Below are 72089 nucleotides of genomic sequence, written 5' to 3'. Positions count from 1 at the left end.
AACTTTTTACTCAGGGCTATTTATAAAATTGATGTATAAAATATAAATGGATCGAATACCCTTAAAACTTTTAAAAAATAATATTTTATAAAAAATAATATTTTTTAAAAGTTTTAAGGGTATTTGATCCATTTATATTTTATACATCAATTTCATCATTATTCTTTGTCAATTCATTCTTCTTTGTTATTATTCTGAGGGTTGACTATTGACTCTTAATTCGTTGAAGAATTTATGATAAGGCGTTGGTATGAGTTTACTTGAACAAAGAGACATTAGATCTTCTTTCTTAAGTGTAGAGATCCCTGGTGGATCTTTGTAGGCAGGTTTCAGAGAAGCTGAAAGCTGCTTTGACCCACCTCTGGTCATCTTTTTATTGACTTTGAATTCAAAAAAATCATCTTGCTGGTAAGAATATTTATAGAAAACTGAATAGGGGGACTCCGACCTTACTTCAAAAATCTTGATGTCGTTCCACACAAACTTTTCATTAGTAATTGATGTTTGAAAGTTGTTACCAAAGGCAACTCCTATTGCTTGCCAGTCAAACACTCGTCCAGTATCTATTTCTTCCACATGATATGGATTCTTCGATTTTACTGCTGACTGAGCAATTGCCACGAATTGATTTGGAACATAAAGCGGCTGTTTCTTAGTGGAGTGTGTCACAGCTCTTTCTAGAAGAGAGTGCATAGCATCTCCTTCATTTTGTGTATGTCCGACAACCAGGTATTTGTGAGTTATTTTTTCAACTTTCAGAACTTGGATTGCATACAAATACATGGAAATGAGGAATTTATTTTTATTCTGACTCACGCAATTATCTGAGTAGAAGATTGCCTCTTTTGCCTCACATTTATTTTTTAGAAAATCAAACACAAATGAGCTAATTTCATTTGCTCCTCGTTTGGCAGTTGCTTCATGCCATATGTAACAGTAACCCTGGCTGTTTGTCACATCAAATATGGTGAAATTGAAAGTATTCAATTTTCTCTTGTAGTAAAATGATGACACTGGTCCTCGAGGAAGCTGAATCACTGCTTGCAGGTCGAAAGTGGCAACTACAATTCCTGAATTCCCTATTTGACTGCGAACTTTATCCTTCTCTTTCTCACTACGTGCAATAATCTTCTCTTGATTATGAACATCAATAACATTTTGCATTCTAATCTTTTCTTCTTGTGAACTGTTTTCATAAGACGTACACAATGAGCATTGGTCCTTTTTAGGAATGAAAAATCCAATATTGAATTGATGATTAAAAATTTCTTCATACTTGTGCTTTTTGACATAGGATTCATCATTCTGGATGCAACGTTCTTTATACAACCTATACATCTCACATATATTCAGATCCCCTTGTATGTACTCCCGTTTTGTGTCACGTCTGCAATAATGAGATTCTATTCTAGGGAAAGCATTTATGTGGTCAACCACTCCTTGAATAAGTGAAGTGTCATTTTTTGGGTGATTCTTATGTCTACCTCTTTTGTCATCCTCTAGTACTCAGCAGGCAGATGTTTTATTTTTCACTGTTGTAATAAATGTTGAGTTGATGAACAGAGTATCACAAAACATCTTTTTACCTCACCATTTTTCCATCAATGATAAAATGATATGAGTAGTTTGGAGTACGATTTGACTCGTGTTTCTTGTAAACATATCTGGGCTTGACTTCAATTAATAGTTTTGAAACATAATCTCTTTTTCTATTAATATTTGGCAACGAATTGAATCCATCAAAAATTATTTTTCTCTCCACTTGACTGACATTCTGTGAACATCGCATCCTACATCTATCACCACACCCTTCTCTTAAACGTTTTGCAGGCACAACATTGCCACTCTTTGTTATGTATTCTTCTCCAGCATTTACTTTTTTCTTCTTAATGTTTCTCTGCCATGTATCCGGGTTTCTACTTCTTTTTCGAGTTTTTTTCTTTGCTTCTGTATCAACTGTATTATTGAATCCTGTGTCATCAAGTCTTCTATCATCTTCAATCAAACTGTTTGCGGTTACACTGATTGGGTTATCATCCATAGAACAATTCATAATACTTTCAGATAAAACTTTCTTAACAGGTTTCCTGATAGCTTTTTTAATGCGTCGCAAACTTGAATAATTTTCATCATCTTCTGAAGACGTAGCACTAACATGATCAGGCGAATATGTGGGATCAACATCTATTTCCGATCTCTTCTCATCTAGTTCAATCTGATCCATATAACATTCAGAATTATTATTATTATCTTCAACAACAGAAGTTTTTTCTATGTTATCAACACCTATGACATCCATAATATTATGGCCATCATTGTCTATTATCAGATAATCAGAATTATTTATTCCCTCTTTTCTCAACTCAATACCATCCTCTATCTCTATGTCAATGCCATTTGTATCATTACCAAACTCCAATGACTTCAAAAAATTGTTGCCTTCAATAACAAATAAATTATCTGAGCAAGTATTGTGATCATCGATATCACTAATAACTTGTGCTACTTGTGTTAGAGGTGTGAAATGAACACTGGACTCATCTATTCCATAATCAGGAGGCATGGTGATGACATTATAGTCTTCGAAAGTCGTCTTATCAGGAGTGCATTCATCTGCGTTGCTCAGGAATATTCCTCCATTGTAGTTTTCTGGAAACAAGAACACTTTTTCAGAATGATTCTTATTCCATACCATTCGAAAATCTTATAAAATTTTGTTTATAAGCTGGTGAATGATCCTACATGATTAATGAGCAAGTAGAAATTGTAAGATTACAATATTTAATAGGTAGTACCGTATTTGTTGAGTTTTTTCTACAGTCAATACGAAGTTTTTATCTTAATTTTTTATAAAAGAACTACTCAGTGATCTATAGTGCAGAAGTTATTAAGATTGATTACATTGGAGTTGATAACATTGATGACATTGAATTGATAATACTAGAACTTATAATAAAATAACATACATGTTTCTGCTCTTAGAGTCATTTTTAATTTGAATAAAATAAACAACAGAATAAATTATAGCTATAATATCATTATCATCATAATAAATGGTTTACATCTTTAAAATTAAAAAAAAAATCTTTGTGTCAAAACTATTATCATATAATTATTTTATCACTATTAAGTTTAATCCTTTATAAATCTGAAATTCCTCTTCTACATTTCAAATCAAATAGTTTATTTATCCATTAACAATAATAATATGGGTGAAACAATCAGAAAATAGAGTTACATATTGGAATAATAATATAAGTATGAAATTTAATAATGTTGTGAGAATAAGGAAGGTCTCCGCAAGGTTAAGAAAACCTGAGCGCAGAGGCCAAGTGTTCTAAAAATCTAATTATCAGTTGCCCTATTTGAGAATTTTAATTAATAAAATACAATAAGCATTATAATACTGAAAAAAATATCAGAATTTTTTTAGAACAAAGCAAATTGAAACTTCAGGATTCAACTTACCAGTGCTTGTAACTTCTTCTTGATCATCATTATTTTTGGTAGAGCAGGCGTCATGGACATCAAGGACATAATGTTCTGTCGTAATAGATGTTCCTGGAAAATATGAAACAAACAAAAAATCTTTTTATGCAGTATTCTTCTCAGTACATTTATGTATGATGACTTCATAAATCATAGTACAGAGTGTCTATAAAAGAACTCCTAGGTTTTAAGGCAAAATATTTCAATAAAGGAAAAAGCGTACATACATGTTTTACATCATTAGAAAGCTTACATTCTGAAAATTTTCAACATCTTAAAAAAGTTCAATGTGAACTCCGTGAGTGGCACGGCACACGTCAAAACGTACTTTACCTCTTCCCATGTCCTGGCGAGATGGCAAACATTTCAAATTTTTGTGGATCCTCAGTTAAATGACATTTCATTCGGAGAACAGTTTAAAGTTAATGTTGAAAAAACTTTCAATTGAATATGAATCTAGAATCAAGTCGAAAGTTGGAACATGCTAAGCTTGTTCAATAACAATAATTTCATGCTAATCATTATTATATTATTAACAAGGATATTATTCTCACCGAAAAGTATATTTTCAGCTTCATCTGCCACCCTTATTTGCTCACTGGTAATAGTTGAACTGTCCATTGAGATTTCAGAGTTGTTTATTTCATCAACATCATCCATTACTCTGTCAGTCTTACTCCCATCAGATAATTGTTTTCCTGAAACAGTGGAATGAATTCTATATAATTATATAGTAGGAGAACAATATAGATGGATTATGAAAAAATGTGATTTTATACATTTATATCTCATAAGTATCACATAAACAATTGAATCATCCAAGACATGCAGTAAATTAAGTGACCCGAGACTGAAATTTAACAAGTTATAAGTAAGTTATTCAGGCAAGATTTGCACTTCTCTCAATACCTTATAGTTATATTTTTTCTGCTTCAAGCTAGGCATTTGTTTTAAAAATAATTCGACTGAATATAAATAATGGACTAGCCATTCAATTACAATAGCTATAACTGTTACTACCTAACAATATTCTTGAAATGAATTGCAGGCAAATGACTTTCTACTTCAAATTTAAAATTGAAAATGTATCAATTTTTCATGTAAGCTGACTGAACAAATTGAAGGATCTTTTCAATATCACACTATTTTTGTATAACTATCGATTTGCTATCAACTTTGCCCCATTGACAAAACCATAAAATTGCAATGTAATTGAAAAATGAGAACAATCACTTACCATTATTTGCTTCTTCATCCAAGACCAGGCCTAATTCATCACTCAATGGAGAAGTTTGTTCCACACCAAAATCATCATATTTTTCTTGAACTGAAAGTGAAACAATAGTGTAAGATTGATGATTTTAACCTTTGACTTTATTAAATAAAACTGATTTGATGAAGCGATTGATTTATCTTGATGTAGACCTGTGTGTTAAGTTAATTTGTTCCATAATTATTAGCATACGGTAGGTCTACCGTATGGTAGCTATTTGGAGCTTTTGAAATATAGTAATATATTTTTTCATGTATAAAACTAATTTCTAATTGATTATATTGTAGTATTAAAAATTTTAATGATCAATAAATAATAATCAACTATTAGTAATGGTTTTGAAATGAGCTTTTTTACATCATAGCTAACTATGAACATGAATTTCTGAATAAATTTCTTACATGTTTATATTTGGCATAGACTTCATTAAATAGAACTTACCTTTCAATCTTTCTTTAGCTAAATGCACTAATTTAGCCGCACGATTCATTGTCACTTTGAGAACCACAATCAAAAATTATTTGATTTACAAACCATGCTTGACAACGAAAACAATCAACTATAAGCTTCAGTAATTCCGTTGCAGATAAGCTAGTAGATAAGATTCTGTAGATAAGCTAGTTCATTAGATCATTAATAAAGTTATTTAAAGTTCATTATTCCATTAGTGAAATTACAGAGCTCTTCTCTACCTCTACACTGCCGCTGTGCCACTGCCAGAGTGCCTTGTATTATGCAAACATAACCTCAAAATCAGCCAAAAACGCGGTAAAGTTCGAGCTGAGGTCAGAGCAACACCGTAACAACGCAAAGTATTACGGTTTTCGCGGCAAAGTGACAAAATGAGGCCAGTGCAATACCGTAACAATGCAAAATATTATGGTTAGACACGGAAGCTACATGGAAAAGACATCAATGCAATAGTATAACATGTAAAATATTACTGTATTGCTCTGGATGAAATGTGGAGAAAGAGGAAGACATTACCAGAACATCAGGTAAAATTCATAGTAAAACATAATATTCTGAGATGTTATAGTATTGCATTGAATTCCTCACATTTTTCTGCATCCAATGGTATATGAAGCTCAAAAATGATTTTTTTGAGATGTTACAGTATTGTTCTGAGACAGCGATATATATATATATATATATATAGATAAAAATATTAGAGAGATAGAAATATATATATATATATTTCTTCTCTCTCTAATTATCTTGCTAATTACAGTATTTTGATAAGTAATCAGCCTCCTGATTCTTTTTTCTTCTCAATATTGACTATTCCTGTTGAACTTGTATTTGATTAACAGTATTAGTATGCTTATATCAATGGAGCCGAACCGCCTAGGCCATCTATTATAGTGTTATCCTATTGCTTCATAGTGCTTGACTCCTTCACTTGTTTTTTTTTTCTCTTTTTCTTCTATCTCTTATGATTTCTATATTTCTTCTCCCATTTCTTCCTTTGTGTGAGTGTGTGTGTCAGTATGAATGTGATAAGTGTCTTTTTTGTATCTTCTCGTTGTTTTCACTTTTCACCTCTCTCTTCTGCCTTGCTGCTTCGTTGCAGCCATCCTGTCTTTACAGCAGAATGACGGCGCGGCTGCGCTGAGTGTCAGTGATTCCCTCAAGTGGGCTGTCTCTCCTTTCTCTGATCATTTTAAAGTCGCTCATGTCAATGCCCAATCCCTTCTCTGCCAGATAGATGAATTTAGGCACACTTTCAAGGGCAAAGATTGTGACATCATTCTTATATCTGAAGCCTGGCTAAAACCGACAATTCCTAATTGACTTGTTGCACTCGAGGATTATGTGCTCATCTGGAATGATCGGTTACACAAGAATGAGGACGGGTTGCCACGTTTGTCAAGCGTTCTCTGCTGCCTGTTCACAAGTTTTCCTCTGATACCTCCCGTGCAGCTAGTCCTGAATACATGTTTATTGAGGTTAAGTGTAACGGAGTTAAAATGTTACTGCTATTAACAGTAATATTATTACTATTACTATAGTAATACTATTTGCTATAGGCCTTCTCATATCGAGTATATGTCAGAATTTGAGGAAGCACTACTTGAGCTGATGGTGCCCTATGAACATGTGGCTATCATGGGTGACTTACTTGGCTATCATGGATGGTGTGGCTATCAATACTGACTTACTTGGATGTGATACTCATGACAAAATACCACTGACCACTATGTTTTTCGCGAATGGTATGCCCTTGCTGCCTCTCCAAGCTATGCACCATACATCCACTTCTGACACATTGTTTGATCTGATTGCAGTTGCTGATAAGAGAGCAGCTGTGTGCCATGGGCAGATCCTTTTTCCAGGCCTTTCTGCACATGATATGATATTCGTAGTTTATAATATCAAGAGGCCTAAGCCTAAACTTGAAATAATCACTTATAGAGATTATAAGAATATTAACTACCACAACTTGTTCAATGATGCATTAACCTTGACTGGCTACACATATTCCATACTAACGATGTTAATGTTATGTTGAACATTTTGAATCACAATATAATCTCTCTTTTTTAAAAACATGTTTCTTTGAAAAATCGCAGAATAACCAGGGATCCTGCTCCATGGTTCACTGATGAGATACACCAGCTGATGAGGAATCAAGATTATTGGTGCAAAAAAGCAAGAGCGTCAATAAGCCCCAATGATTTCAATCATTATAAGCATTTGAGAAACTCTTGCAAGCAAACAATTAGAAATTCTAAAGCTACATTTCACCGAAACCTGATCTCCTCAAAGCGATCATCAACTCCATCTCTGTGGCGTACTCTGAGGGAGATTGGGGCTGGCAAGGAGAGGCAGGTACCGTTGCTCACTCGCTGGATGATCTCAATGACTTCCTCACTGACATCCCTGTAAGTTTGGACCAAGCTTGTGCTCACTTTGACTCTCTGCCTGATTGTCATCCCAATGAGGATTTCTACTTCTCCAATGTCACGGAGCAAGAGGTCTTCTTGGCTGTTCATAGAGTAAAGAGTTATGCTGTTGGTGCAGATGGTATCCCAATCGAATTTATAAAAATTATCCACCCTCTCGTCCTTCCTTTCCTCACTCATTTAATCAATACCTCACTTTCAATGTCAGTTTTTCCTAATAAATGAAAGTTATCCATAGTAATTCCCTTGTACAAGATCCCTAACCCTCTCTCACCATCTGATTACAGGCCTATTAGCTTATTGTCCATCTTGTCCAAGGTTCTGGAAATCATTGTTCACTTCCAATTGAGCACATTCGTCCATGGTTCTGGATTGATTGGTAACTTTCAATTGGGGTTCCACAGCGGTCATTGCACCACCTCTGCACTCCTGAGAGTCACTGACGACATCTGTAGGGTCATGGATAATAGAGAGCTTACAGTTCCAGTCCTAATAGATTTTAGCAGAGCATTCGACAGTATTTTCCATCCTACTCTACTCTACAAACTCAGAAACTCAGGTTTTCCAACTCCACTGTGGCATGAGTGAGGTCTTATCTTTGGGGTCGGTGTCAGTGTGTGAGAGTTGGGGATGCCTCTTCACGTTGGCGTGAAGTGAACAGAGGAGCTCCTCAGGGTTCGGTATTGGGTCCTCTACTGTTCAGCATCTACATAAATGACGTGACAAGCACTCTACTTACGACCAGACATCACCTGTATGTAGACGATTTAAAAATATACCGACACTGCAAGAAAAATGACTTTGACATCACAGTTGATGAGGTCAGGTCAATGCTGACTTGACTCGTTTGGTACAGTAGACTGAGAATAATGGACTGGAAATTAACGAGACAAAATCGAAATCTATAGTGATAGGTTACTTAAGACTTTCAAACACAATTGACATATCTAACAGACCATACATAACATTGAATAAAGTACAATTGGAATACAGTTCCGACATGAAAAATTTGGGACTCACAATGACAAGGACTCTTGACTGGTCCAGCCATGGACTCAGACTTGTAACAGGGTCATTGGGGGATCATGACATTGAAGAGCATCTCTGACTTCATTCCCTTTCCAACAAAGGTTATGATGGTCAAGACTCTGATTTTCCCAATCTTCAACTACTGTGAGATTGTGACTCTTGACATGACAGTCCAACTTTTGGAGAGGATGCAGCATGCACATAATTATTGTGTTCGCTTTATCTTCAACCTGAGACATGATGACCATGTGACCGAATACTTTAACAGACTTGAACTCATGAAGCTGCGTGAGAGTAGATCACATCATGCTTTGTGCTTCCTGCATGGTGGAATAACGTGGACTCAGCCGGAATGCTCCATAACTTGTAATTCAAGTCGGTATGTGTATGTGTGAGTGTGTGAGTATGTTTGTGTGTGTGTGTGTGTGTGTGTGTGTGTGTGTGTGTGTGTGTGTGTGTGTGTGTGTGTGTGTGTGTGTGTGTTCCTCTCTTTCTTCCTTCTTTCTCTCTTCCTTTTCTCTTTTTGTGACATTTTTCGGGGACAATTTTTCAGTTACCACCCTGTAAATGTATTCGAAGTAGACATACACTAGTGTTATTGGAACAGTGTTTCAGAATATTTTCAAAGCTTTAAAGTTACATCTGGTTGGATGCTGTAAGTCCATATTCCACGGCTGGAGCATCATCGGAAAAAGAAATAAAAGTACTGTTTGCAAAGCAAAAAAAAAGACATCATAGGAAAGTGGCCTGCACAAAGAGTAACAAATAGAAATGGATTTCGACGCATAGAATTCTGCAGGAATCATTACCTTATTTCTAAGTCTACGGCATTCATGCGACAACAAGCAACCGACAGATGATAACCTGGCGTCATCCAGATTGGAGAAAAGGAAAATACCTGTTAGCTGTATGTATGGACAAGTAGTAAGTCCAGTCAAGGGAGGGTTATAGAGGGAAAAGTTTGGAAGACAATTTCGGACAACTCAGTTCGGTTTAGGAAGGAGGTGAACATATCAAAAGTCCCCATCCTTGCCCCCTGTCCTAAGGTGGTGGGGTTGGTTCAAAGGTACCATTTTTTGGTTTCTCGCATATAACTCGGAAAATATGCATCTTACAGACATGACTGCATTGTAAATTCAATGCTCATTGTGGGTTTATGGAGCATTATTATTATTATCTTTGATTTGATGTATTTTGTCATCATTCCAAGTTTTCCATTCATTGTTATAGCAGCTTTAATGTAGGGGGTTGAATTTTCAATGCTGCAACAATTGATCATTTGACAATCAAATTTGAAGGGGATGTGTGGAAACTAATATTTGACTTTGCAGTTCAATTGACACTAGTTAGAAGGTACACATAGCAAAAGTCAGCCAGCATCTTCATCCCCTCTGTTAAACGTGTAGATCCGCTGAGTTTACACTTGAAAAAAATTGAAAATTTCACCCTCCTATCACTTAAAAGCTGCTATAACAATGAAAGCAAAACTTGGAATGGTGAAAAAATAAATAGAATTAAATATAATATAATGCTCCATAAACCTACAATGAACATTGCTTCTTAAAATGTGTTGTTGGGGAGTTATAAGTCCAGAAAAAGCAAAAAAATGGATAAAGACCTGTTATTCTAACAATTCCACACTTTCAAATGCGGATATCTCGAAAACTCTTGGAAATCTCACAAAACTCCACTCAACAAATTTTGTAGAGAATTTATCAAACATCATTTTCGAATAGTTAGTCATGTTGAACGCATTGTTACCAAGATATTAGCATGGAAGCAAAAAGCTAAAAAATGCTACATTCAAACCACCCTCATCCCTTAGCACATGGGGTAGGGATGGGGACTTTTGATATGTTCTCCTCTCAACAAGTCCCAACAAAGCTGCCAAGTAAAAAATTGTGCTGGAAACTCTCCCTCCAAATTCGTAGGGAAATGCATAATTTTATGAGACTGCATAATATACATCAAGTTGAAGAAAATTTGATGCTCTATAATCTCATAATCAGCAAGGATTATTATTTTAGAAAGTTATAAGAGCAAAAATAGCAAGAAAATGAAAGCAAATCTGTTTCTTTGAATGTCACACGTTCAAGATTAACTATAGAAGATATAGAAAAAGTTGTCAAATCAATATTGTAGGAAATTATGTAAGCTTCAATTTTGTATAGACAAGTCATGTCCATAAGATCCATAGTTTCCGAGTTATATAATGCGAGAAACCAGAAAAATGGTACCTTTGAATCATCCTCCCCCCTTTAGCACTGTGAGTAGTGGTGGGAACTTTTGATATGTTCACCCCCTTACTACCTCAAACCGAACTGCGGGGTCGAAAATTTTATTCCAAACTGAGTCACAAGAATTTTTTATTGCGGATGATGTCCACTTTTGATATTTTCACTCCTAACTGGTTCCAACAAAGCTGCAAAGACGAAATTGTGTTCAAAACATTCCCTTCAAATTCCTTTGTCAATTGGTCTATTGTTGCAAAACTGAAGATTACACACTCAAGCTGCTGCATTGGTCGTAAAGAAATGTGTAAAAAATTGTTTATGCTCCAGCCACTACTGCCGCCTACAGGCGATTTCATGTATCATTTGTGCTTGTGTGTGTTTTGCATTCAGTAATAAAGTCACTAAGTCAGTGTCAATCAAGAGCTTGAGTCGTGTGTACAGTCTTATTATTCAACCTCTCCATATTAAAGTAATAATATTAGTTTTACAGTTCACGGTGCGAGTGAACTCGCATCTTAATGTATGTTTGATTACAGTTACTCATCACGTTGAACAAAAGTAGAAAATTGTACATGAAATTGAAGAGAATTGGATGCTCTATGAGCTTATAATCTACATTGATCATTCCCATCGATTCTTGAGAAGTTATAAGTGCAAAAATAGCAAAGTCGAGTACTATGCAAGAAGCCAAAAAATGGTACCTCTGAACCGCCCCCACCTCCTTAGCACAGATGGTAGGGGTGATGACTTTCGATATGTTTACCTCCTTACTACTCTAAACAGAACTGCGTGGTCGAAAATATTGTCTTCCAAACTTTTTCCTCCATACCATTTTTTGAACATTCATTGCCGGGACTATAGGAAATATCAAAAGGCAATTTTGTTAGACGTTTCTGTTTGAAATTGAGGAGAACTTCAATAAGAACAACTCCAGGCAGTAGCCTACTATGAGAAAACGGAGAGTTTAAGGCTGTGCAAAGGCTAAGAGAAAACTTTCTACTTGTGGTTTCTTTCAAAAATTCGTGTTTGGAAATCATCAAGCTATCAAAATGAAAAAGTTCTCTCAGGAAAATATTTCTTTCCAATCATTACTTTTTGAGATATGAGCACCAGAAGTTTGAATTTTTGGGACAGAACATTTCAAATTCGGTGTGAGATTGATCCATGAGACTTAGAGGATGGATTCTTCATGGTATTGTCTGATCAAGTGAAACAAAATTTTTTTGAAAATATCGATTTTTGAAAAAGTTATTGAATTCACCAAAAATTACACAACTAAAAGTTATTTTTGGTTATTTTTAGTAAATTGAATAACTATCTTAAAAATGATATTTGCAAAAAATTTTTGTTTTACTAGATCAACAATACCATGAAGAATCTATCCTTCAAATCTCATGGATTTAACTCTTACCGGATTTGAAATGTTCTGTCCCAAAAATTTAAACTTTAGGCGCTCATATCTCAAAAAGTAATGATCAGAAAAAAAAATTTTCCCAAGAAAACTTCCTCATTTTGATAGCCTTATGATATACAAATAGAGAAACTTTGAAAAATATCACGAGTAGAAAGTTTAGTTTTAGCCTTTGCACAGCCTTAATGCAGCATTTCACACCGCCCCTTGCTGCCCTCTTGGTGAATGATGCATCTAGGAAACTGGTTCGTGATGACAATGAAAATACAGCAACCCCAGTTGAATCATCAATGCAGGAAGAATCTAATATTGTACATAAATAAAAACAGGAACCTTTTTAACATTCGAATCACACCCTACAACACTCGAGTAGTGAATAGTTGCAGGAACAGCATATCGACGTGGCCTTGCCCCCAGGACCCGGGGACCAGCGCCAAGGCAAACCCCCCCCCCCAATAGGGGACCAGCTCTAAGCGCCAACCCCCCCTCCTCCAGAGTGGGAGGGGAACTAAACAAGTTCCCTCAAGAGCTAAACCAGTTCCCCCTCATCATAGTCCCAAGCATACACCCACTACCAACCACTTCCCACCTGAGGTAGTCTGCTATTTCAAAGGTATTGATGCTTTATACAGTGAGTGCCTCCATCTAGCGGCAGAGATTCCAAACTGTTGCAGAATCAGTTATCAGTTAAAGACAGTACCATAGATAAAGGTTAAGCATAAGATTTCCTGTCTTTTCTCTGACAGTACTGTCATAAACTGTACCGACATAATAATTTAGTTGTATTTATCAAATCAAACAAATTGCTATTGCTGAAGGAATCACTTACACAATTATCTAATATTCTATAAGATTTATAAAAACTGCAAACATTATCATGTAAGGAATTTAAACTATATAACCACTTTCTTGTTTCAAGTTCCAGTGAGTTATTGTAATTATAATTCAGAGCTGATTTTAAACAGGAAACAAATATAAAAAATGTATTATCCTGCTCTGTTTGTGATAGATGATTTGAATATGCATCTGAGTCTAAATTGTCCCTTTCAACTGAATTTACCATTTCCTTTTCAAATGGAAAATCATTTTCTATACTCTGATTGAGAGTCTTTGGATTAGCATTCTTTTATAATGTAGAATTTTTATCAATTTTTCTGAAAGCATAGGTGTAATTATCATTATTCAAGATAACCTGCTCTGTTCGTGATTATTGATTTGAATTTACAATTCCCTTCTCAAGTGAAAAAAAAAATTGTACACTCTGATTGAGAGTCATTAGAACAATATTTTTTTTTTTTGTAATGTAGAATTGATGTTCACTCTTTTAAAAGTATAGGTGTAATTATTATCATTATCCAAACATGAATTGAACACTGTCAAAATAATAGTATAGTTTCCTTTTGATGGACTATAAGTCAAATGTAATAAGATCACAATCCAAAAACTGCAATTGAATATAATTAACCATATCAAACTTTCTGAAACCTTCAGTACACCTCTCTCCATTCTCTCTCTGCAACAGTTCATAATATACTGATCCACAATTGGAGTGGAGAAAACTGGTTTGCAGGTTCAAACATGAAAACTAAATTTCATTTTTACTTTTTGTAAGTGGCCTACTATAAAATAGACCAGCTTTTCCACTCAACCTCCAGTCTTCACCCAGTGTTCAATGTGAGATTCATACAGAACCACCAATCAAGCGAATCCAAGGAATAAGGTAAGGCCTTTCAAAACTATACAATAAATATAATATACATACATCAAATACTTATTTCGATTTGATTTCTGATCATCTTTTTCATATCAAATCATTCAAACTTGTCCAGGATATCACCTTATTTTACAAACAACAAATTCCAACTTTACCAATCAAAGCAAGCATCATCCCATCAGCAATAGTGATTATCAAAAAACATCACACGTTTGCAGAGAACAGTGAACTTTTGATCACTACATCAGGGAGTCATCTAACAGCAAACTTTGACTATACTAGACAAGGTATCATCAAGGGATTCCCATCAAGAGCAAACACTCAACAGTAGAAAACACTAGACTGGTGAGATCTGATTATTATTTACTATAAGAGTATTATGGAATATACATTAGAAAAAGCTACAGCTATTAATGAAAATTTTGTTGAATATAGATTTTCATTAATTGAAACCCAGTTGGATTTACAGTTGATTTCAACAACTTCAAAAGAAACAATATTCAACATTTCAATCAATGATTCAGTGATTTTCTGATGGGAACATACATTGGTTTATTGCTGTAAAAGTTCATCTGATAAAAATAGCACCTTTACCGCCAACATTGGATTGTCAAGAACAGACTATGAATGTGGAGACAATTGCAACATTTCATAGCACATCTTATAATATTAATTATATAAATCAAAATACTGATGAATTAATACATCAATTTGATTAAGCATCTAGTAAGTTAAATACAGGTTTGGAGCGATTTGTTTCTCATGGTTCTGGTTGAGTGGTGAATTGTATTTTAAATTTAGATGTCAATTTTATAAAATCAAATCCCATTTATGGTGGTGATCCAACATATTATATAGAAACACTGCCAGAACTTGTCAACAAGAGAGTTCTGATAAACATTAAAAATAATGATTCATATTGTTTTCTTTGGAGCATCTTGGCTTTTTTACATTATAGACGTAGTGATTTGAATGTTCAATACTTGAAACAATTTGAAAGTGAACTTAGAACTGATTCTATAGAATTTCCAATTTCTTCACATGATATTTTAAAATTTGAAGGATTAAACCCAAATGTAAGCATAACTGTCATCGCCTATGACAGCGCCCATAAGAAGTTTTTCCCAAACTGTGTGACTACACAGAGAGAGAGAGAGAGTATAATATACATTTGCTTCTGCTATTCAGAGAATGTTACCCAAACCGTTCGAATTATGTTCTTATAAACACAAGTCAGAATAAGAATGGGCTTAGCCATCTTTTATGTCATTTAACAAATGGTGGAAAATCTGTTCATATATGTCCTCTCTGTTTTCACCGGTTTACATCAAATAAGAGAACTAATATTGATGGCAAGTTTAATTTACAACAACATTGAAATTTGTAGCAAATTTGGCAAACAGAAAGTCAGTCTTCCAAAGCCTGGGAAGAACATTCTTGAGTTTACAAACTATGCATTTACAAAAAACTGTAAGTATATAATATATGCAGATTTTGAGTCTTTTATGATACCAATAAATAATGAAGAAGAAGAGGAAGAAGTAGAAAAAGTCAGAGATAGCTCAGGTGAGGGTGAGTCACAAAGATCGAGGTCTTATACTGAAAAACGCACCAGACATATCACTTGCAGCTATGCTTTTGTTGTTCTGAATGAGAATAGAGAGATTTGTATGGGTCCATATTTGTATAGAGCAAACTTTGTAGGTGAAAATATTATTGGAAAATTCTTGGAACATGTAACTAATATTGGTGATGAACTCTACAAGGATTTGATTGTGAAAATGCCTATGTTTGACTTAACAGAACAAGAACAATCTATGTTCGATAATGCACAAACATGCAGATTTTGTCAAAAACCTTTTACATCTGCCAATATTAAGGTGAAGGATCACAATCATGCTACTGGTCGTTTTGAAAAAGCTGCTCATGCAACATGTAAACTCAATGCTAAGAAACCTACTTTCATTCCTTGTGTATTCCATAATCTTAGAGGGTATAATAGTAATTTTGTAATACAAGCTTTAGCTTTCAATAACAATAAATTGAGATGCATTGCTAATAGCAGTGGAAATTTTTTAACAATCAGTTTAGGTCATATTAGATTCATAGACAGTTTACAAATTTTAAATTCTTCACTGGGAATGGAATTAACAAAAACTCATCGTATTATTGCTTTCAGCCAATCTGCTTGGTTGAAAGAATATATTGACCTCAATACAAAACATAGTCAGGAGAGTAAAAACGTATTTGAATCAACACAGTACAAGAATCTTACGAACTTGATGTATGGGAAATTAATTGAATGTGTTAGAAATAGATTGAATATGAGATTGATTACAGATGACAAGCGATTAGAAAGAGTATTATCATGCCCAAATGTAAAGTGGTGGAATATGTTTAATGCAAATGTGATTGGAGTGGAGTTGAAAAAGTATGATATTGTATTGAACCGACCAATTTATTGTGGGTTAACAGTTCTAGATTTGAGCAAACTAGTTATGTATGACTTTCATTATAATAAGATTCTCCAAATGTATGATTACCGAAGGGTGAAAATACCCATGTCTGACACAGATTCTTTTCTTCATCATATAGAAACAGATGATTTTTATGAGGATATGAGAAATAATTCACATTTATTTCATACGAGTGGATACCCTCCCACCCACAAATGTTATAGTTTAACCAATTACAGGAAACTTGGTGTCATGAAGGATGAAATGTGTTTGCAAATAATAACAAAATTCTCAGGTTTGAGACCAAAGCTTTATTCTTTCTTATATGTGGATAAATCGAATCAAATCGCTTATAAGAATATAGCTAAAGGTGAGTCATGTTATATAATTGATAATAATTTGAAATTTGAAATATATAAGGTTTGTCTATTCAATAGGAAGATTCATTATGAATCATCCAACATATTACGTTCATATCTGCATAATGTTTTTGAGATTGGGATATCAAAAATAGCTATTTCCCCACTTGATGACAAATGCTCTATTCTACCCAATAATATCAATACACTAGCCTGGGGACATAATCAGATTGAACATCATATTAGACTCGAAAAAGAGTTGAATGTAGCTGAAGAAGATAATGATGGAAATGATACAGAAGAAGTGTTGGTACAGTAAATCCCAATGCAGTGAACAGGATAACCTCAACCATATTGATTGTGATCAATATGTGTATAGAAGAAGCGTGGATATGATTGAGACTTTAGTATCCATCTGCTAGTTGAAAAGAGAACAGGATAAAATGAGCAATGTACAAGAGCAGTTGGCAAATGAGTTGCATAAACCTGTCCGTAAAAACTTTATGAGAAGGAGTTATATTCTAAAAGGGGTTAATGACATGTTACAGGCAGACCTTATAGAAATGGGGGATTTTGTTGAAATAAATTCAAAGTATAAATATATTTTAACTGTTATAAATGCATTTACAAAGTTTGCATATGCTGTGCCACTGAAGATGAAAACAGCTCATGAAGTGAGTGATGCTTTAAGACTGATATTTGAGAGAAATCTCAGCATCAAGCTATTTTGTACAGACAATGGGAAGGAATTTTATAATTCTCAAGTAAAGGCTCTACTACAACATTATAAGATACATCACTATAGTGTCTACTCCAATTCTCATGCAGCATTCATTGAACGTTTCAACAGAACTCTAAAGTCGCGCATATATCATTATTTCACTGCAACTGGCAATTATAAATGGGAATCTTGGTAAGACAAGATTGTTGATCAATATAATAATTCATGTCATTCAACTATCAAAATGAAACCAGCTGAAGTAACATTGAAACATGAACCTATTCATCCCAAATTCGGGTTAGGTGATATAGTGAGGATTTCTAAATACAATAAATTCTTTGAAAAAGCCTATGAAATTAATTGGAGTTTAGAATTATTTGAAATAGTTGGAGTTCATGCTATAATACCATCAACATATTCATAAAGGGATCTGTCTGGCGAAAATATTATTGGAAGGTTTTATGAACAAGAATTACAAAGAACTCAATTAAATGAATCTGATAAAAATGTTTACTTAGTTGAAAAGGTATTGAGATGTAAGGGGCGAAAGGTTTTAGTTAAATGGTTTGGGTTTATAGAACCAAGTTGGATTGATAAAAAAGATCTCACTTTGAATTAATAATAATAGATATGTATTTTTCAGATATGGAGTCACACATTCCCACGACAATGCTCAAATAGGGTATTCCAGTAGAGCTTCTTCGTAATATTATAACTGAGATGGAAAAATATGTTGGACATGATTTCCTTCTCAATGAGCTCATCTGGAATTTGAATGATGTAAATAGGAAATTTGGTCATTGGGGTTATTGCAAGAGAAATCAATGTGAATGCTCAAAACTATCTTCAGCAATGCAAAAGTTAAAAGAATATCTGAGTGATGATATGTTTGAAGATCATCATGTGGGAAAAGAATTTGCAAGAAAACTTATTAAAATTTGTGGTATAGATGTTGGATTATTTTATGATGAAGACTAGTTCTAAGATGATATGAAAGGATGAAATTTGAAGGTGAAATGTATATATATTATTTCAGATTATGACGTCTACTGCAAATTTCAAATTGGAAGCTCACCATTGTAGTCTAACAGTGTTATTGGACAATCTTATTGATAGCTTAAAGGATTATGCAAATTCAGGTCTTACATTGGAGGACTATCTTTTGTTTTTAGATGGAAGGGCTAAAAGAAAGTTGGACATTTAAGATTCTGTTATATGTCAAAAATAGATTTTGATAAGTTGAAACGTGAAGGGAAACGCTGTCCTGATGTAACAGATACATGTCCCTGTTCTTTTCTAGCTATGAAAGTATCTATCATACAAAAGCATATAAATAAAAATGAAACTTTAAAATCAGGTGGTGACGATTTTTCTTATAATTTATTAGAACAGTGTGGTCTAGAAGCAGGATTAAAAAAAGAGTAATTGTCTGTATCAATTATACTAATATTGTTATTATATTCGCTTCCAGAGACATGGATATCATAGCTAGCATAATTCCACGTTATCAATGTTGTATGTGTGACATTCTCATGAGTTTTGTTGATTTTATAGCGAATTACAGAAACAACTATGTAGACCTTGATGAATTTCTATGGTTTGTGAGACCAGGAAAAAGTGATTCAGAAAGACAGCTACATTTGAGTGTATGTTATTCTGGTAGCAAATTACTGAGTGAAAGGATATGGAGGAAATCTGCCTATGAGCTTCCTGAACAATGTTTTAGTAATTCATTATCATATTCTGTTTATAAAATTAAGGAATTCATCAAAGAAAGAGCAGAACCAGATATGGATACAGATAAACTTTTTATGGAAACAATGATTAAATGGACAAATCTAGCTTACATTGATTTCAAGACAAAATGGAAAAGCTTTTTCTAAAATCAACTGTTAGTACATTATAAATTGAAAAAATTTAGTAATTAAAAATTGAATATATATAGTTAATTCGTTTGCTTGTAACAGTTATTATTATGTTTTTAACATGAACATAGAAAATTGTATCATTAGCAAGGGTAGCATGTTTTGTAGAATACTTTTTTACAGTAGAAGATGAGTGTATATTCTGGAATATTATGTTATTCTCTGAATGTAGTGTATGTAATTTTTTAAGAGGTAAATATAATAGCATTCCATCTTGATTATGTATTATTTGTGAAAAACCTGTGTTTGAACTGTTAATCATAGGTGAAGTGTGTTCATGAACACATAAGACATGAATGATGAACAGAATCTGAAGAAAGATGAAAATGTACATGGAGATGAAGTTTAAATTCCTATTTTAAATTTTGATGAACTAATTGTCACTACAAAAATGGCTGACATGAACAAAAGTAAGCATGGCATGCTTTTTCCAAATCATATCCGATCAATAATTGTTGGTGGTTCTTCTTCTGATAAGACAAACATCCTCCTAAACCTTATTTTCCATAGAAAAACATTATGTTTTCAAAGCTTATATTTGTTTAGTAAATCCTTATATCAGCCCAAGTATGTATTTTTGGAAAAGTCTACTCCACACTGAAATTCATAAAGTTTTGTATGTCAAATGATATTTCAAGCATACCAAATCCAAATGATTTAGAAAAGGATAGTTTGGTGATTTTTGATGACTTGCAATTGTAGAAAGTTGCATGTATTCGAGATTATTTTAGCATGGGGAGACATATGAATATTGATGTGATATATCTTAACCAGTCCTATGCGACTATAGCTGAGCATATAATCAGAGAAATTACAAATCTGATTTTGATTTTTCGAATAGACTTACTTTCTTTGAAGCTAGTCCATAGAGATTTTGCAGAGTCCGATATGAACTTTAACACTTTCAAAAATATGTGTTCAGATGTTTGGATAAAGGGTAATGGACATAATTTCATCACTATTTGTACTGATTATAAGTTGCATGATGGTAGGTATAGATTGAATTTGGACACATTCTTAGATCCAACAAAGTTCAGTGATAAACATATAAACATGGAGAGTTAGTTTAGCAGAATAAATTATAATATTGAGTTAGTTGGCAAACAGTACTTTTATTGAGTGTTTGCTGTAAATATGTAAGTGAGTAAGATTGTTTAATAGGCGAGGTGAGATGATGGTGGAGAAGAGAGGAATAGGAAAGATTACAGATGTGAGGGATGGTAGAGATGTGTTAACAAATAAAATTCATGATTTGAAAAAATCAATTGTTGAAAAATATAATATTTTACGAGGTATGCAATCAGAATCAGAGTTGAATTTGAAGAGAAGATTAGCACCAATTATAAATCCTCTTCAAGAATTAAAAGAATCATCAATGAAAATTGAGAAACAAATCAAAAATGGAATAAATGATTCTGAAGGTAAATTCAATATTAAGAAAGAGGAAGACCCAACTGATGATGAAGATTCTGTAGATGATGGTGATGATGATGATGAAGATGAATCCGAATATCTCAGTGATGGGAAGATTGACAGAGGGCTAGATCCACCTCCTTTAAGCAAATCTTTTCTAATTAGGAAAACCATGTTACAGGATATACTTGGCAGTTATTTGGATAATTTTCATTTGTTAAAAAAGAAGTCTATCACATTAGGTATACAGTATGATTCTAAAACAAGTTCATACTCCATGGGAAAGAAAGTCATGATCACATTTTCAGATAAACATATTTTTATTGGAAAAGGTAAATTCAAAATAAGAAGAGGTATACTAGAATTATTATTCAAGGTGCGACCAAATGAGGATTATTGTAGCATGAATGATTCTCGCAATTATAAAAAGATTCTTATTGCAACAGGTGCACATTTAAACAGACTGGGTTATGTAAAGAGGAATAATGGGATTAAATTGCTGTTAGTTCAAAAACTATTCCCATTAAAAACACATAGAACTAAACGCTCAACAATGGGGAAAGGTTTGAAATTCTTAAAGAATATAACAAATAATAGATCATATGTTTACTATGATGATCCAAATGAGTTAGTTAAACGTTTGCAAATGCTATTAAAATCACATAAAGCTGGTAACAATTCTCATTCAATCGAAATAAATTCAATTTTAGAAGAACTAAGAGAATCACATATAATATATTGATAGGTGGGTGGGTAGTGCAATTAAGTTATTGTTAGTATTCTGGAGATAATCTAGATGGGAAGATGGTAAAGTTGCGCTGTCATACCAGTAAAAAGAAGACTAACACACACAGACAGGAAGGGGTGATAGGTAGTGGTTTATTATCCACATTGGGTAATATTGCTAAAGGTATTGTAAATAAGGCAGGTACCATTATACAATCAAATAGTACATCGGACCAAACAAAAATCAAGGTAATTGATTTAATTGTTTTAATCGGTCCATTTGGGTACTAGTAAGAGTAATCTATGGTTTCCCACCACAATTTCTGAAGGCATAACTTTTGGCAGCCTGAAAACCACGAGATTTTTGTACTTTCTTCAGTTTTTTCACGATATCTCCAAAACCAACTGTTCAATCAATATTTTTGTTCTATATTTTTTTGAATATCATTAAATTCTCTACAATTTTCATACCTTAATGTTCTCCTATCTCCAAAAGGAAGCGAGTTATAAGTCGTCGGAAATTGGTAATTTTTTTCAACTTTGCAAAAAATCTCTAAATCCATGTGTTTTCCTTTTTACTTGTTATAGAGTTGTATGTGGTATTTTTTGATTGTAATAATAATAGTAATAATAATAATAATAATAATGATTTTATTTCTCAATAAGCATTCATTACAAACACAACATTACTACAAGAAATAATTATTCTATTGAGAAGACACTCCCGAGAAAAATTCTATTTTGGGAGTTGCCATCAAAGTCCATTTGTATAATTCATTTGATGCAATCAATTAAAAATAAATTAACTTAAACCAAGAAATGTAAATATTCTAACAAAAGAGCTTACAGTCGGAAATTTTACAAAAGTTATCAATATTCATTTAATAACTTAGGATATTACTAAGATGTCAATACAATCACTGATGATAGAGTTGGAACAAAAAAAAGGAATATTTTTGGGTAGTGATTCAAATTTATAAGACTCATGATCTGGCGCTAACTTTTTTGGATGAATTCAGACTGGATGCTGATTGCTAAAACACATTGCCATTGTTGGGAATGAAAAGTGCACATTATACAGTGTTATAGTGTGAAAATTATCAACTTACTAGAGTAGATTTCATCAAAATAGCCCAGTTGAGGATGAAACAGCAGAGTGCCATCCCAACACCCCAACACCACACCAAGTGTTGTTAACAATTCATCAGGTTAAAATATGAAATATGAATATACTTTTATTCATAAATAGCTGATTTGGCAACGTTGCATCAACTCTCACTGGACTATAAACTCACTCTCAGGTACTCAATCCAGTAGGGACTATAAAAGCTACTCTAGTAGTTGCTCCAGTTTTGTGGAAGTCATGCCCTATTATTGTTGCCTCCATGGACGTTTGGATGGGCCAGGTTGTGCTTTGTTTTTCTCCTGGAACTCTGGTGCTTTTCCGGCCTCTTTGTCATCATCATTTTCAGGGTTGCCAGAGTCCGGGGATAGGTCACCTTCATTCTCAAGGGTTGCCTCCAGTATATTTTTGCATTTTACCTCATTGCAATTTCTGCAGATGGGTGAACATTTCAGTCCTGCTTTGATGCATGTACATGTCCCAATGCATCCAGTCTCACATTTGCAGGACACAATGTACAGAAGAGACTCTGGTGCAGGCTGCTGTGACATAAATGTAGGCTGAAGAACACTGCCATCACCACTCACAGGCCACCCACAATCCATTGGACATTTTGACTTGCTGTCAAGATTGGATTGGGTGATAGCAGCGGCATAAGTGATGACAAACAACATCCTCAGTTGGTGGGAGTCTTGGTAGGCTAAGTTTACTCCCAGAAGCAGACTTGGCAAAGAGTTGGTAACACAGTTGGTTGAGGGTTAAATCTTGCACCACTGAACAGAGTCCTCGGAAAAGTTTCTCCTGCATCCACCACCTCCTGTTGGGATGCATTGGGTTTGTTGAAAATGCTTACTGTGCCCTCCAGGTGTGGGTAGGTTTTGAGTGTAGAGCATAACTTCAATTTTCCTCGGCCGAAAAAGGCAAATGTTGTGTCACAACCACTTATGGTGTAAATGAAGAGTATGTGGCTGTGGTTGTACTTGTAAGATTGGGGTAGAAAAGCATTATAATAATAATAATAATAATATTATTAAAGATTTTGTATACATTTAATCACCATTTCGTTGAATTCTAGAAGTTTATATAATTTTCTGTGCAATTTATAATAAAAAAACTTTTATTTTACTTATTATTGAAAATCTGGGATCCAAATATCACATTTTTCAATCATTATGAGCCTGTAAGATTGTCACTGACCTTATGAGCATCATGGTAACACCATTATCACAATAAATTAATACCATAGAAGACTTTAAAAGGAGTAAAAAAAAAATAGAATGTGAATTTATAAATTTCCTTCAAAGTAGAAAAAATTATCAATTTTTGACAAGATAGAAATTACTTCCTATTGGAGATATACCATATACCTAAGAGTAAGTTTATAGTCCAGTGAGAGTTGATGCAACGTTGCCAAATCAGCTGATTATGAATTAAAGTACATTCATATTTTATATTTTAAACTGATGAATTGTTAACATCACATGGTGTGGTGTTGTGGGGGAAGGGGTGTTGGGAAGGAGCTCTGCTTCATCCTCAACTGGGCTATTTTTATGAAATCTACTCTAGTAAGTACTTGATAATTTTCACACTATAACACTGTATAACATGCACTTTTTATTCCTAACAATGGCAATGTTTTTTAGCAATCAGCATTCAGTCTGAATTCATCCAAAAAAGTTAGTGCCAGATCATGAGTCTTATGAATTTAAATCACTACCCTAAAATATTCCTTTTTTTGTTCCCACTCCATCATTAGTGATTGTATTGACATCTTAGTCATACCCTAATTATCACAATCAAAAAATACCACATACGACTCTATAACAAGTAAAAAGGAAAACACATGGATTTAGCGATTTTTCGCAAAGTTGAAAAAATTACCAATTTCCGACAACCTATAACTTGCTTTCTATTGGAGTTAGGAAAACATTAAGGGTATGAAAATTGTAGAGAATTCAATGATCCTCAAAACAAAATGGAACAAAAATATTGATTGAACAGTTGGTTTTGGAGATATCGTGAAAAAACTGAAAAAAGTACAAAAATCTCATGGTTTTCAGGCTGCCAAAAGTTATGCCTTCAGAAATTTAGGTGGGAAACATAGATTACTCTTACAAGTACCCAAATGGATCGATTAAAACAATAAAATCAATCACCTTAATTTTTGTTTGATCGGGGCTCATTATGATGACTATTTGACTGGGCTATTACTTCAGGTGTTCTGAATAGGACAATAGACTTCCCACCGATTGAGCTACACCTTCCAGGGGGCAACCAGTACTGTGTTCCCGGCACAAAGCTGTACAAACGGCTTAAGCGAGGTGATCGAGGAATAAATTCCTTGGATAAAGCTTGTCGTATTCATGATATAAGTTATTCACAATCTTCAGATAATTTATCACGTTCAAGAGCAGATAAAATTCTAGCAGATAGTGCTTGGGCAATATTCAAGGATCCCAAAACTCACATTATTCACTGTATCATATGCTGCAGTGAGGTCAATGAATGCCACCCTACAATGGCAATGTTTTTCTACAATGGAATTATAATTTATTAACAGAGTATTTAATCTCAAATATGAAAATTCATTATTAAATCTTTACATTGACGAATAAATTATAATTCATCACTCTTCAGGAATGAACAGTAGTTAATTTAGTGCTAGTTTGTTACATTTGAACCAGCATCGCAAATCGAACAAATCCAACTGCATCATTTCATGCAGTTCTTCTTCATTTTTGGCAGAATACGCTAGGGCTGTGTCATCAGCAATAGATGTGATTGATCCAAAAAATGTCTGGGAAAACAAATCATTTATGTAAACTAAAAATAATATAGGGCCCAAAACGGATCCTTGTGGAATGCCATATTTACTGAGAGTAAGACTTTGGCGGACTGCTTATGAGCATAAGCTTGATGCTCAAGAGCAGTACCAGCGCCGAAACAACATATGGATTTCCGGCCTACTGGAGGAAAACTGCGAGAATGTCACTGAGACTGTCACTAAACTATGCAGTGATAAACTCAAACTGACGATCGACCCAACGCTGATTGACTGCTGTTACCGAGTGAGTCGCCTTCACCCTGGACGTGGTGGGAATAAAGCGAGGCTGTGGGCTGTCCTCTTTAAGTTTATCAGCTACTGGACCCGGCGGACGGTGCTATCAGCAAAGAGGCAGCTGAAGGGCTCTGGCATGACAGTGAGAGAGGACCTTATGAAACAGCGTAATTCTCTGTTCCAAGAAGTCGCTGACAGAGTTGGAATCCGGAACGCATGGACTCACAACTGGAAAATCATGTGAGGCAATGGAGATAAGATATGTTTGCGTGAGTAGTATGTGATTGTTCCATAAATTATTTTATTATTGACTATATACATGTTTAATATGATGATATTTATTTTTTTCAAATTGAACTTTAGTCTTATTCATACTCTCATTATCTTTATAATTTTATCATCATTCTTATGTTATCTATTTTACTATTATATACATTATTAATTTCTTTATCACAGAATAAAGAAGACTAGAGGCCCAAAACAGTCTTCTCTACCATTTACAATCGAATAGAACAAGTTACTAAAAGAAATCTTTCAACCATCAACAATCCAATGTTATGTAGCCTCTTGATTGTATTTTTTCCATTGGTGTGCTCTTTTGGGTGTACTATGTCTTTAATCTATTCAGGTGTTGCGCAAATGTGCATTTGTTTGTGTAGAACTTGATAATATTGTCTTCAGTCACTATAATGAATTTCAATGACATTGGATGAGTGGATTCCCAATTCATTTCAACTATAGTTCTCTCTCTCTCTCTTTTACGTTTTTTCCAGCATGTTCAATAACATATTATAAGGTGATCTTCATTAACTGAATATCCTGTTTGTATTACTTGAACTGATAATGATGGCTCTCAATTAATATTAAACGTATTGTCAACTCCTTTCTTACTATTGTTACCATGAGAAAATTCTTGATTGCAAAATTCATACAAATCTTATCTTCATCACCAATTATCTCATGGGATGGGTTGTCTCTTCTCAATGATATAATCGCTTCAATACCATACTGTCAGAATTGCTAGCGTCTGCATCTAACTCCTAGATTCAAGTGAAACGAGAATCTCATCTTACTGTAAGATTTAACTAAATCATCTTTGTCCAACTTCTAGATTTAAGTGAAACGAGAATCTCATCTTACTGTAAGATTTAACTAAATCATCTTTGTCCAACTTCTAGATTCAAGTGAAACGAAAATCTTATCTTACTGTCAGATTTATCTGAAACATCTTACTTCTAACACTCAGATTTTTACTGAGCCTCCACATCTCCATTTGTTAATAGCCTGCTTTCCATCCGACAGTCAAATTCTATATGTAGTTGACAGCGTTGTCAACTATATATAGAATCATATGCTGTACAGGCTGCAGACGTTATGTTTCAAGTGTTTCCCCAATCATATCTAATGCATAAATATATATATATATATATACAGCATATGATTCTACATACATATAAATATATGTATAATATATTCTACAGCATATATATATATAAATAGAATGAACTAGCATATCCAAGTATACACACACATTAGTTATAAATCAGGCATATATCACTGAGGGGAACTCTCTACAGAGTAATCTATGTTCTTTTACATTTTTTATTGGCAATGTCATATAAGCATTTCCAGAGATCATTAGAATTATTAACAATAGCTAATGATTCATCATTATTTGAACAACCATAATGCAAATGTCCAGTTTCTTGTATATCAAGTAATTCAAAAATTTCAGATAAAATTGGAAAGTGGAGATTTTCTGTTTTTGTTAATGCAAGATCACTCACCTCATCACCTGTTGAAAATTTAATATTCTTTGCAATCAGATCAAATTCATTAGATGAAATTGACATCAAGAGATGAGATAGTTTCTTGAACTTTGAAAAGCTATAAAAATCAACCATATTTTTCAGTTGAGTCTATGTACTGGTAAAACATGATAAGAAACTATCTGAATGAACTTGTATCTATACACTATACTGCACACTTCTATGAATAGAATCAATCTTCAACACGTGTGAGATCTTTACAGCTCAACTAACAAAGCATTACTGAGCAATTAAACCCATACATTGCAGGCACAATGGAAATGAAAACAATTGAGTATACACTAGGAATTTATTTACACAATTCACTACAATTATTCAACACTTCCTCTTCAATTTTCTTTAGTTTAGCCACAGACAGTTTATGTGGTCAATAATAGCAAAGATAATCATGTATATCGTTCAAATTCACTGTGCTCAAGAAAATGTCTTTTAGTTGTTTCACCAGATGATGATTTCCATGAGTTGAACGTTTAATTGCAATTTCACAGGCTTCATACCAATCAAGACACTGTTCTAGCCTAATTTCCAATTCACTATCAGCTTGCATCCACTTGCATGGGTCCATGATGAGCGAATGAAGAAACTATACATATGTCGGTACTAATATAGAGAAATTAAAATGGGTTTTGTCCATTTCTGCCAATGCGGCATATCTGGGCAGTATGATATCTCAGTGCTTGCATACAATAAACACATTGAATTTCTCATCCATTATGGAAAAAGCCATATCGTGCAATGTTTCCCTTCTCTGAATTTGAATAGAATTCACATTTTCCCATGCTAAGCATTCTATTGTTTTCACATATAAAATTTGGAGACAAGTCCATATTTTTCATCATCAAAGAATCATAATGATGAGTGGAGTAGAGGGCACATTGGCCACTAGGGAAATATTTATGATTTTTACATCTGTTATAATACCATGAACTAGTGGAATAGTTGAAATTTGGTTTCTCAATTTCATCTGGTAAACAACATACTTTTTTGTGTAGCCTTCTAAGAAACTTCGCTTTCTCTGTACCTTTCGTGGAGATTTAATCATATTATTTAAGATGAGATATCAATAATTTGTCTGAATAAATCAAATACCCATCTTCCCAGCATATTTTGTGATTATTGTTTTTTGCCCATGTTGCTCCCTTATGTAATTTAGCACTCAATTCCGACTTTGCAAATGGCAACTTGGAATGTGAGACAGCAAAGCGATTTAGTTGACTAACAATAGCAAACTCTTTTACAATAATTTGATTAGAATTTCCCTTGAACCAATGCATGTCGACTGTTGCAAATTTTTTACAGGAGAGAGTTTCTCCCTCCTGTTTGATGACATGTGTTGTGACATCCTCCTTTGTCCTTCATTCTCCTCCTCCCCCTCTGCCACCTGTGGTTTAGGTTTACTACATCTTGAGTCATAGTAGAAGCAGGCTTCGTCCTCTGTGTCAAGATCACACTGTATCCCAATAGACCACGTTTTCTTCTCAGAATTATTACTATCAGAACACAAAGACATTGTGGATGTTAACCTATCAAAGCCAAAACCTCAAATGAGTAAAATTTTGAAAAATGCAATACTTATATAGTTTGTGCTCTATCAACAAATTACTGAACTTCCTTCACCATGGAAGTAAGAGGAGTGTACTCCATGATACAATCACTGATTAAAATGCAATAAGCTGAAGTATTTGCAGGGACAGCTTGCTTAGATTCCATATCTATCTATTCGAATATCTGTAGAGGATTTCAAATGAGGAGATTGGTGTGAACAGTCGATGAAAATCAGGGGTGCTTTAGTACAAAGTATGTCAAAATCAATCTCTGTTCCAAGCTCACTATTGATACTATGGTTATAGTATGCGGGCGCAAGATCCAAAAACATATGGTATATCAATTGTTTACCAAGCAGGTTTTCATAAGGGAAATAGTCAGAGACCTTAATAGTAGACCTTTGCACTCTGAAGATTACAACTATCAAATTCCGAGATTGGTTTATTAATGTTGTTCTTACAATCTGTCTGGAATGCTAAAACAAATCACTTTGGTGTGTAAGGATGGGATGCAGTTTTTACAGCCCAAGAATGAACAGTGCTATTTTGTAAATTTGGTAATTCTGAAATCTTCCAATGACGAAAGCTTAGTTTCAGCGGTGTATCAGCATCGAGCAGTCTCAAAACTTTCAACCTCACATGATCTTCTAGAGTAAAATAGGGAATTCTCCATTGAAGCTTTGTTATTTTTACATCAACATTTGTTGCTTCTGTAGACTCGATGCAATTGACATCTGTTGGTGATCTTAAAAAGACAAGTTCTTGTTTTAAGTTTGAAATTATTTTTTGAAACTCTTCAAAAATGGTGAAACTAATTTAAGAGGCATGCATAATGTAAACTTATTATATTTAGTGTATATCCTGCTCTGTCAAACACAGCCAAGTGATATGTGTTTTTATCAAACATATTTTTCACTAGTATAGCTTTAATATTGTTGATGTTTATCCAATTAGTCTTGATTTAGAAATTTGTTGTCCAGCCAATTCATATCGAATTTCATCAAAGAGATTTCCAATGAGGCTACTGGATAATATATACTTAGCCTCTATTGGAGCATCCCCAGCCTTCGCAGCTGGTTTTGTACACTTCACTTCTCCTTCAATAAATATAAATGATTTGCAGAGAAGGCTGTACTGATCCATAGAAGCCACATGGATGTGAGCCTCATCTAAGGGTTTAACTTCTTGACCTGAATATACTGTATGAGTATGGAACTGAAATTTATTAATATCATTATAGAACTCGAGTTGAGATTCAACATTGAGAATTTCACTAATTGCTGTGCCATACAAGATGCCAATCTACTATAAATCCCAACTTTTCCAATATTCTCGTGCTTTTTGCAGATATTGCACGTGGCTTTTTAGGTGTTGACTCTATCATGTCCGAGTCTCCAATGAGCTTCTGTGAGCAAATGCTAGTGTGAGGTTTGAAAACAAGAAATCCCAATTCAACTTCTTTGTTTTTCATGAATATGAACTATAATTGTAATTATATCTCCTCAGAAATCAATAAATGATCCTTCTTGATCAGTTACCTTCACATTAAGGGTTCGGATTCTGTGAGTGTTCAAAGGCATATCAATTATTGGACTGGGGGTTTCATTTATTAAATATCTGCTAGGCACTCTGGGTAAAACCCTTATATAATATGATTCTGTTTGCCATTAGAGTAACTCCCACATGCTATATTGCAGTCAACCACAATAGACTCAATATTTGTTATGCTAACTAAATGCTGAGAATAATGCCATTTATTTGGTTGTAATACAGTGCATTCAGAAAGTTACTGTGCAGTGGAATTGTGACTAGGGAAAAATGAAAATATGTATAAAGAAATGACTAAGCATTTCAAAAAAAAAAATTTATTCAATACCATAATAACTTTTCCAAACCATACCTCAATACATGATTACATTGTTCATAAAAGGTGTTTGAAATGACCTCCATTGACATTAATACAGCATTGCACTCATTTCATTTTGTTTTCAAACACCTTTCACAGCTGAAGAACATCGATTTTGCTGATGTATGCCGTTATTACAGCTTCAAGTTCATCAATTGTGTGTGGTCTGTTGTGATACACTGTTTGTTTTGCCACACCCAATAAAAAGAAATTGGGGGGAGTCAGATCAGGAGATCTTGCAAGCCACACATTCTTTGAAATTATTCGTTCATCAAACACATTGTGCAGGAAAGCCATTGAGATGTTAGATATATGTTCTGTTGCCCTGTCTTGTTGGAACCAACAATTACTCATTTCCACTTGTGTTGATTGATGCGTGAAGTTCCTTAAAATATCTGAACAATATTGTTCACTATTGACTGTGTTTGGAAAAAAATTGGTCCAACAATACGTGCTCTACTCACAGCAACCCAGACTCCAATTTTTGCTTCGTGTAAGGGCTGTTCATGTAAAGTGTGAGGGCTATTTGCCGACCATATTCGAGTATTTTGTGAATTTACATAACCTCTCAAGTGAAACCACGTATGTGGTGTTCATCCACTCTGTGTTTGGCAACAGCACAGCGCTACCAACCTAACTGTGAAACTATTCCTGTCATGTCACTTGATGCACAGAGACTTTTCAAATGCACAGTATAACATTATCAGAATCGAGCATTTTTCCTATTGAAGTAGATGATGTAAAGTCAATAGGCTTATCAGAACAAATTTCAAGCTTCATAGTATTTGTGTTAGCTCTTATATTAAATTTCTTCTCATCACTATTCAATTTAGTCTTTAAAGCTAATATAATATCATCAACTTCATATGCAGGATCAATTAATTTATCACCATATTTTAAGCTAGAATTTTTACCTTTGATAACATTTGTGATGCTATTGTGAGTACAGAAATTGTTCAATCCAATTTCCCATTTTCTATCTCTATCAAAATTGAGAATTTCTCGCTAATGTTCATAGAAGTCACTTGATCTTGATCGTAATGTAATAACAACCATCTTGTATGCTTTCAGTGCAAACACCAAATTATAACTGGTTTGCGAAGAACAAGAGCATGAGATGACCACAAATATCGCTATTCAATGGCTGCATCTACTCAACATTGTGAAAAATATTCACACCTGTTTCTTTTTTCCAATATTTATTCAATTCATAAGGTGGTAGTGAATTACCGATTGTATCAAAATAGTAGGTAAACATTCGATTCCTGTTTGTTATATCCAACCCAGTGTGTGCCATGTCCAGATTGACTGTCTAAATTAACAATACAATTCTCATCTTTTAGAATTTCATTAGGTAATATATCTATCATGTATAGACCTTGTAGGGGAATTTGCAATAATTTACACCATTTTATCAGATCGTGATTAGACAATTCACCATCAATATTCAATCTTTCATCTTCTTTGTCTTTCTATGTTTCTCAACTCCTTTTTCACTTTTATTCCTTACTTTTTGTGGAAATGAACTCACACCATATGATGATAAGGGTGGTTGGGGGGAATCAAAACATGACCACCCGTGATTGGAGGGTATGGCTTCAAATAGTAACCTCTACCTGCAATATGGTGTTTAAACTGAGCAATAGCTTTTTTCCTTAGCAAGGATCTATGATTTTCCCTAACACTTGTGCTCTTTTTCTTCTTCCTCAAACCACCACCAAATGCTGCTTTAGCTTTCATCACATTTGTTACAAGATAACAAAGAGCCTTTCCAGCAACTGGATTCTTGAGATTTTTGAATATCTCCCATGCAGCATTTGCAAGAGCTTTGTCTGCAATTGGTTGCAACTTATTATCAGTATTTTGTGTGTATGCTATATCATGTACCTTACAGGCTCTATCGAATGAGTTTATACCTCGATCACCTCTCTGTAACCTTTGATTAACCTTCGTGCCAGGCCCACACCACTGATAGCTGGGGAAATGAGATTCAATGGTTGATGCATTTATCAATTTATTTGAAATAGTTGATGTAATGTTCCCTGCAGTACCTGCTATACCTTTGACAATTTTGCTAGCTGAACTCAAAATTCCTCTCCCATGTTTCCTAGAAGATAACTTCCTTCTACATGCAATTTTTTGTTACCTTTCAACTCAATGGTTGAACATCAACTGAAGTTAATCAATCAAACACTTAACCTTGATCAAGAGAAAAAGACATTGTCTCACCAAGTGCTTTATATATAACTACAAAGTTGGTATGTTTTAATCAAAAGGGAATACAATTTTCTATTATCAAGAGTCTTATTAACACTTTTGTCAAGTATGTTGTAATTTTTTTATAAATTGCAAAGAATTACATGTTCATCATTCATAAATCTATACCAATGTCTTAGACTGACATCGAATGAAGCATGTGATGAATTAACACATGACTTGATATAGGATAAAGAATTCAATCAACTCAATGGTTATCATGATTTATTACTGCCAGGGATTCCTGCATCAATTGTGGTGTTTCCATATCCCTAATCTCATTTCGTACATTTTGTATAGATTCCAATATTCTCTTATCATTTGCATTGAATCATATTTTTTCAAAGCAATATGGAAAATTAATAGCATATTCACATAACATACTATAAAGAGAAGAACAAATAATTTTTTCAAAATTATTATCTTCATTGTACAACTTCTTCCTTCTGGTGTTGTAAGCATACTGATAAAAATAGATTGCTATCTACTGTGAGCATGTACCGCTAACAGATGGGAGAGAATGCTGCAACAAGGTTGAGGGCAACAGGTGGCACTTGCATGTGGGTGCAAGCAGCTACTATAAAATAGATCATCCTGTAACCATAAACTCATTGAGTGCTTAGTTATGATGTGACTATTCTTGAGTGAACAGTATTCTTGTGTGAACAGTGTACTATTCTTCTTCTTCTTTATCATCTCCTGCTTTGACACTACAAACAGGTAAGAATTGAAAACAATTTTCACAAAAACAATTACAATTCATTACCACAATTTACTACAATTGATTATTCACACTACAATATTTACAACAATTTGTTGCACATAAATCAACTAATTGTATTCATATAAAAATTCTTAAACTTTAAGAATTTTTATGTCACTCCAATTCGTTGATTTATAAGTGACAACAAGACACATGTTCTTGCAGTTAGCATTAAATTCATCAGCATTAAAGAAATCCACAATTCGGACTGCATCAATCATGTTCCTTACTAGGATCGTCTATTGACAATCAATTTTCACTACTTTTCCAAGCCACCCTGGCCAGATATGCTGTTAAAAGCTAGTGCAGTGCTTGACAACAATTGTCTACATCAAGCTAAACATGGACTGTGATGGTCGGTCAAAGGAGCCGGTCAAAAACATCATCCCTACACAGCTCTGAAACCAATTGTTTGCGATATGATTGGACAATGACTGGCTTACAGCAACTTGGGACAGTCAATCAAGATCTTTGTCTATGGATATGACACAATCACTGTATTGGACAAGCTGTTGCAGCTGGATGATAAGGAGAGTACCTCGAGTTGACATCACCCTATCTCTACTACAAGATACCAAGCCTGGAGGGAATGATAAGGACCAGCGCTGGACATGGAAGCTACTGCCCGGAGCATTACCTACTCAACTATGTGGGTCTGTGTGGAAGAAGCTGACTGGATCAAGGAAGGAGCTATGGATGCACCACTACTCTGCGCACTCAATATTGTGAACTCAACCCATGATTGGATTATGAAGACAATGCTTGAAGATTTGTTGTAACCTTTTCATGTCAATTTTATTCATTGATCCAATTTACTGTTTTGTTATTGACTTTCACCCCCACCACCATCATTCTAGGCTATATATAAGTGAAGACTTTTGTCTCTTGGACATCAGTTGATTGCTGGTTGTTGACAATGTAGCACTTTGAAGGTTATGTTTTGTTTAGTAATAGCCAAACAAAAGCACGAGTACCTTTAGATATTATCTACAGTCTCAAATAGAGTGAAGTAGCTGTTGTGAATTTGGATCAAGTCTATAATTGGCCAAATGAGGATATCAAGATTGAATTGAACTTTAACAACTATCCATTCCAAAATTATTGGTGTGAATTTAAATGCAGTGACTGAAGTCTAACTCTTATCAACAATAGGAAGATAACCTTTGCAGGATTCTCGTACTACAGAGATGATGGACGTGAGAAGAGATTTAGAGTTGAGTAGAGATAGAGATACTCTTTAATCATTTCATGAATCATTGGGCAGTAGGCTTATGTATTTGCTGCAATGTTGGCAATAGCCTCTAATTCAATCCTCACATCGCCACTTCCAGTTTTGAGTGATTCATTTTTGCGGGAACAATCAAAAGCAAACAACATTATATTATCAGTGCTTATAGCTCCTGTCTCAAGCAGAGGTTTACTTGAGCGAGCATTATCATGATTGTAGACTCCATTGAAAGCTGCATACATGTTGTGGATGTGATTATCATTGCCATCAATGCTCTCATACAGGTAGTATTTGTTGTTTGAAAACTCCTGGATATCCTTCATACTACAATTGTAAAATTTTGAACTGTTAGCTGCTGCTACACCTTGTCTTGCAGTCTGCAGGCCAACTGCAATGTAGCGTGGCTTCTCAAGTTGTGTTGTTGACTTGACTGTACATGTATGTTTTGTAGTTTTTGGCAAGGTTGGGTACTCATACAATTCCCAATGTCGAAATGGCATACTGATTGGCATGTCATTCTGCACAATCTGTAGCAGACGCATTCTTACATCATCAGCCAGCGCTGGACATGGAAGCTACTGCCTGGAGCATTACCTATTCAACTACTACTATCTACTACTCAACAACTACAACTACTACTCAACTACTGCTGGTATCCGGATTACATATGCTGTCCACCTCCACACCATTGATTTCTTAATGTATCTCTGAAAACAGATTGGCAAAGAATCCAAACACACATGGTGTTCCAGCCATAGCAGCGTTGGCAGCTCCAAGCACTGTATACTCCAGATGTAGATAGCTCTCGGATGACAGTGTGTAAATGTCCTGTTGCTGAATTGGTATCATCGATTCATTGTTGGCATTGAAGCTTGTGGTATGGGGGGCACGAGAGTGGTACTCATAGCCAATGATACTGGTGTCCAATGAAGGTTCATTTCTTGTCACATCCAAAACTCCCATTGCTAATGTTGTCTCACTTGACAGCCTCTCTCCTTTAGATAGTTAATGCATCTCGATGTTTAACTCACGGTGGTTGAATGTCAAATGACACGTTTTGTATTTGCACTCCTTTCATCTATTTTCCAAGGTTATGGACCACTCTCCATGGGAGACATTGCCGCCTCCACATCCAATCATTGATTCTGCTTTGAGAATAATAGCACCATCTCACTCAAGCTGTCTCAAATGCAGAGTAATATTAATCTCCTCACCTCTATCATTTATCAGACATTCGTCCTCATCAATCACCTCCATTACATTGCTAGCAATCTGCTTGACATGTACAGTTAAATAGATTACATTCTGCACAGTTACAACCATTTTATACCCTAGATCAACATCTGGGTAAAACTCATTGATTTGTACTGTAAAATAGCCTTTATCCTCCTTGTTGGCTTCTACAAGTCATTTATCACTAAATCATAACAAATGTCCTATTGAATTTACTGGGCTGAAATCTAAATTGGCATTGCTCAGAACTGAGCATTTCAAGGTAAATGGATCGACAGCCAATGAGAAATGTATGCCTCGGTTATGTTACCTCGCTCTAAGCAGGGTGGCAATAGTTTGAAATTCAAAACTACCCTCCAGTAATGATATATGCTGCAGATCCGGCCCAAATTCACCACTCACATCCAGCATCACCTTGGATGCAATATCTTTTTTTTCCTCCTCTTCTTCTTTTTCTTCCACTCCAATCTTCCATCTATTGCCTCTGGCTCCAACATTATGTACATGACCATACCAATGATTTTTGTCATATTTGAATTGTCAACTGATGTTAACTCCTGATGTGTCAGTGATAGATCAGTTGATGCTGATTTCTTTGCAATACGATTTGATAGTAGTGATGCATAGTAATGAAGTGTATTGTTGTAGCCTGCCTTAACATTTGGTATTGAATTACAGCTGGTAAAGCTGATGAGACCAACTTCCCATTAACCAGTGCTTGCATCAAGAGGTGGGTAAAAGTCAATTTTCAATACAGATGTATTACCTCCAAAGCAGAGCATCATGGTCTCAACTGCTCAATATACCATTGCACAATGATTTGTAATATGTTCTTACTCAGTATATATAGATTGAAAGACAATGGGAAATAATAATACATGCTTTTTATAGATTATGATAATTTATTTTCATCAATCAAAAATTTCAAACACAAATGTCCACAAATATGAGAATAGAGATCATCCTGCTTCTGATCATAGTTATATTCGAATCCTTGTTGCTGGTGCTGGCCCTTGATGCATGTAGTCGATAAACTCCTGCGGTGGTTTCAGGTTGCTGAATTTGTCAAAGTAGTGGACGACATCATCCTTTCCCACATAGCACACCCAATGTGTACCAGCACCAGTACTACTGTCAAGATTGATGATACTGCATTCTCATCTTAATGGTCCTGCAGCCGGTATGTTCTCTCTGAGCATCTCTGAGCATCCAGCATAAACACACCTTTGAATTGTTTCAGCTTTAGATGACATACTTGTAGAGGTCTGTTTAGGACTGCTATTATTATTCAGCATTGCCCCAATATCCTCATCCTCCTCCTTCTTCTTCTCCTCCTCCTCCTCCTCCTCCTCCTCCTCCTTCTCCATCTCCTCCTCCTCCTCCTCCTCCTCCTCCCGCTCCTCATCCTCCTCCTCCCCCTCCTCATCATCATCACTCCAATTCCTAGCCTGGGGCAATAATTTTCTTGCAACAGCTGAAGTACTTGGAGCTGGAGTGGAGCCTGCTGCTTCTCCAAATGATTCATAGGTCGGTGACCCCTCCTCCTCCTGCTCCTCAACAACATCTAGTTGTGATGGTAATGGGCATCTCACATGTATGGGTCGGATTGGAGTTGGTGGTGTAGGTGGTATAAGCCAATGTTGTTCTACCAATGTTTGAGCCAGCGGCTGTTGCTGAGCTGGAGGTGCTTGCTGCTGAGCTGGAGGTGGTTGCTGCTGGGCTGCAGGAATCTGAAGTCTCAATAAATTTTTTCAGTGGTTAAGTTAGCGGTTTGAAATGTTTTGCATGTGGCTCCTCTATCAATTCTCTTCCAAGTGTGAGATCCTTAAGCTTTCTTTTGATGTTATGTCTTAGCTTTGCAATCTCCTTGATGGTAGGAGCAGCCTCCTTCAAGGTCTTCTGATAAGGTGTAACCATCCTGCTTGCCTAACAATAACAGACTGATCCTCTACTAGACCATTTCTGTAGCACCCAGTATTCTTTCCTCATTAGCAATCAATGACAAGGAATGCATGTACAGATGATGACCAAACCTTTTTACACATGTCCTTGAACTGATCAAAGGTCATGTCAGCGCCAACATGGTCTTTATACAGATGCTCCAAGTTCAGCTCATCCTGTTCAAACATGATTAGAAAATTTGCATTGTCATGAATCAGATGTTTTGGAATGCGGCTAAAGATCTGTGCCAAATAAAAAACATCGACATCACTGTGTCTGCCTGCACTAAAGTATTCCCTGATGGCATCCTGTTGCTCACAAATTACGCCATCGAAGAGAATTATTGAATTGGCAGGCAGTTCATGTGGTTCAGGTATTTCCTCACTTGTATCACAATGTACATATTCCATCTCATCACCTAGTCATTGCATGATGGTTTTAAGTAACTTGTACTTGGACTGAAATGTAGTCTTCGAAAAAAAGGGTATATTTGAGTAAGGTATTCATTTCGGATCAAAACACATGTTGAACCCAGATTTGTCCTACCACACCCTGAAGGTTCACATATAATGCATTTTATATGGTTGGAGAACAAAGGACCATGCTGCTTCTTATTATTGTCCATTTCCAGACCACAACCTTTTACCACCCGATCAGAATCAAAGAATTTGAATGAGTTTTTTCCTGTTGTACAACCTCTCTCATCCAAGACCAAGTCACTTTTGTCAATCTATGAGTCGTGACTTAGACTGGATCCTTTCCAACGCACTAGCAGCTTGTCTCCTCTTTTCCCCTCATAACCTTTTCAATCTCAAAGACACTTGGCACTTTTGTCTTTACAATTTCTTCAGAGTAAAACCCTCCTTGAATAGGCTCACCTCTATAGTCTTCCAATTCAAATATTACAGGTACTGTGGGACGTACACGTGTAACTGTGAACAGCTCATTCGTCCAATTGGCTAGATATCCTTTGTCAAAAGTCTTTTCATACTTGCTTATTCTAACCTTGTCACCAGGCACAATATCCTGATGAGGACCTGGATAGAACCTACCTTCACACTCTGAATTCTTCTTCTGCAACTCTTCTTGATAGGCTTGATGATGTTTACCGAGTTGGTCAAGTAGCACTTTCTCATGCTTCTTCTGCACATCTACTGGTCGCATACCTATTGTTTGATGAATCTTGGCATTGTACACTTTGAAGAGTGAGGTTAGATTGTCAGTCCAACGATAGGTTCCTCGCTCAGTGAACTTGATCCACATTAACTGTTTAAGTGTTCTGTTGAAGTGTTCCACTATAGATGTCTTCTTTTCAGAAGTGGAGCAGTATAATAGCATCACAATGCTGGAAATTGAAGATAAAGTGAAAGTGGGCCAATGTAAAAGACTAGAGGAGCTATAGGGAGGGATAGAATTGGTCATTATTGCAATCAAACAGGTAGACTGTAGGAACAAGAGTCAGTATATTTTGCAGTTTGAAAACCTGGAAGCATTGTATGTGTCAAACTATTGGTCAGAGGAAGCATTTGAGAAGCCAAACAAAGATTTGAATTATAAAATTGGAATCAAGCTGGATGTTTTGAAATATACATTCAGTAGGAATAAGGAAAGAATTATTTTCTGTATCTGACATAGAAATGCCTTGATGATAATTTGAAAATAAAGGAAATTATTGTAACCTTGTGTGTTATCTTTTGATACCCATTCTATCCTATCCAAAGATATAAATTTCCAATAAGATGAAATTGAGACTCAATTCTCGAAATCAAGCATCATTTATTCAGGAATGGACTAAGCATTTTTCACAGTGCAAGAAATAACAGTGGATGTGAGCCCCAATTTGACATTAATCAACTTGCAAGAATGCCTACAATAGAGGTATGTGTTAACTCAGCTTTACACTTCCCACTCAAGTTTACTTATAGATGTCAGACTGCCTACATTTGACATTGTGAGATAAGAGATGACTCATGCAAACAAGGGATATTGGAAATAAATTATTGCGAAAAATTGTGCAATTGGTATGAGGATAGTATAGTTTGGTGTGACTCACTCTCACTCACTCACTTGAGTGATAGAATGTTAACGGCCTGATGCTATTCATTTTGGCTCCTGTTAGTTTCTCAAGTTTTGCAAGTTTTTGTTACAGTTGAGTTCTGATTTTTGGCTGACCTGTGCAGTGTGTGCTCATCTTCAATCACTCCAAATTTCAAATTCTCATTCTGAGTGGTTGCTGTTATTTCAACAATTTATTTTTGAGCATGCCTAATTCTTCGCCAGCAGTGCTAAGGAGCAAGCAAACCAAGGTAGCAACTGGCAGCGATAAGGGTTTGTCATCAAGCGATTTTTCTGTCGTCTGCATCATCCTCGTCATCAACCATGGGGGAGGGGTGGCCGGCTGATAAAGGTATGCTTAAACAATTTGTAGCCAAAATCTTGTCAGATAACAAGATCCTTGACAGTCTTTTTGACCGTGTTGTGATAAAACTAAATGATACTTTCGAAGAACTGATAAAAGCACGTATCCAGAGCAAGTATGAACCGCATTTGTCAGTGATGGAGAAAAGAATCAACTCATTAGAGGCAGAAATACAGGACATCAATAAAAAGGCAGCATCTCGATCCAAATCCCATGAGCGCAAGTTAGATGCTCAAGAACAGTATCAACAGCGTAATAATGTTCGAATATTTGGCCTGCCAGAGACTAAAGGAGAAAATATGACTGATGACTAATATTCTGATGTCACCATAAGAGAGGACCTTACTAGACGAAGACATGCTCACTTCCCCGAGGTGGCCGCCAGAGTGGGTATCCGGAATGTGTGGATGGTCGATGGCAGAATTATGTGGCACGAGGGTGACAGAATCCATTCCAGTGAGTCGTGAGCAACAATATTGTATCTATTCTGTTAGCATTTCAGCTTGGACTGAAACTGAATTGAGAATGACCTGAAAGAACATTTCTTTTTATATAGGCTATATATTATATTTTTCCATTTATTATACAGTACAGTTAATCATTTCACCCAATTGACAGTTCAATATTATTATTGCAGTTAATAATATTCAGTAAACTATTGCTTATTTCAGCTGATTATTACAGTTAATTCAGATCACTTCTATAATTCAATTTAACTGATAAGATTCATTCATCCACTTAATTTCATTCAATGAGTCATTAATTATTTTTATTTTATAGTTCTTTTAACTCTTTCAATTTCTCTTCATTATCAGTCAGCTGGTTGGATAAAATCTGATTCGGTATAACATTTCTTATCAGCAGAACCTTCCATTCAGTCAAATCCATATATTGTCTTGATGCTGCTTTTGCTTTATGTGTATTTATGTGTGTGAATGAAGAGTAGATTCTCATGTGTTCATGTGATTGTGATCTGGTTGTCTTTCTCATCCCGTTATCATGACTATGCCTCACTTATATGTTGCCTCCATTCTCTGTTCTAATTCTTGTTAATCAGTAGGGTTTATCACTTTGTCGAGATAAAGTTACATGATAACATTACTTTCTCTCCTATTATTACTATTGACTATTTAGTCTTTTTATCATTATTATTTCTTATATATATAATTTTTTTTGAAGTAATCTTCTCATTTTTCTGTGTCACAATGTACCTAATAAGTTCTCGCTCATACCTATATTTATCAGCATGCAGTTCATTGCCTTATACATTTTTTTCCTCCAATTCTCTACCTAATTACAGTATCTCGATTGAGTTATCAGCTCTCTACTTCTTTTCTCTTCTATCATTATTCACTATTCTTGTGGATTTATATATGCAAATTATTATTACTTATATATATATATTTTTTTTTAGGTAATTTTCTCATTTTTCTGTGTCACAATGTAAATAAGCTATCGCTCATACCTATATTTATCAGCATGCAGTTCATTGCCTTATATATTTTTTTAGGTAATTTTCTCATTTTTCTGTGTCACAATGTAAATAAGCTATCGCTCATACCTATATTTATCAGCATGCAGTTCATTGCCTTATATATTTTTTTTCTCCAATTCTCTACCTAATTACAGTATCTTGATTGAGTTATCAGCTCTCTACTTCTTCTCTCTTCTATCAATATTTGCTATTTTTGTGGATTTATATATGCATTCACTGTATTAGTATGTTTATAATTATCAATGGAGCCGAACCGCCTAGGCCATCTAATATAGTGTTATCTTATCGTTTCATAGTGCTCAACTTCTTCACTTGAATGTGGTAAGTGTCTTTTTCGTAGCTTCTCATTGTTTTGCCGATTCACCCCCTCTTCTACTGCCTTGCTGCTTTGTTGCAGCTACCTTGTCTATACAACAGGATGACGGCGCGGCTGCGCTGAGTGTCAGCAACTCCCTCAAGTGGGCAATCTCTCCTTTCCCGGATCGACTTAAGATTGCTCATGTTAATGCACAATCCCTTCTCTGTCATACAGATGAATTTAGGCACACTTTCGACGGCAAAGATTGTGACATCATTCTTATATCCGAGACCTGGCTGAAACTGACAATCCCTAATCAACTTGTTGCACTAGAGGATTATGTGCTCATTTGGAATGACCAGTTACACAAGAATGGGGGAGGGGTTGCCGCATTTGTCAAGCATTCTCTGCTGCTTAATGCTGGTGTTTGATTCGACAGAGGCTGGCTCAAACAGCACTCTGGTTTGTGGACTGTATCAATTACATCGAGAACTTTTTGGGGTTGTCTGGTGTCGGGTAGCAAGTTGAACAATTTAAATGGTCAAGTGCACAATAACATAGGCCTACCTTCATGTCCAAATCCTCCTTGCTCCTAGGATCCCGGGTCCAGATCACGATACGAGACAAGACGACACTTGTAATAAATCACACTAAATCAATAGATCACTTTGCAAAACTCAATATTACGAGAAGTGAGCTGTTTGCTTGGCTGGCAAATGGCAATTGCCACGATTATGCTATATGCATCACCCTTCAATTGCCCCCTCCACCACACAACACCAGACAACAAAGAGGAACATTGATAGAACGTCTGAACATTATGCCCACCTTGGAAGAACTTCCAATAACAAAAAACAAAAACCACCTATAACGAACCGTACTAGGGAAACTAGGGAAAAAAGGAAAATATCTTCACTCCTCAGGGGCCATTGAGGAGACTTATAGAAAAGAAGTAGGAGGTCCACGGAAAGGAGAGGATGGGACGAGAAATAATGACTATATACAACCAATATAGATAAAAACAAGAAACAAAGCAACTTGGGAACCTTTTCCACATATAAAACAAGAAACAAAAAAAACTAACCACTGAACTTATTGAAGTTCCCTTCAATAAGGCCTAATCTTCATCAATAGGGAGGAGACATACCCCATTGACAGCCCTAGTTAGACTTCTCTTTGCAGTCTGTACCTCCACCATTCTCACAACTTCATCCTGTCCAGGGAATGTCTTCATTTTTCGGCCAAGCCTCCAGTGTAGAGAGGGTAGGTTACTTTTCTTAAAGAGAACCATACCTCCAATGTTAACATTACTATGTTTTCTGTACAATTTTGTTCGGGTTTGCAAGCTAGATACATACTCCAATTGCCAACGTTTCCAGAATGAGGATACAATTCTTTTGAGTAAACTCCATCAATTTCTCAAATTCACCAATTGAATTGATTCCTCTGAGTCTTTACTCTGTGTTGCTAGAGTAATTTTTCTTGCTTCCAATTGCAATCTGTTTGGGATTTTCATCATCATTACCGTAGGGTTGGTGTGGCCAGCACTCCAGTGGTTTGTCTAACCAATAAGAACCATTCCAACACAGAGAATTACCAATTAATTCATTGAGCAATAGTCCTCGACTAGCACAATCAGCTGGATTTCATTCGGTTGGCACATATCTGAATTGCTCTGTAGACAGGTGTTCCTGAACTTGACTTACACAATTTGCCACAAACGTAGCCCAACGATGAGGTGAAGACTGAATCCAACTCGATGCCACAGTTGAATAAGTCCAAGCTGCAATATAATCTATGTTTATAATTTTTGAAAGCACTTCTTGAACTTCATGTAATAATGTAGCTACTAGGACAACCAGACAAAGCTCCCATTTCTTCCCTACCTCCACGGATGCTATATCATCCCAGTCACATCCCGATTGCCATAGACATTGAATTATACTCTTGAAGGTAAGCATAAAAGGTGTCAAATATCCTCATGGATCAAAAATTTGTGCTAAAGTTGATAAAACATTTCATTTTGTAGCTAGACTGGATGGAATCTTCACCCTGTAGAAGAGGTAGTAACCAATTGGATTCGATTGGAAGCCAAGAATTTTAATGGTTTTATCAGACTCCAAAGTGAAATCTTTTGCATCAATAGCGCAATGCTCTGGAGAGAGATTTGATAGAATGGTAGAATGATTGCTGGCCCACTTTAGCAATTCAAATTTCCATTTGCTTAACAATTCAGTAAGCTGCAGTTGCTTCGTTGCTTCCATTGATGAGACTGATGTAACTATATCATCCATGTAAGTAGAAAACTGTAAGGCTTCAGAAGCCGCAGGGAACATTTTTTCTTCATTTTCAATAAACTGATGCGTAGTACAAATGTCAAGAAATGGCGATGATGATACACCATACGACATAGTTGTTAGAGTATACTCTTTCATTTCTTCTCCCTTTTCGGATTTTGTCCATTTTATTTCAAAATTATCCTATCTATCATCATCTAACTCTTCCAAATTTCGTTTCTCCCTTTCAAAAACATCTTCTCCAATTTCCTTGCTCAGTATGGGTCTTCCCATTGGTTTGATTTCATGTGGACTATGAATCAATTCAATTCAATTCAATTTATTCATTCTTTGCACATTTTACATAGTTTAAATACACAAAAATACATAATAAATAAAGAGTACAAAAGAATGTGTAGCTCGCAAGACTTTCGTCTGTTCGCGAGCATGAGTAAGAGAATTATAAAGATTGAGAAACGTAGAAAAGAAAAAATATTTATAAAATAGAATATAATAAATGACCAAGAATAGCCTAATGGTAAAATAAATTTGAAATACAGAGTGAAATGAAGAACAGTTTTTTTTACAATATAAGAAGGAAAACCTGAGAAAGAGAAGAAGCACAGTGAATGCACAAGTCAACTGGTGATGAGAAGAGGTGAGTGGAGAAACGTAAATTTGGAATTTGTTATAAGCTACTGCCTTTGATTACTGAAAACGTCAGGTGATGTTTTGTGGTATAATATTTACTAGTTTGTCACATCTATACGGAAATTGCATTCTACATACTGTTAGATTAGTTTCAGGTAAGTCAGATCTCCTGTAAGTTTGGCGCGTGTTATATGGAGTAATTCGGGTATTGAAAAGATTTTTGTTTTTTAATAAATATGAAATTAAATTTTTCAAGTAGAGCTGTTTGATTGTAAGTATGTTAGATTCCTGGAAGAGAATTCTAGTAGGATACAGCCTTGGTTTGCTTAGTGCCACTTTTATTATATGTTTTTGAACATTTAAGATCTTGTTTATATGACATTCAGCAGTACCCCCCCATACCCTAATTCCATATTGCAACACAGATTGTGCGTACGCAAAGTAGGCCATTCTAGTAATTTGTTGCATTTTCAACTGGCTCATTTTGTAAAATTTATTTGTTAGATACTTGACCTTGTGACATAGAGATTGGATCTGGGAATCCCATCTCAGATGACGGTCAACAATTATTCCCAGGTATTTAACGGTTTTAGAGTCCTCTAGTTTAGGACAGTCACAATCATCAAAACCTATTTTATCACATTTGATATTATGAATTTTCAAGTTTATTCGGTTTACAGGTTGAGTAGCAGCATTTGGTGTGAAGGTCATGAATGAAGATTTTTTATGATTCAGAGTCAGGGTATGATAGTCAAGCCAGTTCTTGACCCTGGAAATACCCTTCTCAGCTGATATTTTAGTACTCTCCCAGTTATCACCCGAAAAAACTAAAGTGGTGTCGTCGGCAGATGAGATTGTTTGACCATTTTGCAAGTCGAGATTCAGGAGGTCATTAATGTATAGTATGAATAAAATTGGTGAGAGTACAGTCCCCTGCGGTAAGCCGTAATCTAAAAGATTTTCAGTAGTGGATTTATTTTCAATTGATAATATTTGAGAGCGACCTTCAAGGTAGCTTGTAAAAAGTTTCAGGGGCAAACCTCGAATTCCAATTCTATTGAGCTTTTCCAACAGTTTGGTGTGTGGGACAGTATCGAATGCTTTTTTCAAGTCAATAAAAATTGCAATCGATTTTTTATTATCACTAAGATTTTCAGTTAAAGTTTTTACTAATAACGAAATAGCGTCTTCTGTGTTTTTTCCTTCTTGAAATCCAAACTGGTTAGGGTGAATCACCTTACTCACAACCATGTATTGTACTAGCCGCTTTTTAATAATCTTTTCCATGATCTTTGAAAATCCACTTAGCAAGCTTATTGGGCGGTAGTTATTGGGATCGTCAACATCTCCCGATTTATGTAAAGGTATGACTTCAGCCACCTTGAACTCTTCCGGAAAGAAACCTTCTTCAAAGCTATTATTTATGTTATTAATTCCTGGTGCTGAGCTGGATTTGAGGTCTTTAATTGTTTTGATAATTTCTTCCTCATTTGTCGGGAAAAGGAAAAAGGAATTTGGGAAACCTATTCGTGAAAAACGGGAATTTTGACCAGTTGGAGGAGGGATGTTTTTATTTTCTTTATTCAGTTCTTCTGCAAGTACTCTCCCGATAGACGAAAAATGTTTATTTAAAATTTCAGGATCAATATCAGTCTTTGAATTTTTCTTTTCTACATCAAGTATTCCATTTATGGTATTCCATGTCTTCCTGGAGTTACCTCTACTTTGCTCCAATTTATTTCTGTAATACCTAATCTTGGTTTCTTTCAGTAATTTGTTTAGGACATTTCTATAGCGAGTGTAGCATTGTTTCATTTCGTTATTATGTGGTTGCTTCTGTAGTTTTTTGTGCATTTTATTTTTGGTTTGAATAGCTCTTATTAGTCCGGTGGTGATCCAGTTCTTTAGTGGTTTATTTCTGTGTGATGTCTTTATTTTGATAGTTGCATTTTCAATATAGGTTGAAAGTTTTTGTTCAAAAGAGTGTACTAGTGTATGGATGTTATTATTATTTATTACCTCCTCCCAATCTTCATTTTCAAGATTTGAAATTAATTTATTGAAAACAATTTTTTCAGTAATAGTGTTTGCTAAATTAGGCCTATCAGAACCACTGTCTGCGGTTTTAATATGGATATTAAAACTTTTAACTTTCACTTTTAACTCTTCAACTAAATTACCATTGATCGGTAAATAACTGTTGAAGGCTATACCTTGTTTACCTGGAACTTCTTCTAAATTATCTCCCAATTCTTCTTCTCGAATCATGGAAACATTTTCTCCGACATTAGTTTTACCTTCAAGATATCTCGATATCTCACTCGTATTTGTTTCCTTGGATGGTAATTCTACAATGTATCTACCAGTATTCAAAAGACAGTTGATTCGTATATCTCTTCACAAGCCATTTCACTTTCCAATAATTTTTTTGTCCTAGGTGGCTCTTCTACGACCCAAAATTGCTTCACCAACTCTTCTAAATTAGCATTGGAATACATGCACAGATTATTTGAGATAGTAGAACTCTCCTCTGATACCTTACCCATCAGGCAGTAGCCCCATACAGTTCCTAGGGCAGATGGTGTACCTGCTGGACCAATCACCTTTCTTCCAGTCAGAATGAAGGGGAAGTATTCAGCACCCAATAAAATATCAACCTCCTCTGAAAGGAAAAATTCAGAATCTGCTAGCTTCAGTCCTTCAATATGTGCCCAGTATGCATTTTTTATCTGATTTGTAGCTGCTTTTTTGTTGACTCCCAATGCAGTAATTTTTAATGAAGGAGAGTTCGGTGTTTCAAATTCACAGTTAGTAATTTCATCTGTCACTTCCAGTTTAGTATCATATAATTCATATATTGACAAACTAAGTGTTTTCTGTACCACTAAACCCAGTTTTTTCATGCATCCCCTTGTAATGAATGACTCGGTGAGTAGTATGAAAATGGCGACTCTGCCAGAGTCACCATACACCTCAAGGTCACCCAAGTCGACCAAACCTAACCTCAAGGTCACCCAAGTCAACAAAACCTAACCTCAAGGTCACCCAAGTCAACCAAACCTAACCTCAAGGTCACCCAAAACAAAAAAAAAAAAAATAAAAAAAATAAAATTTAAAAAATTAAAATTAAAAAAAAATTTAAATTAAAAAAAAATGAAATGAAAAAAAAAATGAAAAATTTAAATTTAAAAAAAAATTAAAAAAAATAAAATTTAAAAAATTTGAAATTTAAAAAAAAATCAATTAAAAAAAAATTAAAAAAAAACATAAAATCGAGAATAAATGTAAAATTATCGGGAATAGATGAAATATAAATCACTGGGGATCTTTGACACTTATAGGGGAACATTGGTCATTCTGACCAATTGGGAATTTTACATCCTTGTGTTGGCTAAACTGCATAACCTTGAGACTTGAGGCTCCCAATAGCTTCCCCCCCACCTCAAATCCTCTCCATATCGCACAAAATATTTCAGTTCACGGTTGATTTGCACTTGGAAGGTATCTATTTGTAATTTTGCAGTCGGTTAGTTTTACTGTATGTTCCCCTTCCTGTCAGTTTGTTGTTGGTCAGAAATGCCATATGTTTCTCTTTGTGTTGTTGAGTACTTTTCTTGTATATAGACTGTATATAGACTTCTATAAAGATCATCTCCTTCTTGTGTATTTTGAAACAGTGTATCTACTGTATAATAGACTGTGAATAGTTTTTGTGTTTTTTTATCTTTTTTCCATAAAAAATGAACAGTGCAGGAACAAGAAAGACTTATCCAACTCAAGATCCTGACTTTGGTGACAAAATTTGCAGCCTTTTAGAGAGTGAAAATGTTGAGGATGATGATTCAGATGAAGATATATATATTGTTTATTGAATATATATATATATAATATTGTTCTCATAATATTTCTGAAAGTCTTTTAATCTTTTTTGCTGTTTTATAATTGAAACAATTATGTTTGAATGCTTCAATTACATATTTTTGAATTTGAAAAAGCCTTATTTCATTCTTCAAACATTATATTTACTCCAAATAACAATAACTTGACAGAATATAGGCACTAGAATAGAAACTGTCAAAATGACCGTATGTTACCCTTAGTGTTATTAAAAAGATGTTTCCGTATAGGTGTTAACTGGGGGCTATTAAAGGAGTTGATCTGCAAGGAGTGGGACATTGTGTCTTGTGCAGTCTTGCTGTCAGTACATGTGTGTGATTTTTGTGTATTTGTTTTGGATTACTTTCATCATTATCATCATCTAAGAGTAAGTACCAGTGCATTTTATATCTATATATATATATATATTGTATTCCTGATTTGACAATTTAATTCAAAGAAGAATTTGAGTTGAATTTTGAAGTAGGTGGTTTGAGACTGTCAATCAAATTCGAAAATGTCTAGTTAAATTCTGAATTAGGTTCCAATACATAGAGTACAATGCAAGTTGAGTGTTAAATTGTGAATTAGGTTCCAATACATATGGTACAATAAAAGTTGGGAGTTTAATTGTGAATTAGGTTCTTATACATAGAGTTGGTGGTTGTATTTCATATATCCTAAAAACGTATAATAAGTCTCTGCCATAGAATTAGGCTGTCCCCACAGTATGTTTGACATTGATAGTGATGAAGGTGTGTATGTCATTTTCAGACATGAGCGGCAATGTTTCTGATGATCAGGAGCACACATCCTACCTTCTCCCCTATCATGATTAGATCCTAGACCCCATTCACATCCCCCACCACCACCATACAGCTTCCAACCATCATCCCTAGAACATTTCATATAAACACCAATTAACCTCCATCCCTGACACACCCAAGCATCTGACCCTTAATCCTAGATATTGATATTGATTCACCACCTTCATCCCCTACATATGTTGATAGTGATGAAGGTATAGAGTTATAAGGTATAGATTTATATAAAGTTGAAGACTGCATATCCAACCGCCACCACCAGTCACCCTACCGCCACCAGTCATCCAGCTGCCGCCAATCATCCAACCACTGCCAATCATCTAACCGCCACCACCAGTCATCCAGCCACCGCAAATCATCTAACTGCCACCAATCATCCAACCGCCGCCACCAGTCATCCAACTGCTGCCACCAGACACCCACCACCGCCAGTCACCCCACTGACAGCAGCCATCCCACCATCAACAATCAACCCACCAAGGCTGGCAATCATCCCACCAGCTGAGGCCAAGACAGCTTCAATTTGGCAGTAGCCCCTCATCCCACCAATCGGCCTCACTGCAGGATCCAATAATGCAAACCTCCACAAGGGACTGGGTGATCCCTAGAGTTCCCACGCCACCCACACCTCTCAAGAACTGGGAGCTAGCAAACTCAGAGGAGAACCTTAGGGATTGGGGATTGCTGAATTCTGGCCAAAACTTTGATGCCAGCTTCCCCTTCACAAGAATTGGAGTCCCCAGCCCAGATTGAGATGTGGGAGAATGTGGAGGAGATAGTTGATCCTCAGGTTCACAATGCAGTTGAACCTGAGGATGATCCACCTCCTCCTTACAACCCTGAGTGGGGAGTTGCCTTCAGAGTCAGACAACAGCAAGCAGGCAGTCCCCCACCTGCTGAGGAGATTTTAGATTTTGAAATGGATAAAGAGGATCGGTTGGATGAAGCAGCTGGGACAAGTGTGGAAACTCCTTGTCCACCACCAGAAGAAATCTCTTAAGGGGATAAGTATGGTGGTATTTGCAAACTATTCCCCAACCATTGCTTTCAATATATTACTCCCTAACCAACTGTAAGATGGTTTGACACACTATCAACAACAGTGATGGCTATCTATTCTAGTCAGTATTATATAATATGTACAATAAAATAACATTTGAATTCAATTTTTACAGAATGCCAGACCCTCCCAGCCTCTACAAATTGGCACAGTGTGCAACTGTTGAAGCTCTTTACTATGGTGTAGACATTGATCAGCTACCATCCTGCATGAAATATGATCTATATCGAATCCCAACTGATAACGCCTTTCCCACACAAACTCGAGATTCGATGTCAACAGTTAACAAACGTTTCAACATGAGAGATCTGATAATAATGATGGAGAAGAGTGGCTACAATGAAGAGGAATACTTAGCTGCAATTGATGTCTTGGTAGAATATAGATTCGCGCATAGAAAAACTATTTACCCAAGTCATCATCCACCCTATTGTATGAGTATACATCTCCTCCAACCATTTAATTGCTTGGATGATGTACCCTGCTGGTGTTCTGACATGCAAGAAATTTTACATTACATGTCATACTCAATAGTAACAAGGGACCCCTTCTTGCTGGACTACTCAGATTGAGAAGATACGTTTGAGGTGGAGGAGGTATCAAACCGCTATATAACTATGAATGATCATTATTTTGTAGACCATATGGACTATGTGAAGGACAGAGTCTCTGCTGAAGATTATGACTATGACCTATTACGACTACTATAATTACAATTGTGATTGCTGATTACAGAATGGAGGAGTATAGAGAATGTGTCTACCTGGAGGATCTTAGACATGGAGTGGAAGGAATCATCAAGCTAGTCGAAGCCATGAATCTACCTCATCAATCATGTGGTTGAGCATATCAGAATGCTATAACAATGTCTGACACTATAGGTCATTTACCCTTGAGAATTCTACATGTACCCCCTTGCCAGCTCAGTAGAGAGCCAGTAAGACTAGGAGATGTATAGTATTGCAGATGTCTGAAACTCACCTTCATCCTGAAACGACTGTACCAAGACATTAACCTCAATCTTGATAAGGATGAACATCTGCTAACAAGCTATAGCTGGTGGACATCATTGATACCAGATGGTGATAAAGAATCACCAGTAAGTTTGCTGAATGATATTTGAAAGTATTATTATAATAACTGATTGTTGAAACAATGAATATTTTGAATTGCAGATGTCAAACATTGAGGGTGCTAACAGCTCTGTCAGTGGTCCAGCCAATACCTCTGCCAGTGGTCCAGCCATTAGCTCTACCAGTGGGTCTGCAACCACAAATCGAATCTTTGTTGATGGAGACGATATAAAACCATCAATATTCAGCAACATGAAGGACATGAAGCAGGGACAGCTGTATGACATGAAGGCAGTGCAGTAACTCACAACTTGATATGGAGAGAGAATCACAATCGACCTTGGAAGAGAGCATGAAATACTATGAGTCTTTGTGCCATCCCAATACACCGACACAATGTTCAAGAGTGTCACTACTGCTGAGCCGGTGGATACGAGTGGGTACAAAATTGCTGTGTACTCGACAGGAAATACTCATAGACTGAGACTTTTCAAGAATTGAAATTAATATCAAATTAGTATTGATATTAATATCAAATAGTATTGCCATTTGTAATAAGATAATAAAGAAATAAACCATCATTGGCTGATCAACTGTCTAAAACTTCTGTTCAAGAAAGTCAAATAATATTGAATGTATAACCATTTGTAATATGATAATAAAGGAATAAACCCTCATTGGCTGATCCACTGTCTGAAACTAACTCTCATGTAATGATGTAAACATGTATGAAATAAACCCTCATTTTGTGTGTTAACCATTGATTGAGAGTTTCATTAATTCAGTGTTCAACACCTCATCCCATAGATAATAATAGTAGCTCAGAATCTTGCACATCAATATAGATGTTTCCTCTAGGTCAAGACTGAGATAGCATATGGTTGAAGCTAGTTAATAGATATCCATTATGGTGCAGTGGTTAGCATCGCAGCTTTCCATGCTAGAGGTCCTGGGTTGAAATCCCAGTAGGATACTATGAAAACTGGGCATCTACAACACATCTATGAGACAGGTAAGTGCTGGTTAGATTACCATTACACCATAATGGATATCTTTCGCTTTCTACTATAGGTATTCCTGAGGAACAAGTGAAGCATAGAGTTAAATTAGGTTAGGTTGGCTTAGTTCATCTAATCCCAACTCTAACCTATTTCAACTCAGTCAACAAGCATTCCTGCTTCAACAGGTCTGTATGACCTAATACAATTGCATAACATTGCGAATACCTCCATGTGAACACATAGTGTGCACTTTACTCTAAGAGGAGTGAGGAGGATAAATGATAGAGCATAGAGTCGATTACAATATTTCTTTTTATTGATGATGCAAATGAAAATTAACAGCATTGAAACAATTGCAACAAAAGGTTCTATCTTCTAACAAAGTTCTGTTAATCCATTCATGTAGAGCAATAACAATTTTCAATGAGCAAAATAGTTGTGTATTTGACAATCCATCAGTGTTGTTGACGTTGTTGGTTGACCGATCTCCAAACATTGAATATGATAGCTTGCTCTGCACCATGTCAATAAAGTTGAGTAGATGATGTTCTGGGCAGTATATGCCATCCATCTTCTTCATCAGCAACTCAAAATCAGGCATAGCAGGTAAGAAATATGGTGACAATAGGTCCAGGTACTCCACATTGTTCAGTTGTAGCATTGTATCCAGTAGAGTGATCTGCTTATATCCATGGACAAAGATTTTAATTGGACGCTGCTTGTTCTGATCCAACCACCTTCCAACTGTTTCATGCACAATTTCCTTCAGAGCCGAATAGGGAAGATGTTCTGTCCCACAGTCTGACCACCTGAGTCCATGTTTAGCTTGATGTATACAGTTGTTGGCAATGATTTGCCTGCTAGTCTTGAGCAGAGACTCAGAGTAGGGAGGCTTGAAAAAGTAGTGATGAGTAGTCACATGATGTTTATCATCTTGCTCCAGGATAGCCATCTCCTTCATAATAAACTTGTTGTCCAAACCTTCAAAACCTTGAAAGTTCATCAGGTACAGTGGTAGTGGTCCAAAAATGTTTTCAGCTCCACTCAATGGCCAGTCATCTACACCACTTTCTGCTGTAATGTAGAAGTCATCATCATTGAGTCCAGTTGTACTTGTAGAAGCATCTTTCATCAGTGGTCGCCCACCAATAACACAGCACACCATGTCCTCCCCCTCATGCAAAGACAGCTCCCCCTTCTCCATAAAGAGTCCTCTGTATCCTGACATGACTGGCTCATCCATTGTCTAGAGCTCAACTGAGCAATTTATCACTGTGCTCTGACTATATATTTTTTTTATGTTGACAGTACAAGGCCTGACATTGGTCGATACTCTTTAGTCATCTCATGAATCATCATACAGTAGGCAGTTGTATTACCTGGAATGTTTTCAGCTGCTTCAAACTCAATCCTCACATTGATACTTCCAGTTTTGAGTGACTAATTTTGGTGGGAGCAATCAAAAGCAAACAACATTATTTTTCCATTACCAATGGCACTCTTTCCAAACAGAGGGTTGCTTGCACGAGCATTACCATGGTTGTAGACTCCATTGAAAGCTGCATACATGTTGTAGATACAATTATCATCACCATCAATGCTCTCACATGGGTAGTATCTGCTGTTTAAAAACACTCGAACATCCTCCATATTACACTTGTCAAAGTGAGAACTGTTAGCTGCTGCCATACCTCGTCTTGCAGTCTGTAGCCCAACCACAATGTATTGTGGCTTTTCTTGCTGTGATGTTGACTTGACAGTCCATGTATGCTTTCTTGTCTGCTGTAAAGTTGGATAGGTATACAACTCCCAATGTCCAAATAGTATAATGATGGGTGTGTCATTCTGCACAATATGTAGCAGATGCAGTTTCACATCATCTGCCACTTCCACATAAGGCATTCTCCATAAAAGCTTTGTGATTGCTACATTGGCAGCAGCAACATTCACATAGTCATGAAAGTTGGGGCTGACCCTCAACACCAGCTCTTGTTTCACATTAAGTGAAATCTGTCTATAGTCTTCGGCAAAGCCCAGCAGGTATCTCAAAGGCACATCCATGATTGTAGTGTCAGCTCCATTGGCAGCAGAATCAGTGAATCCATGAGATTGGCTAAACTTGTAGCCAGCTCCTTCCAACTTGGTCCATTCATCACGTTCAAATATAACAGCTTTCTTTATTAGGCTGGTAACTCCAGGATTGCATATACCATCCACCTCCACACCATTGATTTCATAGCATATCTCTGAAAACATTGGCGAAGAATCCAGAGACACATGGTGTTCCGGCCACAGCAGTGTTGGCAGCTCCAGTCACAGTATACTCCAAATCTGGATAGCTCTCCAATGGCAGTGTGTAAACATCTTGCTGTTGAATTGGAATCTGTATCTCGTCATTGGCATTGTAGCTTACAGTATAGGGTGCATGAGAATGGTACTCAAACCCAATGATACTGTTGTCCAATGATGGTCCATGCTGTGTCACATCCAAAACTCCCATCTTACTATTCTGCTTGTATCTGACAGCCTCATTCTTGCAAATACTCAATGCTCCTCGATGTTAACCTTGTCAAGGTTGAATGCTGAATGACATCCTTCACCCTATCATCTACTTTTGTAGGTTTAGAACGTATCTCTGTAGGAGGAGGAGGGTGTACTGCAGCAGCCTTATCCAGCCCTTGATTCAGCTTTCCAAATAACAGCACCATCTCAATTGTGTTGTCTCAAATGTAGAGCAATATTTATTTCCTCACCTCTATTATTTATAAGACAACCACACTCGTTAACTACTTGCAGTGTAATGCTACCAATCTGCTTGATGTCTACAGGTGAATAGATTACATCCTGCATAGTCACCACCATTTTATACCCTGGATCAACATTTGGGTAAAACTCGTAGATCATGTGATCTGTAATTCCATTAGAGTAAGATCCAGTCACAATGTTACAGGTGATGCGTATCACATTAGGCCGACTGATTTATATGGTATTATCACTTCTAGTAGATGTGTTGGGCTCTATGAACTGGGAATTGGTAAAACCAAACAGTTTCCCTATTGAATCTTGTGGTCATAAATCCAACTTGGCACTGCTCAAAACTATACACTTCAAGGTTGATGGATCTACAGTGACCTGGAAATCAACATCATTCTCCAACAGCCTTTGTGCAAGCAAGTCGGTAATTGTAGAAAATTCAAAGCTACCTGTTGGTAATGATACCTGATGCAGAACCAAATCCTCCTTGTCTGCAGTAGTAGCTGGCATTCTACTTTTAGTCCTTTTAGTCAATACTGCACCATCCTCATCATCATCATCAGATTGGCCAGGTTTATGCTTCCAATGTTCAAGCACCTTGCTCCAATACTCTCCAAATCTTGCTTCAGCCATACTCCGAAGCTTGTCATGTGTTATCTCTGCACTAGTATCGCCCATCTTAGGAATTCTATTACTTGCATAAAAATGTAGTACATTGTTGAAACCTTCCTCAATATTAGGTATTGAGTTGCAACTTGTGAAGCTAATCAGACCAATTTCCCATTCACTGCTGCTCACATCAATTGGTGGATAAAAGTCGCTCTTTAGTATTGATGTCCTACCTCCAAAACTTAGCATCATGTTTCTGCCTGCTCAACATACAGTTGCACAATGAGTAGCAACCAGCCTACACTCAGCATTTATAGTAAGTACAGGGATGGAAATGATGTGCAAGAGAGATAGTGAATCATTTATTTTTTTCCATCAATCAAAAATTATAAACATGAATGCCCACAGATGTGTGAGTAAAGATCTTCCTGCTTCTGATCATAGTTGTACTCAATCCTTGATGCTGGCTCCAGTCCTTTGTGCATATAGTTGATAAACTCCTGTGGTGGTCTCAGGTTGCCAAATCCATCAAAGTAGTAAGACACATCATCCTGTGCTTCACATAGCACACCCAATGTGTGCCAGCTCCAGTGCTGGTGTCCAGGTTGATGATGCCACATTCTCTTCTCCAGGGCCCATTCAATGGTAGAGCATCCTGCATGAACACTCCTCGAAAGTGCTTTAGCTTCAGTCGACATGCATACTTGTAGAGATCAGCATCAGTGAGACATTGATGGTGACATGCTCCATTTCCCTGTGTCCTGCACTGTTGTCTCAGGTAGAGTCCTTTACCCTTTTTACCAGAACATCTCTTCACTCGTTTTCAACCACAAGTCTTTGTTGTCTTACGTCTGCTGTGTACTCCTCCACCAAACTTTGCTTTAGCCTTCATGATATTGGTTACTGCTAGTGCTGCAGCCTTCTCAAGTACTCCTGCATCTGCAGATTTTACCACACTCCAAGCTCAATCTGCCAAAATGTTGTCTGCTACTGCTCTGCTTGATGTATCACTTCTCCTCGAGTGAGCAATGTTGTGCTCCTTACTGGCTCAATCAAGACTATTTATACCTGGATCGCCTCGTGCCAACCACTTCTCTAGCTTTGTACCTGGTCCACAGTACTGCTAACTGGGGATGTAGAGTTCAACAGGCAGAATGTCAATTGCCTTGTTTACCAATTTTCAAGCACTCCTTTTAACTATTGAACCTGCAACTTTTGCAATTGATGACAATACCCCTCTTCCCTGGTACATCCTCTTCCTTGTGCAACTAGCCATCTACTGATTAGCTTGAGCCTCATCGGCCTCTTTTATACCTTCCTCCACTGCAGCTGTTCTTCTGCAACTCTTTTCAATAGGCTTGATGCTGTTTACCGAGTCCGTCAAGTAGCACTTCCTCATGCTACTTCTGCACATCAGCTGGTGGCATACCTATTGTTCTATGGACTCATCTATTGTACTCTGCAACAAGTGCGGTTAGAATGTCTATCCAACGGTAGGTTCCTTGTTCAGTGAACTCTGTCCACATGAGATGTTTAAGTGTTCTATTGAAATGCTCTACTATGGACACCTTTTTATCAGAGAAGGTTGAATAATGATTGATACCATACTGTCACACAAGTTGTTGGAATTTTGTATTGAACCACTCTTTACCATCATCGGTCTGTAGATTTTTCATTGGATGTTTTTGAAATATAGGCTGCATTGCTTTGAACACATCATCAGCGGACTTGCTCTTAATTGGTATAGCAAAGGCAAACTTACTAAGACAATTGATAATAGTAATTATGTATCTATAACCTTTGTTTTGTCCTGCATATGGCAACATCTCAACAAGGTCGGCCTGATACAGATCATCAAGGCCTTTCACAGTGACTTTCCTTGTAGGGAAGTTCCTACGAGCTGGCTTGTGCAGCTCTCTTGCTATCGCAGACTTATCCATACTGAAGGAAACCATCCAGGTCACTGGCTTTGAATACTTGTATTCTATCTCAGAGGCTGGAGAGGATGGAGATTACAACTTTTTTCCTGTTACATATCTCTAAACAGGATACATACTATCTCAGAGGCAAAAGGATGGAGATTACAACTTTTTTCCTTCTGCAAATCTCCAAACAGGATGCATACTATCTCAGAGGCAAAAGAATGGAGATTACAACTTTTTTCCTGTTAAATATCTCTAAACAGGATGCATACTATCTCAGAGGCAAAAGGATGGAGATTACAACTTTTTTCCTGTTGCATATCTCTAAACAGCATGCATACTATCTCAGAGGCAAAATGATGGAGACTACAACTTTTTTCCTGCTACATATCTCTAAACAGGATGCATACTATCTCAGAGGCAAAAGATTGGAGATTGAAACTTTTTTCCTGTTTCATATCTCCAAACAGCATACATACTATCTCAGAGGCAAGAGGATGGAGATTACAACTTTTTTCCTGTTATATATCTCTAAACAGGATACATACTATCTCAGAGGCAAGAGATTGGAGATTACAACTTTTTTCCTTCTGCAAATCTCTAAACAGGATGTACTGCAGCCATACTGTCTTGACTGTTGGTCATTTTGATAGAAATTATCATAATCGGGTAACGAGTTCCTATAACAATGCTTGATATATATTGAGAAGGAAATCGATAGGGGTCTCCTAATGATAAAGTTGGCTTATCCAGAAGGAAATATCCTACACAATCCTGTTTTTTGCATGGTGGGGGATACAAATGTCAATAAATTTTGCAAAATCTTCTTCATTGCTTCATTGTGCTTGAAGCTCTCGCCGCGTTCACTAGTTATGTTGCTGTTTACCGAGTTAGAAGAACTTCTGGATATGGAGCCCTTGTCCACGGCAGCATCTCCACCCCCGGCTTCTCTGCCCCCGGCTGCGCCCTCACCGCTGCTGGCTGCTCCGCCTCCAGCTACACTGGAGGCTCCGCTGGAGATGCTGGTGGTGGAGGCAGTTAACGTTGATGATGACATGGTATGTACTCCATGAGAACTTCTCTTCCATCTATATTCACTTCATTATAATACTATGCTTTAGTTATTTTGAAATAAATGGATTGAATTTAAAATAGGGAATTGGTTTCACATTGGTGAGGTGGAACTTCCTTCAGGACTCTCCACCATTTTAAAACCACATGCTAGTACTGAATATTAATTTGTCTTACCAGCTCTATGAGGTTCTATTCATTATTGCATACTTTGAAATGTAAAATTGGAATGCATTCTATTACTGTTTTATCCATAGTATTTTTCTTTCTTCACAGCTTGCTGAGATTAATAGTCTGTGGTTGGAAGAGTGGTTGAGGCGTCTGGCAGCACCAGCCGCATCCCCACCACTGCCGCTGGCACCAGCAGCATCCCCACCACTGCTGCCGCCACCAGCTGCATCCCCATCACTGCCGCTGGCACCAGCAGCATCCCCACCACTGCCACCGCCACCAGCTGCATCCCCACTACTGCCGCTGGCACCAGCAGTATCCCCACCACTGCTGCCGCTACCAGCAGCATCCCCACCACTGCCACCACCACTGCTGCTGCCACCAGCAGCATCCCCACCACTGCCGCTGGCTCCAGCAGCATCCCCACCACTGCCACTGCTGGAGGGTGAGGGTGATGAGGAGGAGGCACGATTTGCAGTGAGGGAGTTTTATAGGGCAGATTTGCCCATTTGGAAGGGGGTTGAGAGGAAGAGGGGCTATGGCCAAGGACGGCCCTCTCATGCAATGTTGAACAGACAATGTAGGAGGGTTGTCCGCAGACTTCGGATAATAGCCCCCTTCCCAACAACTCCTGCTCGGTACATGGGGTGTCAGGAGATATTATCAAGAATATTCAATCAAGAAAGATTGGTATTCTTGATAACACTCATGATAATTGAGCAGGACCTGCTCAATTATGAGCCCCCCACTCCAGAGCATCTGAAGGCTCTGGGAGTCTTTGGGAAATTAGTGGGTGTGATAAGAGTGGCAGCTCAACATGAACTTATCACCCCATTACTTCTGTGGGTGGGTGGACAGACGGCCAGCTCTAGATCAAAAGATTGGAGATCTGGAAATCCATTATCCATTCATTGATCTAGAGCTGGCTATGCTCATCATCCAGCAAGAGCGGCATCAGAGACTTCGGGTGCGATGTACCTGTATGGAGAGTATTTTTGTGTTTTGGGAAATGTGAGAAAAATACTCTCCATACAGGTATGAAGTGTATATTCTTATTATAATAACATTCTGTATTCTATACTCTATATTATTCTGTATTTATACTGTATTATACTCTATACTCTGCATATTCTGTATTTCTATATTCTATGTTCTATATTCTATGTTCTATATTCTATTATATATTTATTATGACCCAACATTTGTTTTCATTCCACCACCTGTTGATTTAGTATATAAGAAACAGCTTAAACCAAGCACTAGTCTCAAGATGCATCTCACACCTTGCACTATATGACTATCCATAGATGTTTCCAAGAGAAATTTACTATAGGAGTTGATGCCAATTTTTGATAGTGCAGGATGTGAGATGTAACATGCCTTGTACTCTTACTTCTACATGATTCAGAGGTTTAAGCAATAAGACACAGTTGATTTGATACAATTATATTGTAGTCATACCTTAGTGCACATTGAAAACAGAGAATATTATCAGACATATATATAAATAACATCTCAATCATCAAGGTTTAACAGCACATAGTCATATAATGGTCCCAGATTAGTACACATTTCACAAAATGCATGGCTATAAGGAAAGTTCAGAATCATCTGTCTATTGTGACAAGGATGAAGTGTAGCTGTTGGGGATGTTAAAGAAATCACAGCAGCAAAATTCTCGAAAGTTCCGAAAGGATCATGATATCCTTCTACAATGTTGAATAGTGGCTCAACACTCCACCTTGCACTCATGACAAAAATGCAATCACCGCAAGGACATGGCGATTCAGGGTCTGCTGGCGACATTGCTGATCGAAGTACTAGATGTAGATGTTGTTGACAGCCCATGTTGACAGTAGAATGAGCACACCTCGACTGACTTTGTAATAACTGCTTCAAGGTAATCCAGCAATGTGAATGGTGGAGACAGTTGTGCAGATTGTATGCGCAGTGGATTTGTTGACACAGTTCCTCCCCCACTTCATGCTCTCCTGCGATTTTAATGTACTAGTTGCTGACATCATTGTACATTGTTGCAAGGTCGTGGTTGAGCTTGCTGGATGACATCAGACATCGCCTGATATGGATAATGTTGTATGATTCCAGTCCATGCTCCCTAGATGCTAGAAAGTCTTCACTCCTATACTTTGGATCAAGTGCATAGGCTCCAAGAGCCAGCATGAGACAGAGCACAACTCGAATGTTGCTAGCATGCATGTTGAATGCAGAGTGATGAGCATGTGCATCGCTTCATCCTTTTCTACTATCCTTAACACAGGAAATGACATCATCATTTATTCCTAGAAATGATATCATCCTCCCACTCAGTCTTTGATCAATTTTTTCAGAATGCTGTACTGAGATGCTCCACCATCTATTTCATAGTTGTTAATCATATCAGCGAGCTCATCATTTGATAAGGGACATAACCATTTAGCGGGGATAGTACTGCTACCTGACTGATTGACTCTATCAATGAGCACATCATGTGATGAGGAATGTAACCGTTTAGCTGTTGTAGTACTGCTAGCTGCCTGAACCTTGAGAATTTCTTGAGAGTCAATCATCTCTTCCTCTACATCATAATTCTCCTCCTCCTCCTCCTCCTCCTCCTCCTCCTCCTCCTCCTCTGCCTCCTCATCCTTCTCCTCATCCTTCTTCTCATTCTTGTGTGTTGGAGTGGGGATCTTGTAATGTCCCTGTGCAAGAGTTGTAATTCCATCATCTAGAATATACCTCTTCTCATCAGCTATGCTCAGTGCCTTCTTTTTCATGACTTGAGTCATGATCTGATGTTTCCTAGTGCCAAACATCACTTGTTCTCTGTAGATATCCCCATCACCATATAGACAATCTAGATAGTCTTGGAAGACTATGTAACATTCAGCATCTGGATGAATTTTTAAGAGTTCCCGCCCAAGTATTGGTCTTCGTACTCCTTTAGCTTTTTTTATCAATCCACTTGTCAACTGATTTGGATCACTATTGTCACACCTACGGGCATACAGCTTTGATCGTAGGCCTACATACTCAAGTGGCGCTCAGCCAGCATATTCGTCTTTAAACTTGTCATGCACCATTTTGTTTGCATCTGAGTAGCATGGGTGGTCAGCAGGGCACTCTGAAGTGTCAAAGGTATTTTTAAGCTGTTGATTGTTGATATCTTTGTACATGTCCTCTGTCTTCACAAAGTAGAACAAGCTGTCAGTATCTTGATATAAGAGTTGGAGATGATCCTCGTAGATGGGCTTCATGATGTCATAATGGAATCGGTACATGAGGGTTTTGCTGATGTCAATCACTGATAACCGTATATAGATTAGCTTGTTGAGCTCCACTTTCTCTCTATGCATTGAAACAGCGCAAATATTCTCTCCAAATATGATACGATCCTTGTACACTGGTCGAGCAATTAGTTTATTCAAATGCTTCTCATCATTCATAAGCTCCATGCTCATCCTTTTTTGCACATTCTCCATTGTTTTACCAAACACGGGATTGTTCATGAGTTTGAAAAAGTTCTTTTCAAACTTATTCTTTGACTGCTGTCTTAGCTTTGTATTAAGCATGATTTATGGTGCTAGAAAGTTCTCCTGCTCAAGCCGCACACCTCGATGAACCTTTTTAATCTTCAACCCCTGTACTGCTTGTTTTAGGGTGCGGTAGTGACATACATAATGTTCGCAATCAGACAGGGTTGTCATGAGTCATACATGATTGGATTCAAGTGTTTTCTTGTTCTCTGCAAGAAATGGGGAATCATTGTGCTTGCTGTGCAAGTTGGAAGGGTATTCAATGTCCACCTCTAGAATATATCCAATCTCCATATTATCCGCTAAACCTGTAATACCTATTGTTACTGCTTCCAATTCTCCTTCATCCATCCATTGGAATTGGTGACATGGAATTGGCTGACACATTGCCCAGCCATATAGGTTGTTAGCAACTGTATATAACAGATAGGATGTAGGCTCCTCTGGATCCCAAGGTGTGCCAGTGCACTTTTTGTTGGCAATTGCATGACCGTGTATGCAATTTGTTATTCCTCCTCTGATACCTCGCTCGATAAACATGTACATGTCATAGTCGTCAGTAAGGAGCTCAAGCTCAACTTCAGTATATTCCAGCATGCGTTAAAGGAAAAGCCTGGACATGTAAAGTAGTATGCACAATCCAAATCATAAGTCTTCATGCATACATCACGGAAGCTCTCAAAGACATTTGCCAACAGGAGAATATCTGTTTTCAAGTACAGGTCACTGTACTCTCCCAGAGTTCTACAACTGAATTGGTTCCACACAGTTTGAGCATGTTCATCACTGCTAACACTCCTAACAGTCAGCTTGCTGAAAAATGCCTCTTTGGGTGGTAGCAATGTTTCTTCGAGTCTCTGTCATGAATTGCAGTAGTCATATGGAAACACTCCTTTCCTTGAAACAAGGCTCAATCTGTTTCCAAACACCTTGGCAGTATGTAGCAGCACTTTGGACAAGTCTTCTGGATTAGATGCTGATTTGACTAGGTTAGTGACCAGGTTGTCTAAACTATCAGGAGTGTAAACCGGAATGTATCAATATATCGAAGGTGCATTTCTTGGAATATTTGTTTGGTGAATGATATATACTCTTCCATTATGTTTGGGATGACAAACAGCTGATCCTCATCTCTACCCAGCTCTGGAATAATAAGGTGTGTATCGTAGTTTGAAGAGTTGTGAAGAAACACTGGTATGAATGATTGTCGCTGTCGCTGCAGGTTACATTTATGACATGATGCATTCCGGTAGATACCAGTTATATGGCAATGATCATACACCTTATCTTCATTGAACCGTTCAATTCAGGCCTCACAGAAGTCAGCCACATGATGTCGTGCTTGCTCTCTTTTGGTTAGTGGGCGCAACTTGATATTCCTACAGTCAATTGCCTGATCTAAATCTTTTGCATACATGGTGAGGGTCTTCATGAAACGTTTGGCAGCATCAGGACCCCTGTAGACAATTGGCTCATGAGGGATTAGGTTAGTGATTGTCAGCCAGGAATCTTCTAAATCTGGGTCCCGCACAAAGTATGAGCAGTAACTCATTGCCTAATGATACTGGATAACTTTGGTAGCTTTACCAATCCATTGTTCATTGTCTTCATCAGGTTTCTCCAGGATGCACTCAAAATCGGCGTATGCTATCATGGGTACTCTATACTTTTGCACATGTTTCTCAAACTTTAAGGTTTGAGGTTTACCATCTTTTCCAACCTGAGGCATGATGATTCTTGCTGTATTATTGTTAGCACAATACTCCTCATGCTCAGCCATCCTGTGTTTTCCATCACTGTCCTGGGTGTAATGGGTGAAACATCATCTGCAGATGATAATTTTATGTTGATGTTTTGTGAGTTGGGATCTCACAAGTCTTTCAAAATTTTTAATGTAGCAGTAGTGACTATTGAATTTATGTTCATTGTCATCCTCAAGGGTGCTGTTTTCATCATCATCATTACTCTCACAGGAGAGGAGAAGATCAAAGTGATCTGCCTTCATTGCATTTCCAACTCTTCTTGGAAATATAACGTTCTTCTCATCCACACCATAAATATTAACTGATACCCCTGGATTATCTTTCTTAAATCTATCAATTTGACTGATAGCAATGGGAAATCCAATACCCGAAAAGTTGTATCTCTCCTCCAATTGATGGTATCGGTCATTGACTTTTTGAGGATTACTGTCTTGTACATGTTTGGCGAGGATAGCCCATTTGAAACATTGCTGGTCCTTGTTCATAGGATTGATGATTGCCTTCCGTGCTGATACAAGAGGTGGAAGACTGATGTAGGATGATCCACGCAGGGGAATATGTCTGCTAATCCTGATGAGCAATCCATCAATGATAAGCAAACTCCATCCACTGGAGTTTCCTTCGAATTTCAACTCCTCATCCAGTAGGGTCATGCACGCTTTGTTGATGATGTCTGGAAGATTGATGATACAGAAGATGGTGTAGTTTGGAGTTTTGAAGGCTACATTCTGAAACTCTTCTTGTTCGAGGATGTTCTTGTCAAGGGTGTTGCGGAAATATGTTGCCTCCAATACTAGATTGAACTTCATTGCTCCATGTGTCTGGTGTTGCTGACTGATGATGTGAACAATTTTATCCTTCAGACCATTCAGAAAGGTGTGGAAATCTTTGGCAGGCTCATCCTTGCATGTATTATTGTAGTATGGAGTCTTGAGTCAGGATTTAAATGCCTCCTCCAGAACAACAAACTTGTCCACTGAGTTTGCTGTTTGTTGACATCATGCAGCTTTGTTCATCTGGAACAATGCAATTCAATATTGTATACCTAAGGTATGCAGTCTTCAACTCTATATGAATCTATACCTTATAACTCTATACCTTCATCACTATCAACAGATGTGGGGGATGAAGGTGGTGAATCAATATCAATATCTAGGATTAAGAGTCGGATGTTTGGGTGTGTCAGGGATGGAGGTTCATTGGTGTTTATATGAAATGTTCTAGGGGATGATGGTCGGGAGCTGTATGGTGGGGGTGGGAATGTGAATGGGGTCTAGGATCTAATTCATGATAGGGGGGAAGGTGGGATGGGTGCTCCTGATCATCAGAACCATTGCCACTCATGTCTGAAAACAACATACACACCTTCATCACTATCAAAGTCAAACATTCTGTGGGGACAGCCTAATTCTATGGCAGAGACTTATTATACGTTTTTAGGTTAGGATTAAATACAACCACCAACTCTATTTATAAGAACCTAATTCACAATTAAACTCTCAACTTGTATTGTACTCTATGTATTGGAACCTAATTCACAATTGAACTCTCAACTTGCATTGTACTCTATGTATTGGAACCTAATTCACAATTAAACTCTCAACTTGCATCGTACTCTATGTATTGGAACCTAATTCAGAATTTAACTGGGCATTTTCAAATTTAATTGACAGTCTCAAACCACCTACTTCAAAATTCAACTCAAATTTTTCTTTGAATTTAATTGTCAAATCAGGAATACAATATATATATATAATATATATATATATATATATATATATATATATATATATATATATATTATATATATATATATACATCTTCCTATTCAAGTGGCAGCCGCCTGTAAAGCATACGTGTGGCAGCCACTCTTAGGAGTGGAGTATATGTCGTTTCTATGGTGTATAATGTCTCAAAACATCGAATTTAGGTCCGAGATCTACTTTTTATTGTCATAATATCAATAAACAAAAAGTTTGCTAACATTGCACCATTGTCCTATAATAATGGCAGCCGTCAACTTCCCAAATTTATGGCAGCCGTGTATATTTTTGTATGTTTCCCCATGATGCCCAACAAGTGGCAACAACTGGTGACTTATGGCAGCCAGCAACGTTGCCAATTTTACCATCATAGATTACAAATTCATTCAGCCGGTTTTGCATCAACTCTGTTGGAACTAGATAAGGACCAGCCGTCCATCACCCCACAACTCCACTCCCTCTGCTCGCATTAAACGATCACTGCACTGGGAGGGGGCTCTTTCTCTGTCTACACCAGGCTAAAACATTCACTCTCATTCTTTCTCTCTCATACATATCGCGCGCGCACGTACCTGAAGCTCTGTCGAAGTCTTTTTCTCTCAATCCTATGCTTTTCCTCTATCTCACTTAAGCCCACACGTCAATACAGTACTTCTCTCTCACAATCTTGTTCAACTACTCTCACTTACCATCTATCATTGCAAAAGAAGTAATTAGTGATAATTCGCTTGATAGCATGCCTTAATCTCATTCAAGCAATACAGACAGTTTGAAATGAATAATTTCATTATAGAACAACAAGAGCTGAATACTCACAATCGATTATATCTGGCTAATTAGGAATGTTTTTAAATAATGACTATCGAAGTGTATAACGGTTTTAGAGGAGTCTCGCTTAAATTGTTCAAAAGCTATCTGAGTAATAGAACCCAGTCCCTAACCATAAATGATCAATCTAGTGTAACTATCATTTGCAGATGATACTGCAGCTATTTTTCACGGTAATTCATGAAATGAAGTTCATACTTTAGCTGAACATAATATGCTTTTAATTAAGAAGTGGTTAGATAAGAATACCTTATGTTTAAATATTGAAAAAACTTATTACATAACTTTCTCTGCAAATAGAGTAGGGCAGCCCAACGAGAATCAAGATTTGAGACTCCATTCTCAGTGTAATTTGAATTTGGGTAATTGTGATTGTCCCACCATTAAAAAAGTCACTAATACCAAGTACTTGGGAATCATAATTGATGAAAACCTTAAATGGGATGTTCATATTAAATACATATATGTAGAAAAAAGAGATATTTATCTTTTAAATTTTACCAAGTTAACAGAATTCCTAATAAGAACCACCTGAAAATGATCAATCAATTCTGCAGTACCTATGGCATAGTTGGGGAGGCTGTTTCAACTGTCATATTGCTGAATTATTTTTAGCACAAAAACTGATAATTAAAAGTATATTAAGCAAACCCAGGTTCTATCCAACGGATATGGTTTTTAGTGATTTTGAGGTCATGTCTATACGTCAATTATACATAAAAACCATAATTGAGTACTCAATAAAATATAGATCAGATTTTCCTCTCACATTGAACTCTACACTCAATTTTTATAATCTAAGGGCCACTGCTAACAAATATGTAACCTATAACACTAATATTGAATGTATAAGGAGGCAGTTAATTCACATAGGTACAAAAATAATAAACCTTATTCCAAATCACTCTCTCATGGACAATAAGATCAGCAGAGAAATTAAACTGGATATAAAAAACTGGACATACAGTAATTTCCTCTTCCATTTAGATACCTGTATAAGACTCAAGATTTTTGCTCCAGCTTTGTTTTTTTCATTATTTTTTTTTTCATTTTTCAGTGGACTTGCTTACCTTCATTTTGCGTACCTATTCCTCTGTTTTTCTTCCTTCCCCCATTTCTCCCTTCCCTTTTTTCCTCATCACTTCTCTCTTCTCTTCTTTGCCAGCCTATTACATGGGAAACCATAGTTGGCTAGGTATCTTCCTTTCTTTTTTCTCTTCTCCAACACACCCAACCACAAAGCCCACGGTTTTTTTATATTTGTAACATTTTATTGTATTTTATTTGTTTTGTAATTCTTGGTAATTTTGTTTTGTTTTGTGTGTTTTAATAAATTGGAAATTGAAATTGAATTATTACTTCTTTATTGATAAACTGTAGCCTATTGGAAATTGCAATTAAACCTACATCAATCGAGTTCTTTTCATTCTTCTCTCAATGAATCTGTGCGATTCTTCTCGAATAATAATAAAACAATATTATATAAGCACATTTGAACGTTAGTGCAAAATCATTGCCAACCTAACAACCTTATAATTCTCTGACTTGCAGAATATAATATTTCTTCTCCCTTGACATAGAACAGTGGCTTGTACATTTTGATTTCAATCTCTTACTGAATTTGGGCTTTACTTTTATACAATGAATATTTTTAAAGGATAATCTTTGGTAAGTTTTATTAACGAGATCTTCTTATTCATTTGATACATTGAAACTTTGGCTTAATGCTTTTTGGTGGTAACTATGCGGCTTGATCATTTGGCGGATAATTTTATTCATTTTCTCAATTAGATTTACACATAAATAATAATGATATAATATTCTTTATAATATCTTTACATACAATTCACATTTATATGACACTTGAGCTTCTTATTTGGGGTATCAACTTGGATGATTTAATAGGCATTGACTACTTGGGTTCTTGCGGTGAACAGGCAATGTTCGCTGGCTTCTGTTTATCAGCTGTCGCCATTTTGATGTCTTCAAGATATACAACAGTAAGTTGGCTTTTAAATTGAAAGTTATTTATTCTCTTGCTTTATTGGTGAGGATGGTATTCAAGGTGGTTTCTAAATTTTTTATTTCTTTATTTTCAGGTGTTGTTTTTCGAAGTGGATACTCGTCTGCTAATTAAGTGTATTGTTGGTGTTCGTCTGGTACATATATCTCGTCAGGTAGGCCAATGACGTTTCATCAAGATATTATTATTTATATCCTTATCGCTTAGTGTCCCGATAATACGGTTTGAGATTAGAGATATTTTCCCACCAAGTTAAATTTGGTTTGCATTCTACATACAACTGAACTGTATTACGTTCAGTTATGGCTGCTATTCTATATGGTCCAGTATAAATATGAAAGAACTTTCTGGTAGTTTTCTCCAATGCATTGGATAATCTATGGCTTTTTAAAAGTATTTCATCTCCGACACTGTATTTAAACTGTTTGGATTTATTATCATGATAATGTTTTCGTGAGGTCGCTGACCTTTCTAATCTCTGTTGTACAATGTGACAGATGTCTAGGTTAGGACGAGTTAAAGCATTCGACGGTGGGAAATCTATTAACTTTTCAATAAACATTTTATTTCTTTCTCCGAAAATAACCTCTACTGGTGTATATCCTGTATTCTCATTGATACAATTGTTGAAACATTCTTCCAGGAATGATAAATATCTAACCCAACTTTGATGTCTTTCAGAGCAGTACGCCCTTATGAATCGTGAGATTTCTGCCATACGGCGCTCCACGGGATTCGAGCTAGGAGAGTATGCAGAAGTTCGAGATATTTTTATATCAGCCAGGTCAAGTATTCTTTTCCATTGTTTGCTACAAAAATATGATGCATTATCTGATAGAATGCGCTTAGGTTTCCCTACTTGTGTAGTCCACTTATTCACTACCCAATTTGCTAGGGCTTCACCTGTTAGTTTACCGATGGGAAAGAACATGGTGTATTTAGAGAATGTGCATGTTAACACAAATATATATTTTTTCCCATGTTGTGCTAGGTCCAGTCAGCGGTTAGACACCGAAGTGGTAATATGTACAGAGTGTTTAATAGTATTTCAGTAATAGTATACATAGTTATAGTAGTGTCGTTTAGTGTAGTTTAGTGTCGTTTACTATATTCAATAGAACAATAGGTTTGCTTACGTTGGAAAAATAGAGTCGGCTGTGAGTGGAAGTAGTACGCACGTGCGCGCTCGCGTCTGTACGTTCGCGTCGCCTGCCGCGGGCGGTCACCTCTCAAAAAACCAACTGGCGAGAAAAAACTGCTGAGCCGTCGTAATAGTTACATTAATCAGAATAATGAATGGAAAGGAATGGAAACTAGTTGAACCTTCGTCTTTCTTAATTCCAGAACTTGAAGAAGTTGAAGATAATAGCTGCAATTCATCACCACCACCATCAATCACCATGAATGAAGGAGATACATCACCAGAAAAATTCATTCAACCAGACCAGCTTAAAACTCCGGCAGAGCAAATACTATATAATGCATGGAAGGAAGCTGACAATAGGATGCGAGTAGCAGAAAGTAAAAACAACATGTTTGAAAAAAAACTGGAAGAACTTCAAATGAAGCTGTGTCAGTTAGAGAGCGCTAATTTCAACTCGGCCCCTGCAGCTTCCAACAATTTGAAAGTTGTAGAGAGTAGTAAGTCGGATCAACAACAATCAACAACAATTGAGAAAAATCAACCAAAAGGTGGAAAATCTGATAATGTTAAAAATGCATCACGTAGTACTGGTTACTGTACAGATGAGGAGGAACTTGCCAAGGAGACGGAGTGGGTGAGAGTGAAAAACGGGAGATCTAAGAAGAGGAAGCTGAATACTTCACTTTCGCCTCCATCACAAGAAAAATCACCTCCACTCTATTCAAGAAATAAGCGAAATGCTTCTTCAAATAAAGAGAATAAATCGAAAGATGACACTGGACATGAACAGTTTTCCACCAACAATCAACAGTCAAATAAAATTTTGAAACCACCACCCATCATATTATACAATATTCAAAATTATCAAGTTATCTATAAGATTCTAAATAAAAAAATGGAGAAAAATTCTTACAAGGTGACTTTACTGAATAATGATAGTCTAAAACTCAATGTTAACACAGAAGAGGATTACAGATTAGCTACGGCAGTGCTGAACA

General features: G+C 36.4%; 3 protein-coding genes across 3 annotated transcripts in view; 1 reads left to right on the top strand and 2 right to left on the bottom strand.

Annotated features, from left to right (window-relative positions):
• The window catches only part of LOC111056512, a 17591-nt gene extending 12146 nt beyond the window's left edge, over positions 1–5445 (bottom strand). Inside the window, exons 1-5 of the mRNA XM_039441904.1 lie at positions 5204–5445; positions 4727–4816; positions 4044–4187; positions 3469–3561; positions 2507–2649 (exon numbers count right to left, since the gene is read on the bottom strand). Of these exons, the coding sequence (XP_039297838.1) occupies positions 2507–2649; positions 3469–3561; positions 4044–4187; positions 4727–4816; positions 5204–5252 (519 nt within the window). The 5' untranslated portion in view covers positions 5253–5445. The remainder of the gene's footprint in view (positions 1–2506; positions 2650–3468; positions 3562–4043; positions 4188–4726; positions 4817–5203) is intronic.
• A 35910-nt stretch (positions 5446–41355) lies between these two features.
• On the top strand, positions 41356–50909 carry LOC111056510 (classical arabinogalactan protein 9-like). Its single transcript, XM_022343889.2, has 2 exons — positions 41356–41412; positions 50613–50909. Exons 1-2 carry the CDS (start codon positions 41356–41358, stop codon positions 50907–50909), a joined length of 354 nt encoding a protein of 117 aa, XP_022199581.1.
• A 4041-nt stretch (positions 50910–54950) lies between these two features.
• Positions 54951–55766, bottom strand: LOC111056509. The gene has a single exon (XM_022343888.2). The coding sequence runs from the start codon at positions 55764–55766 to the stop codon at positions 54951–54953; it is 816 nt and encodes a 271-aa protein (XP_022199580.2).
• Between the last annotated feature and the right edge of the window lie 16323 nt (positions 55767–72089).

The sequence above is a fragment of the Nilaparvata lugens genome, chromosome X (genome assembly GCF_014356525.2).
Source record: "Nilaparvata lugens isolate BPH chromosome X, ASM1435652v1, whole genome shotgun sequence".
Lineage (NCBI taxonomy): Eukaryota > Metazoa > Arthropoda > Insecta > Hemiptera > Delphacidae > Nilaparvata > Nilaparvata lugens.
This window is presented reverse-complemented; position numbering and strand designations above follow the sequence as displayed.

What these genes read in the sequence shown, in the direction of transcription:
- LOC111056510 (XM_022343889.2), top strand. Translation starts at nt 41,356, where the DNA reads ATGTGTGGATGGTCGATGGCAGAATTATGTGGCACGAGGGTGACAGAA. An exon ending in GGGTGACAGAATCCATTCCA is followed by an intron (nt 41,413 to 50,612) that starts GTGAGTCGTGAG and finishes ATAAAGTTGAAG; the next exon opens with ACTGCATATCCAACCGCCAC.
- LOC111056509 (XM_022343888.2), bottom strand. Translation starts at nt 55,766, where the DNA reads ATGTTTTCAGAGATATGCTATGAAATCAATGGTGTGGAGGTGGATGGT.